Here is a 64360-nt window from a genome sequence, read left to right as displayed (position 1 = left end):
TCTGTGGTGGTTTAGTCTGTGGTTCATGGTGGTTTACTCTGTGGTCTGTGGTGGTTTAGTCTGTGGTTCATGGTGGTTTACTCTGTGGTCTGTGGTGGTTTAGTCTGTGGTTCATGGTGGTTTACTCTGTGGTCTGTGGTGGTTTAGTCTGTGGTTCATGGTGGTTTACTCCATGGTCTGTGGTGGTTTACTCTGTGGTCTGTAGTGGTTTAGTCCATGGTTCAAGGTGGTTTAGTCTGTGGTTTGTGGTGGTTTACCCCATGGTCTGTGGTGGTTTAGTCTGTGGTTCATGGTGGTTTACTCCATGGTCTCTCAGCTGCTCGTTTCCAGTGGAGAGCTAGTGGACACGTGCATGGTAAAGACTGGGAGCTCCCAGCAGACCAGAGAGAATGTTCTCTAGAAGTTTGGTTTGTTCCCCATGGTCAGAAGGGAGAAACAGAAGTGGGTAGAGCCCCAGCCATTGGATTCTGAAGCCCATGCTGACAACTCTGAGTAGGGCAGTATTCTTGGGTTCAGCTACGGCTTATGAGGAAATTCCTCTTTCAGAATGCTAAGGCCCTGGGGTCCCTGGCCTCCTTGGTGGGGAGGGGTCCAGGAGGAGCCCCAGAGAACAGATGCACTGGCCTCTCAGGGGCCCTGGACACCTGGCAGGTGGAGAGCAAAGGGACCACAGCACCACCGGGAGATCAGAGCTCATAAACACACTGTATTTCACAGAGGGGACTGTTTGATTTAATTATTTATTTATTTAGGCTTTTAAGTTTTTTATTTTAAAAAATAAACAGCCAGGAATAATTTATTTTTCCTGTGGAAAAATTATCATGACTTATTCGAGATTTAATTGCAGCAGGATAAAGTGAGCTTTTGTATGGTTCAGGTACAACACATCTTTGCAAAGCGAAATAAGCTGAACGCTGAACCTTTTACATTAACTGAGTTAAATTTTCACATTACCAGTTGTTTTTATGGCTTATATAATCACTTAACAATTTTTCAAAAATCATTTAAAATGACTGAAAAAAAAAGGTCTCCAATATCTATGAAATAAGTAAAATATCAGTTAGAATTAGAACACTTCTTCAAGAAAATGGTTAATGGCTTAATTGTTACTGTCTACTCTTATCAGATGAGTTGAGAAAATGAATTCACTTGGAATTTTTGCTTCAGTTTTTCTAGTAAATACTGTACTACTTATTTACTGTGTTTAAACCTTAAGCTCAAACCCCATATCTTAATAATCCAGAGTTGAAGGCTTTCCACCCTGACACTGGATAGCAGAGCTTCCTGAGGCTATTAAGATGGGCCACCATCAGTAACTGCTTTAACCTTAACTGAGCAGGCTTAGCAATCAATCCCATTCCAGGGATGCTTGGGTGGCTCAGTCGGTTGAGCGTCTGCCTTCAGCTCAGGTCATGATCTCAGGGTCCCGGGACCGAGCCCCACATCGGGCTCCCCCCTCAGTGGCCAGTCTGCTTCTCCCTCTGCCTCTGTGACCTCTTTTGCTCTCATTCTCTCTAATAAATAAATATCTTTAAAAAAAAGTCAATTCCATTCCACCTGCACATTCATTCTGATTTGCAACAATGATAACACAAGACCTGGATGAAAAGATTATGAGAAAACGGACAAGAAATACCCTAAAAGTTACCATCTTCCTCTGGCAGAAAACCAGGGAGTCTGTTTCTTTAAGTGAGAAAAAACCCGCACAGATTCAGTTCCCCTATGCAGCCCTTGCTTATTCCATTTTTTATTTCAATTTTAGATAAAAATGGATATAGGGCTACATGGAAAATTAACATCAACATCTAGAGAATCATAAATCAAGACAAGATGATGAGAAATAAGCATGTCTGTTTTCTTCCAGAACTCTTTTACAACTCTGCTTTCTTGGAAGGGAATTCATGAGCTGTAATACTTGAGGAGATTTTCATCTGTAGGTTTGAGGATTTTCTTATCTGCCATATTCACCACCCATCCAGGGCAAGACCAAAGAAAATCTGCCTTGGATCCTTTCAAGTACTAAGCATTTTGAAGAGTTCATCTTTAGTGATATCAGGTAAAATATAGCCATACTTCTTGGCAAGTTCAAGTCTTGCTTCAGGAAATTTGGCAGGATCGGCCAGGTAAACACAATTCTTTGCATCAGTATAATACGGTACCAGTGCTTCAGGCGGAAGCATTCGTTTTGGAATGGGTTGTCTGTGCAGAAAGAATGGAATGGGTTTACACAGAATTTCTAGACTTCTTGGGTCATGGAAGGCCGTAGTAACAACACCACCATTTTTCTCAGTTGCAGCAATGGCTAGTTCTGAAGCCAACTGAACTTCAATATTAACTTTTGCCTTAAAGGTGTCAGCACCCTCCTCTACCAGCTGGACACCATAATCCCTTTTAGGTGGCTGGATGGTCACACCTCTTTCACTGACCAGCTGAGTTAAGTCAATAGGTTGAGTAGGATCCACTCGACCTAAATCAATAGGATACTTCAATCTATTGAGACTCAAAGGCTGATACTGGCGTCTGAAGCTACGACCTTCATTAAACCCGTATTTTGGGATTCGAATGTAAAATGGAGTCTGGCCTCCCTCAAAGCCTAGTCTGGGCCGGGTTCCTCTCTGACGCTCTCCTTCATGGCCTCGGCCACATTTTCTACCTCTTCTCCAACCTCTTCGCCGTCTTTCTGGTTTCCTGGAGCCTGGATTCGGCTTTGGGTTGGCCCAGCTCACATGGGGCAGGGCCCGGAGCAGGTCCAGGGCCCTTGCCCCACTGCCCTGCATGGGACCGGTCATTACATGCGGAGCCAAGACCATCCAAGGGCGCCCGGGGTGGCCTCCTGCTTTAATTATTTAAATATTGCTTTTAAGTAGGCATTTTTAACCATTAGAACTTAAGGGGAAAAATTTTAAGAGGTTTGTTGGCAGGTGGAGAAAAACTGGAAATTTTATTGATTTAAAAATGGGCCATATCCAACATTTTTCTTCTCAGAATCACTTTTACTTGAGTCTATGTGTGTTAGTCAGGGTTCCCCAGGGAAATAGAGCCCATAGGATGTATGCACATATATAGATGAGACAGATATTGCTCAAGAGAGACAGAGAGACTGAGAGACAGAGACAGAGACAGACAGAGACAGAGACAGAGTGACAGAGAGACAGAGAGATGTAGACAGAGAGACAAGACAGAGAGACAGAGAGACAGAGAGATGTAGACAGAGAGACAAGACAGAGAGACAGAGACAGAGACAGAGACAGACAGAGACAGAGTGACAGAGAAACAGAGAGATGTAGACAGAGAGACAAGACAGAGAGACAGAGACAGAGACAGAGACAGACAGAGACAGAGTGACAGAGAGACAGAGAGATGTAGACAGAGAGACAAGACAGAGAGACAGAGACTGAGAGACAGAGAGACAGAGACAAAGAGACAGACAGAGAGACAGACAGAGAGACAAGACAGAGAGACAGAGACAGAGAGACAGAGACAGAGAGACAGACAGTGACAGAGACAGACAGACAGACAGAACCCAGAACCTCCAAGCGGGACAGACGCAGGCTGCAGACCAGGGAAGAACGGATCTTGCAGGCTCAGTCACCCAGAGGCAGAGTCCCTCTTTCCTGGGAACTCACTCTTTTCCTCTTAAGACCTTCAAATGACTGGGTGGATTAATATGTCAATCGCATCTAGAAAACACTTTCACAGCAACATCCAGTGGGCACCAAGGCCTGGCCGAGTGGACACATAAAATTAACCATTGAGCTATATTGAAAATGTTGATGTCTTAGTTTTTCCTGAAAATAGGAAGTGCTGGGTGAACCCAGAGGCCCCCCCCCGATGCTCTGGGCAGCCTCTTCCTTGGACATGTTTGTACTTTGGGGCAAGACGCATGCACAGCGGGTGCACGGCTGGGAAGCCAGCAATTCCGAGAATGGGCACCTCTGCAGGGGTGCAGCTGCAGAGTGCGTGCAGAGGAGACCCCTCGGACCACATGGGGCCCTCCTCTGGCCTCACTGACATACTCTGATCAGGAGCCTGGGCTGGGTGGGGGCCCTGGGTGTGGAGGGAGCCCGGGCCCCACGAGGGCTCTTTCTGGGGTGCTGGTGGTGCTTGGCATGCTGTCGTGCTCCATGGGGGCTGTGTGTGGGGCCGGCCCCTCCGCGGACTGAGGACACCTTTCTGTTCCCTTGCAGCGTGGCGGCCGCTTCCCAGCCTCGACTCCCGGGGACCCCCCTCTGTCCGAGGATGCACAGCCTCCCAACGCCCCACCTCTCTGTGCTCCAGCCCACTTCCTCCCAGGGGAGAAGCCTCCCCCCTACACTCCATGACGCACGGGGGTCAACTGAAAATTAGTTTAGTTTTGGTTTCTTAAAAAACAAAGCAGCCTCTACAAACCCTGCTTCTGTGGCCAACCTCCTAGAGACATGAGGGGAATGTTCCTGAAGTCTGTGCCCTCTTTCCCCTCCTGGGCACCTCTGTGGGCAGAGAGGCCAAGACCAGGGGTGGGGACAGAGCCCCAGGCGACCGAGGCCCCAGGCAGCACCTCGGCTCGGCTGCCTGGCCCGGAGTGGAAGCCAGACACCAAATAGATCCAGAATTCCCACCTGGAGCCTCCTTGCTCTCGTATTCTGTTATCACTTACTAAACAAAATTTGCTTTCTTACTATCTCCCTAATGAGCTCATTATTATTATTTTGCAAAGGGAATATGGCCCCGTGTGAGGATATTTTAAGATGTGTTGTATGCTTACATATTTATAAGTGTGTCCCCATGAAGCTCAGGGGTTCCATGCTCAATGCCGTGCTCTCTCCGCATGCCCTTGATGGGGATGAAAAGACGCTTTGGCTCAAATATCAAATGCTGCTTGTAAGGCGTGTGCGTTCACTGAGGTCTGTGTGTGCTTTCTTTCCAAATCTGACGTCACACCTGCCAAAAGACTTGCTGCCTGAGGCTACATGCTTCCTATTCAAGGCGTCTGGGCTACCAGCTGCCATCTTTCGTGGATTATTCTAGAGGCTGTCCAATCTGCTAAACAGGGAGCCCCATATGGGGCCCCCCTTGCCTGCAGAGCAGATACCTCTAAGACCCAATCTCTCTGCTCCACGTGACCACCGGGGTGGCTGCCTCCTGAGGCCCTTCAGCCAGAGCCCGGGTGCAGCTCTGCCTCCTGCAGACCAATGGCCGCTGACCAGGACACGCCTGGTGCGGCAGGTGCACACCCACCTGGGCGGTGATCAAATCCTGGCTGCGTGACAGGCCAGAGTCCTAAATTACAGTCCGGGCTCACTGGGGAAAAGAGATGAGCAGGGGTGGGGAGGGGAGGGAAGGTGGGGAGGGGAGGGGTGGGGAGAAGTGGGAGAGGAGAACAGTACGAGAGACTGGGAAGGAGACGCGGTCTCCTGCTCCCCCTGCTGGTCTAGCACAGCGCTCCCCGCGCGGCGCAGAAACACCGCCCCGTCTCCTGAGCACCTGGAAAGCTTTCTCCAGAGGGTGAGCACACAGGCTCCCACGAGGAGGCCGTACCTGGGCTAGAGGCCACACGGCGGGTCAGGGGAGCGCCCGGCTAACTGACCCTAGAAGGCAAGGAAGCCGAAGGCCTGCCCTCGGGTCCGCGAGCCGCCTTCAGTTACTAGGGTGGGAGCGAGGTACGTCTGGACTCCGGAGCCCTGACCGGGTCACACCGGGCCAGCCTGGCCGGCGCATGACTTCCTCCTTGCAGACGGAGGGGGTGCCCACCCCCTGGGTTTGCACACGGCAGACAACACGCTGTGTCCTTCAGAGGAAACGCCTCCTACTGGCGCAGGGCTGGGAACAGGGAGCGCCACGGCGGCTCCTACAGCGGGCTCGGCGTCTGAGGAGGGCGCGCCGGAGCGGGGCCCCGGGCACCTCGGTGTGCGGCTCATGCGCCTGGGGGCCCCCAGCAATCACCTCAGCTGCCTGGAGCTTAGGAACCAGCACAGTTTGGCCGAGTCAGGAGGTTCTGGCGATCCGAGGGGTCGGATGCGTTTCGTGAGCTTACCGTCGTGTGGGGGCCTGGACAGGGAAGGAAGGCCGGCTCCATGGCCTCCAGAGTGCGCCCCAAGCACCGCTGGCCTGCAGGGAGCGAAGTGCCAGGGCTGGGGCTCCCAGGCTGGGGCTCCCTCCTCATCAGGACCCGGCCCGCCTGGAAGAGCCGCTGAGCAGCACATCAGCCTGTGCCGGCTGGAACCGCGCCACCAGCCCCGGAAAGCAGCCGGGCGCCAAGACATAAGGACAGCTTTTGACCTCCTCACTCAACCCGGGGTCAGAGCCACGCAGTAGCGTCCGTGTTTCCCAAGATCGTTCACACCAACGTCACCCAAAGCCACTTCTATCTGCCCTGGGAGCCCAAGAGCTGATAAAAAAATATTAAACTCCCAGGCCAACAATTTTGCTTTTGCCCACAAGAATGTCTTTATCCCTTGCCCCAGCCACAAAGAATGTGAACAATTCAACTCCTAGCCTGGTGGTGGCTCCAGGCACCCCCCCCCAGTCCCCAGGACAGCTCCCCACACTGCACACTGCACGTGACCACACCTGACCCCCAGTCCCCAGAAGAGCTCCCCACACTGCACACTGCACGTGACCACACCTGACCCCCAGTCCCCAGGACAGCTCCCCACACTGCACACTGCATGTGACCACACCTGACCCCCAGTCCCCAGGACAGCTCCCCCACCCCTGGCACGTGGTACCTGTGCGTGCCTGGCCTGCAGTGTGTTCTGGGTACCATTTCCTGAGGGGAAAAAATCTCTGCCAAAGCCTTTGCCTTTATAGTGACAGATGCTGGCCAGTCTGTGCCCGAGTGTAGATGCTTCAAGGGACCTGGCCTGGCAGCTCTGATGGGTACCATGCTGAGTGGGTCTTGGTGGGACCTCTCCCTCAGCCCCTCCCTTGGCTGAGCTACTCTTTCTCCATCACTGACTGTGGTTGGCACTCAGCAGACCCAGGCTGGAGGCTGCTAATGGGTACAGGGCTCCCTGTTGGTGGAAAGGAAATGTTCTAGAAACAGATGGTGGTGACGGTTGCACAGCCTTGTTAATGAATAAAACCCACTGATTTGTATATTGTTAAAGGGTGAATATTATGGTATGTGACTTGTATCTCAAGGAAAAGGGAGCAGAATACCATGATATTAATGTGTGTAAAGCAGAACCAAGAGTATGGCACAGTGAACAAGAACAAGACCATCATCATCACCGTGAAGAATGACCCTAGCTGAGCAGAGATGCCCTATGAACTTGAGGGGAAAGGTTATCTGACCTATAGGAAAAAGAAAATGTCCAGGAGGCAAGGCCCTTACTCATCTAGTGGCTTCCCGGGTGGTAATAGTTATAAATGTATTCCCTTTTCTTGTGTCCTAAAGTGATTTAATTATGAAATTTAATATACATGCAGAAAGAATGCTTAAAGCAAAGGTATGAGGTGGTGCTACTGACAAAGAAGATAAGAGGAGACCGGCCAGGACGAGAGGCCAGCCCCTCCCACCTCTGCCCCAGCCCGGGATTTTGTGTGCATATGTTTTCACCTCCTTTGGGTCAATACCGAGGAGCGTGATTGCTGGGTCGGATGCTAAGAGTGTGTTTGGCTTTGTGAGAAACTACCAGACTCCTCCAGGCGGCCGTACCAGCTCTCACCTGCCAGCACTGGGCACTGTGGGTGATCCGGGTCATGGCCGCTCTAGTACGTGGGCAGCGGTGTCTCGCTGTCATGTCCATCTGGAGTTCCCCAATGACAATGCCGAGGAGCACCCTGTCATGTGCTTATTAGCCAGCTGTGCACCTGCTTTGGTGAGGTGTCTGTTCAGGTCTTTTGCCCATTTTTATTTGGGTTGTTTGTTTTCTTGTTGCTGGGTTTTAAGAGTTCTTCGTATATTTTGGGTACCAGTCCCTTGTCAGATGTGTCTTGCAAATACTCTCCCCTGGTCTATGGCTTGTCTTCTTTTCGCATTGCCTTGTGCAGAGCAGAAGCTTTAACTTTGCTGAAGTCCAGCTTGTCCATTCTGTCCTGCACGAATTATGCCTTTGGTACTGTGTCTACCAAGTCATCCTCACGCCCTATCTCGGAGTTTTATAGTTTTGCCTTTTACCTTTAGGTATGTGATACTTTTGGCGTTATTTCTGAAGGGGTAAGTTCTGTGTCTGGGTTCATTTTCCAGCATGTGGATGTCCAGTTGCTCCAGCACCATTTGTAGAAGAGATGATCTTAGCTCCGTTGTGTTGCCTTTGTTCCTTTGTCAAGGACCAGTGACTGCATTTACGTGGGTCTGTTTCTGGGCTCTCTGTTTGCTCCACTGATCTGTCCATTCTTTTGGCAATACTAGTCTGTATTGATTGTGGTAGCTTTGCAGTAGGTCTTGGAGTTGGATACAGTCAGTCTTCTAACTCTGTTCTTGAAGTTCTTGATTTTAATGTCACTCAATTTTTAAATCTTTTCCTTCATCATCAGAACACTTTGTGTTTTTTTTCTTTTAAAGATTTTATTTATTTATTTGATAGAGACAGAGACAGCGAGAGAGGGAACACAAGCAGGGGGAGAGGGAGAAGCAGGCTTCCCGCTGAGCAGGGATCTCAGTGTGGGACTCGATCCCAGGACCCTGGGATCACGACCTGAACTGAAAGCAGATGCTTAACGACTGAGCCACCCAGGCGCCCAGCACTTTGTGTTTTATTTAAGAAATAGTTCTCTACCTTAGGTCATGATAATATTCTTCTTTTTTTTTTTTTTAAAGATTTTATTTATTTGACAGAAAGAGACACAGCAAGAGAGGGAACACAAGCAGGGGGAGTGGGGGAGGGAGAAGCAGGCTTCCCGCGGAGCAGGGAGCCCGATGGGGGGCTCGATCCCAGGACCCCGGGATCATGACCTGAGCCGAAGGCAGACGCTCAACAACTGAGCCACCCAGTCGCTCCCATGATAACACCCTTCTGTCACAAGGGTCGGCAAAGTCTGTGTGTAAAAGGCCAGAGAGTATGTATTGTTGGTTGAGAGGGCCAGTAAGTGCGTAGCAACTACTCAACTCTGACATCGTGGGCTGATCCAGGTGTAGACAACAGAACAGTAAGGGGTGTGGCTGTGTGCCAACGAGCTTTACTAAGAGAAGGAAGGGTGGATTCACAGGCCCACAAGCTATACTTTCACATGATCTTCTAGTGCTTTATAGACTACTTTTAGATTTAAATGTACACTCTACCTTATGCCATGTGAGGTTAGGTCAAATATCCCTTGTCTTTAATGCAGTGGCATTCAGCAGGGATGGTTTTGAACCTGGGGGACATTTGGCAATGTCTGGAGACATTTTTGATTGTTGTGCATGCTGCGGGGGTTGGGGCCCGGGTACTGCCGGCGCTAGTTCCTAGATGGCAGGGATGCTACTAAATGACCCAGAAGAGCCCTTTTCATAAAACACGTATTCTCTATCAATATTATCCTTAAAAAACCCACAAAGAACAACAAACACACAAAATTATTGTGGCTCTTCTCTTGAAAAGCAAAAACCAAGTTAGACTATAAATCTGTGACACGGCATATTCTATCCCCACTCCATCTCCAGAGCACACAATCAAATGGTCTACTGACCTCCTCCATGAGGCAGAATCAGGTTCATCCAGCTCTTCCAACACAGCGAACAGTCACAATCACCCCAGCCCCACCTCCATGATACAAAGTTAGAATCACCCAGCCCCATCTCCATGGCACAAAATCAGAATCACCCCAGCCCCATCTCCAGGGTGCACAGTCAGAATCACCCCAGCCCCACCTCCATGATACAAAGTCAGAATCACCCCAGCCCCACCTCCAGGGTGCACAGTCAGAAACACCCCAGCCCCACCTCCAGGGTGCACAGTCAGAATCACCCCAGCCCCACCTCCAGGGTGCACAGTCAGAATCACCCCAGCCCCATCTCCAGGGCCTACAGTCAGAATCACCCCAGCCCCATCTCCAGGGTGCACAGTCAGAATCACCCCAGCCCCATCTCCAGGGCCTACAGTCAGAATCACCCCAGCCCCATCTCCAGGGTGCACAGTCAGAATCACCCCAGCCCCACCACCAGGGCCTACAGTCAGAATCACCCCAGCCCCATCTCCATGGTGCACAATCAGAATCACCCAAGTCCCATCTCCATGGCTCACAGTCAGAATCACCCCAGCCCCATTACCATGGCTCACAGTCACATCACCCCAGTCCCATCTCCAGGGTGCACAGTCAGAATCACCCCAGCCCCATCTCCATGGTGCACATTCAGAATCACCCCAGCCCCATCTCCATGGCACACAATCAGAATCACCCCCGCCCCATCTCCATGGTGCACAGTCAGAATCACCACAGCCCCATCTCCAGGGCCTACAGTCAGAATCACCCCAGCCCCATCTCCATGATACAAAGTCAGAATCACCCCAGCCCCACCTCCAGGGCCTACAGTCAGAATCACCCCAGCCCCACCTCCAGGGTGCACAGTCAGAATCACCCCAGCCCCATCTCCATGGCTCACAGTCAGAATCACCCCAGCCCCACCTCCAGGGCCTACAGTCAGAATCACCCCAGCCCCATCTCCAGGGTGCACAGTCAGAATCACCCCAGCCCCATCTCCAGGGCCTACAGTCAGAATCACCCCAGCCCCATCTCCAGGGTGCACAGTCAGAATCACCCCAGCCCCACCTCCAGCGTGCACAGTCAGAATCACCCCAGCCCCATCTCCAGGGTGCACAGTCAGAATCACCCCAGCCCCATCTCCAGGGCCTACAGTCAGAATCACCCCAGCCCCACCTCCAGGGTGCACAGTCAGAATCACCCCAGCCCCACCTCCAGCGTGCACAGTCAGAATCACCCCAGCCCCACCTCCAGCGTGCACAGTCAGTATCACCCCAGCCCCATCTCCAGGGCCTACAGTCAGAATCACCCCAGCCCCATCTCCAGGGTGCACAGTCAGAATCACCCCAGCCCCATCTCCAGGGCCTACAGTCAGAATCACCCCAGCCCCATCTCCATGATACAAAGTCAGAATCACCCCAGCCCCACCTCCAGGGCCTACAGTCAGAATCACCCCAGCCCCATCTCCAGGGTGCACAGTCAGAATCACCCCAGCCCCATTACCATGGCTCACAGTCACATCACCCCAGCCCCATCTCCAGGGTGCACAGTCAGAATCACCCCGGTCCCATCTCCAGGGTGCACAGTCAGAATCACCCCAGTCCCATCTCCATGGCTCACAGTCAGAATCACCCCAGCCCCATCTCCATGGCTCACAGTCAGAATCACCCCAGTCCCATCTCCAGGGCGTACAGTCAGATGGCATGGAGCTTCATCTGTCACAGGGTCCTCTACAGCCAGCCCTGCATGGTTGGATAGTGGAAAGGGTGTCAACCTGCCTGGCACTGCTGGGGAACGTACTGCTGTATTCAGCTTTTTACAGGCTATAAGCTTTTTCTTGGCAGTAGTTAGAATAACCTCTGGTGCCCAGTGGAAGTCTAAGGAAACCACAGCAGGAAACACATTTGTGCCTAGCTTTCCTGGACGGAAGATGAGCCCATGGTGGTCAGAAGGCCCCTGAGCCATGGCCTCTCTTGTGTGTCTACGGGGTCCTGGAGCTCAGTGTGTGTGCTCTTGGCTCTGACCGTCCTGGCTTCTCGAGAGATTGGTGCTGGCCAGGGGAACATTCCACAGGAACATTCCAGAGCTGCCTCCACAGTGAGGGAAACCAGACAACACCATGGGGAATGGTGCAGTGACAAGCTGAGAAATGGATCAGGCCCTAAAGCTGCTTTGGGCTCCTGATGTTCGTGAGGCCAGCTGGTGGGTGGCATGGTGCTCTCCTGGAGGCCACAGGCAGACCTCACTCCCCACACTTCTTAGTGCTGTGCTCAGCTGGTGCTGGAGGCTCTCTGGGTAAGGGTGAGGCTTCCTGCTTATTGGGCAGACAGCGTCCAAACCTTGGTCCTCCTGTTCAACACCAAAGCCCCCAGGAACTGAGCTTTCACCCCCCTCATGGACAGCTGAGGCTGTGTCCTGCAGCTCCAACCCAGCTGCCTGCCCATCCCAGAGCCAGCAGAGGGGGCCTGGGTTTGGGGTCCCCTGATGGTACAAGCAGACACATACATCTGCCCTGGCTGCAGACTGAGAGTGGGAAAGCCCACACTGCCGTGGGTAGAGGCCCTTCCACTAGGACCTTGGCTGGAGATGGATGTTTCAGGAGGACATAGTTGCTCAGAGCAGGACCACAGCTCCAAGGACACAGCTTCCTTGCATACCTGGTTTCTCATGGAAAACCACCTGAAGAACTTCTTAGACTAGTTTTCTCCAGTCGTGAGTCAACAAAACTTCTACCAAGATGCTGCCAGATGTTTAGGAAAACAATAGAAAGGACACAGTCAGGTAGGCGGTGGTGGTGTCCGGACACACAGGTGGCTGTGGGCGGGCCCGGGAGTGCCAAGGAGACGGTGAATGTGCCGGGGACCCCTGGTCAGCCTCAGTAGCCAGGCCTGCCAGAGCCTGTGGGCCTTCCTGTGTCCTTGCCACGGCACCTGCAACCTCCTGCTGTCATCTCCAAGGTGAGCAGGCCCGGGGAGGGGTCCCTCCTGGTGGGTGTCTGTGATGGCCAGCCCCTCTAGAATCCTGGAGACCCCTTCAAGGGCAGGCCCGCCACGGCTGAGGAGGGATGCTCACCTGCTCCCACCAGGGCACATTTGGGGCCGTTCCACTTGCCAATCCAGCCAGGCAGGGCCCCTCGTGCAGTCCTCGAAGCCATGCCCTCCTTTCTAGAAACCTGGAAGGGAGTGTCTCCTCCTCCTCGCTGCATGGCCTGCTTTGATTCCTGTGTGCTCATTCCTTAGCTGTGGGTGTGCTCCTCAGGTTTCTGTCCTTCCTCCTGCACATGCTCATCTCTGGGTCAGGTTGTGACTTCTAGACTCACGTTCAGCTGTCAGGCACCGAAATCCAGACTGCTCCATGCTGGGCTGATGCGGCTTGCAGAGATCACACCCTACTGAGAAATGACAGGGCTATGGGACACTTTGCGGCCATCCGCAGAGTAACATCTGAAAGGAAACATAGCCCAGACCTGTCCCACAGCCCCAGAACATTCTCTGGGGTTTGGTATCTAAAAAAGGAGAATCTCAGTCTTGGAGGAGCCCTTCAGTCTTCGAGCCCAATCCCCAGTGGACGCTGGAAACTTGTCTGGCACATTGTGCATGGACGCCCGCCGCGACGGAGACCGCCAGCCATCCTGTGGCCATCACATCAGGCAGACGGACCTGTCCTGCTGGAGCTCCAACCTCGACACTGGTCTGCCCCACCACCGCCCCGGGCCTCCGTGACCTCTGTGGGTGCTGGTGGGCCCAGGGCCCCACATGCATTTCCATATGGTGGTCTTCCTGGGGCCAGAGGCTCGTCTGGCCCACCTTGTCTCACAGAGCCGCAGGTGGACCTGCGTGTGCTGATTCCAGGGGTTCCAGCCAGATGTGCTTCTCAGAAGACAGGAAACAGGGATTTCCGTTTTATACAGAGAAAATGGGAGACCGAGATGGGTTCGTCCAGGGAGAAAGAAGCACATGCTGACCTGCCTTGTGCCAGGAGGGGCGACCGGGGCCCTGCCTCCGCCTGAGTCGTGTCCACAGCGCAGAGAGCAGGGCAGCGGCTCCCAGAGCCAGGAGCCGGGTAGGGGTGCAGGGGAGGGTGGAGCTGGGCGGGTACTCAGGAGCCCGGCTCCTGACGCCCCTGCTGGGCACTAACGAGCAAGGAGCGGAGGCTGCAGCACAGTTAAAAAGGGTTCTGTAAATATTTTATTTCCCATATTTTTAAGCCAGAAAGAAGCATTCGGTAATAAAAATAACAGAATTATTTTCCTGGGTCTGCTCTGGCATGTGGCAGCCCCTGGCCTCCACACGGGGGACGCGCTGGGGTCGGGCTGTGGCTTTGGGTGGTTAACATCAGTCCCTCAACTATATACACGTATGTTACAAGGCAAGAACAGTCTTGGAGAAGACTCAGCCTGCGGGGCGCAGTGTCCAGAGCTGGCCTCGCGGGCGGCTGGGGGTGGCAGGCCTTCCCTGCTCCTGCTAGCCTAGGGGGCGGCCTGCTCGACCGGGGGGCAGGAGTGTGACGTGATGTCACTGTGCTTGTAGGCGGCCTCGTCCAGGTCCAGCGCCTTCTGGTTGACCTCCAGTGTCATACAGCCTCGGAAGAAGGCCGTGACTGGCGCTGAGGTCACAGGCACATCTGGGCCAGGGGGGAGAGAACAAACACCATCTTAGCAGGCGGGCGGCCGGCTGTCTGGAGGCCGGGCTGCCCATCCTCCTCGTCCCCCACCACGGTGCTCCCGGGCACCCGAGGGCCGTCTCCATCCCCGGCCTTTCTCCTCCGGGACACGGACTCCTTTCTGCCCGGAAAGCTCAGTCACACGCCCACAGGCGAGCGCTGAACACCTGCCCGGCCCCAGGAAGTGCACGCAGACAGTCGAATCAGTTAAATCAACCTGATCTCCTTCTCGGCACAAATGAGTCACTCATGCTGCAGGGCTCCCAGCCTCCCAGCCCATCCTCTTCAAAGGTTTGTTTGTTGAAACTAAATGGAGCTTGTGTCTGCTAGCCAAGACAGGAACCCCGGCCCAAGCGGCAAGTGGAGACCTGCACTGAGCCGTGGGGGCCGGGGGGAGCCATGGGGCTTACATCAGCGGCTGCCCTGGACCGCTCTCTACTGTTTGCCCTGACCGCTCAGGGCCACGGGCAAGCGCACTGCACTGGTCAGACATGGGGCCCAGTCTAGGAGGTGGCTGTAGGCTGCCCCTTCCTGGGTAGCACGGGGCTGGAGGTGACTCTGTGCTCAGAAGCTGTGCATCGGGAGCAGGGTGCCCGGACTCCAGCGAGGCCCCCGGCTGCTAGGCCTGCCCCACAGGCTCGGCCAAGCCTCTGTCTGATGCACGCTCAGGTGGGCGCTCTTGGAGGACGCAGGGACAGCAGGCTCGGGCCGAGGCTCATCCCGGTAAGCGTGGTCCCAGCCTCACCCCCCGAACTGCAAAGCCAGCACTGACAGACCCTAAGGCAGCGAGATGCCAGCCAAGAAACGCACCCGCATTTTCTCTTCTGCTAAAATGAAAGTTCACCCTACACAGAAACACCCGGGCCCAGTCTGGAGTGAGCATGCTGGGGACGGCCGGAACCGCGGGTGCCCCCACCCCGAGGTGCAGCCGTGGGAGCCCTACCTGGCAGGCCGCCCACGAAGGTGAGCACAGAGCCCTGCAGGTGCCTCGCGAGCACGGCCAGGCGCTCCCGCAGCCCTGCGGCGCTCACTTCGCTCTGGCCCTTGGTGCCGTCGACCTCCAGGGTGGCCTCATCCTTCCGCACAGAGACGGCCACTCGGTGCTCCTGGCCGTCACAGACCTTGATCTCCATCAGGGCCAGGGTGACACCCTCCACGGCCAGGATGACCAGCTGTGGGGAGACACGCACCTGAGCACGAGGGCTTCCTGTCCTGTCTCCCTGCCCCCCCGAGCCCGCCGTGGGGGCACTGGTCTCCTGCGGCCGAGGCTCTGCATTCTGTGGTGCTCTGGTGTGGGACTCACCTTCCACGTGTGGAAGGTGGACAGAGGACAGACGGGGCAGCAACACCCTCCCAGGCCAGGCGTCAGGGGTACCGTACTCTCCAGCCATCTAAGCGCATGTGCCGCCCGCGTGTCCGTAATCCAGAACACAGGACATGGCCACTTCTTCCACATGAAAATGCCACATAAGCCACAACAGAGAGGCCAGAGGTGCGGGACCAGAAAGGCAAACATCCCAGGAGACAGCTGGTCACGTGCACTGGGTGTTCATCCCAGGCAGAACTCACCTCTGATAACGTGGGCCAGAAACACTGACAGCATAGGAAGGACACACAGCCCGACAGCAGGGGATGGACACACAGCAGGGAACGGACACACAGTCCGACGGCAGGGGACAGACACACAGCAGGGGATGGACACACAGCCCAATAGCAGGGGACAGACACACAGCAGGGGACAGACACACAGTCCGACAGCAGGGGACTGACATAGCAGGGGACGGACACACAGCTGAGGACGGACACACAGCAGGGGACGGACACACAGCCTGACAGTAGGGGACGGACACACAGCAGGGGAATGGACACACAGCCTGACAGCAGGGGACGGACACACAGCAGGGGATAGACACACAGCTGGGGATGGACACACAGCAGGGGACGGACACACAGCCCGGGACGGACACACAGCCCAACAAGGGACAGACACTCAGTCTGACAGCAGGGACGGACACACAGCAGGGGATGGACACACAGCAGGGGACGGACACACAGCCCAACAGCAGGGGACGGACACACAGCAGGGGATGGACACACAGCAGGGGATGGACACACAGCCTGACAGAAGGGGACAGACACACAGCCTGACAGCAGGGACGGACACACAGCAGGGGATGGACACACAGCTGGGGACGGACACACAGTCCGACAGCAGGGGACGGACACACAGCAGGGGACGGACACACAGCAGGGGACGGACACACAGCCTGACAGCAGGGGACAGACACACAGTCCGACAGCAGGGGACGGACACACAGCAGGGGACAGACACAACAGGGGACGGTCACACAGCTGGCCCAGCATCGTTCACTCTTCGCGCCCTGGGAGGGTCGGCAGCGCCCTGTGGGTGCCCGAGCTGTTTGTCTGCAGGTCCAGACAGTGTGTGGACGAGTGCTCGGTGGTGGGGGCTCTGCGGCGGGCCTGCTACTTCCCAGTCCGGGGAGCCTAGCGCTGGACCGCGGGGCAGGCTGGCCAGGGGTGCATGCACCCTCCCGCTCAGCCAGGTCCGCCCACTTTGGACAGAGGCGAGCGAATGAAAGCTCCTTCCTCTGCCCCTTGGCTGTTCCCTGAGCAAACAGGGGGTCCCACACAGCGGTGGTCGACCTGGTTGGGTGTGAGGGCTGGCTGGACGCAGGCCTGAAGCACCCAGGGGCTCGGTCCAGGCAGGCACATCTGAGTGTGCGGGAGAAACCAGAAGTCTGCCCTGGTCAGTGAAGTGGTGTGACACAGAGGTGAGTGACCGACCCACGCACGTTGTTCTAAACTGCTATGTCGGCCGACTGTCTGGTGGGAAGGTGCCCCACCGCATAACTGCTCCCGGGCCACGGCCCACACGGCTCTGCCCCAGGCTGTTGGGCGACCTCGGGTCAGCAGTGTCCTCAGCCCTGCGGCTGTCAGACCCGTGAGGGCCGTGCGATGTGGGGACAGCCTCCCGAGGCAGAATGTGTGGACCCGCCCGGGAGGGGAGGCCTGGGGTAGCAGCGAGGGGTACCTGCTTCTTGAGCTTCTTGGTGGAGTGGTAGTCAACCAGGGCCACGGAGAGGACCACCACGTGGTCACTGCCCACCAGCGCCAGCAGCACCCCCGTGTCGGTGGCGGGGCGGATCCGAGCCACGACCTCTATCTGCCAGGTTGCTTCCGTGCTGACGTCCGCGGATGTCCGAGCTGCGGTGAGGGCCGCGCATCAGAAGGGGATCCAGGCGGGGCCGGCCGCGGTGAGTGGGGGTGGCAGCCGTCGGCCCCGCCTCGCTGCCGAGGCCACGGGACAACCTGTCCCCAGGGAGCCGGCCACTGGGGAGCACGTGGGCCCCCGGGGGTGGCTGTGTCCTCGCTGGCTGCCAGCGCCTGACCCACCATGTGCCCCGTGGGCCGTGGGCGCCCCTCCCTGGCATCCCCCCTTCCTCTCCTGCAGGACACGCTGGAGCGCCCGGCCCTCAAGCCCACGGCATCTCACCTGCACCCTTCAGGTGGCTCGACCAAGTCGGACATGCTTGGAAGACCTTAGAAGGCAAGCAGCACCACGCGCCCTTCTCAGACCCCACGGCTTCACGCCGCGAGCGCAGCATTGCCACCACTTTACCCCTCACTTGGGCGCCTGTGTCTACGTATGTGACGTATGAGTGAGAGGACGCACGAGCGTCCGAGTGGAAGACATGTAGGATATCCCTCTGGATCTCGCACGGACAGTTCCAGAAAACATTTTGGTAGAAAGGGCTGGACCGTGGTTCTCTGGGGGCAAATACAATGCACGTCCTCCATACACTCGAATCGTCTGCTGACGGCAACACGCGAAGACACCCTCCGCCCCACGGCCTGGGTGCTTCTGTCTCAGAGACCGTCAACGTCCCGACGAAGGAGCCCGCTCGGGCGGGTGAGGCCGGAGCAGGGGCTGCGTCCGTGGGAGCTCAGACGCCCTTGCCGCGCGTGGGCTGGCGCCGAGGTGAACCACGACCTGGGTTCCACTGGACTGCGAGCACCCCGAACCATCGGTGGGTCTCCCGGCCCTAAGCGGGGTCTGCTATGGTCCGTTCCTGATAATTGTCCACTGAATTGAGTGCACGCAGAACTGGAAAAAGCAGCCAAAAAACCAAAAACAAAACCAAAAAAACCAGCGATCTTCCCTGTGGCCAAGTGTTGCCTTTATTTCCATCAGAGGAGAGGAGTGTCTCCTGGCACTGAGTTTTCCCGTGACGGGACCAGGCGCATGGTGTGGTCGGAAGTGCTTCCGATGCTGGGGCCTTGCTGTGCTGGGGGCCTCTTGGGGTGGGGGGAGTGAGGTCACCCACCTCCAGCTGCTGCGGGGTGCAGACTGGGACGTCCCAAGGAGGCTCTTCTGAGTTACAAAATGGTATCGTTGGAGGTTTATTAAAAATGCATAGAGTTCTAAATACCCTCTGGCCTTTGCTGTCATAGAACTGACTGACAAAGCCAGCTGCAGAAGCGTGCGCGGACCGTGGTGTTCCACGTAAGGGGACACGCCACTGCGGATTCTGCCCAGGCCTGTGTCCCAGCACAGGAAGTGGGGATGATGCTTCGAGGAAAGGTCATGAAGTGCTTTACAGGCGAGATTTTATATTAAATATTATGACGATGTTCTAGATTTTCTGCATAACCATGAAAACCAAAGGAATAACATGTGTATTGTATTGGGTGGTTCTTTTCTCGGAAATACCTTTAATGGCACAGGAATGGTTTTGGCCATTAAAGCAAAAATAGAAAGGGGTGGTGACCCCAGGTCTTGAGGGGATGGCCGCCTCACTAAGGAAGGAGGAGCAGGCCCCGTGTCCTCTGAGCCGGGGGGCCCACAGGTGCTGGAGCGGACGCGTGGGGGGGTGCTGTGGCAGGGGGTGTGGCCCCTGTCCTCTTGGAGAGGGGGTGTGGGTTGTAATTTAACACAACCAGCTCGCCATTTGGGAAGAGAGGGGCTGCGAGCGCCACGTGGACAGAGGCAGGGCAGAGCCTGGGATGGCCCTGGGGAGCAGCCGCCGCAGCCCCCTGGGAGCCTGTCTGCACCAGGGTGTTGGCCAGAGGCGGGGAGCAGAGGCGCCTTAAGGGCCACCAGCCAGACAGCCTCTGGACGTGGGCCGTGTGGCAGGGACCTGGGCCGTGAACCCACCAGAGACCCCGCACATTTCCCTGGGCCCCGTACACGGCTGTCCTCGCTCTCCAGGCACAGTGACCATTAAGGGCTCCAGCGTGTGAGTGCTCAAGAATCAGGGTTAATTTTGAAGCTAACTAAGGGAGGGATTAGGGAAAATCCACGGAGCCCAGAGTCAGACAATAGAACTGCTTAGCTGTCGCCATGACCCGCGCTGTTCACGGGGTTCACGCCAGCATCCGGGAGCTCCCACAGCCTGGTGATTCGGAACATCAATTCGTGCCACGTAAAGTGTGTGTTTAAGTGACTGCTCCTTGGTCAGCATGTTAGGGTGATGAGTTTTTATCGTAAAGTGAATTTGGTAATAAAAGGAAAGAGGCTTGTGTTTTGTGCTAAGAAAGGACGGGCCCTGCGTTCCAGAGGTGGGAGGGCCTCCGGCCAGCCCCCGGACCCCTGCAGCCCCTCTCGCTACACTGACGGCCAGATGTCCACTGGGCGTGGGCTCAGGGCGGGGGGCCCTCGACCGCCCGCCCCACCTCCTCGGCTGTGCGTGGACGTCACGGGAGCTTCAAGAAGGGCTGTTCCTGCAGGTTTGGCTTCTTTCCCCTGCGTGCCCTCAACGCTGGCGGGGCCGGACCCAGCTCTGCCGAGAGCCCCGGCGTCCTGGCAACACGGCAGGGCCGGCCACCGCCCCTGCTCCTCTGGTTCTTCCCTTCAACACCTGAGCCCCCTGGAGTCCTAGAGGCAGCCACCTGCCATCTCCGGATGCTGCCCCTGTTTCCTCACAAGCTCTGGTGACTGCAAGCAGAGCTCGGACAAACCTAAGCTCATCTTGTCCGAGGACGTTCTGCAAGCATCCCCTCAGACCCTTCCGTCCCACCTGCCTGCCCACCCCAGCTGTCCCAGCACAGGCAAGGTGGACATCTGCTCCCATCAGCCATTTCTTCCTCGCCGGCTCACTGGAAACCCTGACTGGGAGCAGCCACCCCGAGCGGCAGCCCCAGGCCGTGGGGTCATCAGCTCATCCTGGACACCGCTGTCCGAGGAAGCTGTTTCTGCTTTGTCTATTTGCCCTGCATACTGTGTAGAAGCACGACCACGGCCGTGCCCACGCCGGAGCTGAGACTTACTGTAATCCAGGCTGTAGAAGGCAAACCCGCTCCCGGGGTAGAAGGACCCTTTCTCTGTCACAGAGAAGCACTGCATCTTGGGGTTTGCTTTCACCGTCTCTTGGATGGTGGTGTCTTCACCATTTAGCCAGTTCCAGCTCCTCATACAGCCGTCCAGACGGGGGTTTATCTGGAAGGACAGAGAAATCCCAGTGGCTTCCCAGGACCACGTAGCCACATCACAGGCTCCCAGACACCACGGCGGGAGGCCATGTGGCTGGTGCCACCCTGGTCAGAGGGATGGGATGCGTGGCTCAGGCGTGTGCAAATCTACTGCAAAATGGACAAGTCCTACTTGTGGAGACTGTTTATTTCCGGAAAGGGCTCCTCACTGGACAGAATGAGTCCTTGCACTCGTGTGGGTCCTCTTCCCAAGCAAGGTAAGGATGTTGTGCACCCTGTAAGGATGCCCACCTTTTCTGGCTGCATTGGGTTTGCCCACTCACTCCCAAAGCAGAGCGCTGACCGCCCACTGGCAGGACGTGGACGAGGGTACACGTGGTGCCTGGTACCCCCGGAAATGAGTCTGGGGGCTGAGCGGCTAATTCCAGTGCACCATGAACTTGCTACACGGTTTAGAGCAGATTGGGTCACTCTTGCCTGGGTCTGTAAATGAGGAGGTGTGAACAGCAACCGTGGGAGCCTGGAACGGGGTCTGATGCCCCGGGCCGTAGAAGACATCGTCCCCCACCCCTGCAGGGAGGGCCAGGCCAACACCTCCCACCAGAGGAACGTCAAAGTGCCCGTGACCCGCTTCTTCCATTTGTGTGGGAATCACCGTCACAGGGTGGCGGATTCTGGCCCCGGCCGTCCACATGCTGGGTGACGGAGGGATCCTGACGAGGGTGAGGGCTGAGGCCGGGCAGGGCTTTGGGGGATGACTAGTACTGACCTCCCCATTAGTCTTTCTCCCCTGTGGAAATCCCGGCAGGGTTAACAACCCAAATGTTCTTGGGAATTGTCCAAAAAAGTTGACCGTTCCTTTTGGTAAAGAATAATTTCATTGTGTTTTATCTCCACTGCAAAACAGGCATTTTTATTATCGCTTCAGATGAAAACTCAAGCGAGTCTCACAGGGACACATGGTGCATCCGGGAAACCGCTGCCTGGGCGTGGTGAGCGCGAAACACGGCAGCCCGCGGCCACGCCTGTCCTCTGCGGGAGCCTGGGCTCCCACACCGCGGCTCAGGACAGTACTCACAGGCTGCACCAGGTCCTTCTCCTTGAAGGGAATGCCTCCCACGGTAAGGTTCAGGTGGTACAGCCCTCTGTCCAGCTGAAACAGATCCCCGGCCACCGCGATCTTCATGACAGCGTCCTTGTTCACCTTGACGACCAGATTCCGGTGCAGCTCCTCCACGGAGATCTGGAGAAGACCAGGGCCGTGAGGGGGGCGCACCTTGCAAAAGCGCCCCATCACCCCGGGGCAGGGAGCAACCTCATCGCCTGCACTCTCGCTGTCCCCCGCGCCAACGCAACCTCCCTCCAGGCCCTAACGGGCCCCCCAGCCTGGCTTCTCCTTTCAAGCCTCCTCCACGGGGAGCCACTGGGGGCCACTCCTCCGGGCCCCTCAGGAGCTTCTCGAAGCCCCGCCACGATCTGCTTCCAGGGAGCGGGAATCCGGCTGAACCACTGCCTCCCACTTTGGCGCTTCACTTCCCCTGTGCACAGCGGCACCCCACTGAGGGCAGGAGGGCACGCTGCTGAATCCCAGCAGGGAATTAGGTGCCGGGCACAGACGGGATGCTGCTTGGGCGTGTGGATTCACTCCACAAGTTTGCATTCTTTCCTCCTTTCCATGCAGGAGAAGTAAAAACCCATCTCTCTACACTCTGTGTGTCCTCCTAGCCCCCAGAAGTCCATCAATTTCCTTTTTGGTTAACGTGGGAAACATGGAGGTGCGTGGGTCAGAGTGTGGTCAAGAGGGGGAGCAGGACGGCGTCAGGAGAGGGAGACGGAGGGGCTGCTTCTGGGCTGACCCCGCCCTGGGCGGCCAGTTCATGCCTCGGGTGGGGCAGCTGTACCAACTGGGTCATGCGTCCCCCAGCTTCCTCACCTGGGCACCGCCTCCAGCCCCCTCCCTCCCTGGGGCCCCTCCTGCTGCCCGTGCGGAGCGCCTGCCCCCCGACCCCGAGGGCGGCCGCGACCCTCCGGCTCTGCTGTGTTATCTGAGCTTTGCTGCCGGTGTCCCTCCCGCCACTCTGGAAATACCTGTGCTTCAGGAGCTCGGGAAAGAAGGCAGCGGGCCTGACCACAGGATGGAGATTAGCAAACGTCCACGCTGTTTTTATTCAGAATTTCCCATTTTATCTGAACTTCCAAAGGGAAGAAGAATGCTTTTCTCTCTCAAGTGCTTACTTCTAAAAGCCCACTTCCAACCAGGGGCCTCTGAACTTCTGGAAGGTTCCTGTGTGTCACAGACTGCTGTGGTCTGGGCATTGGGGTGCAGGTCAGGGCAGTGGTCTCAGCAGGACCGACAGGTCAGGCCCGGGGTGGGCAGGGCGCTCTCCAGAAGGATGCGCCCGCGTGTGAGTGTGTCTGGGTTTCTGCCCGAATGGCACAGGCCCCAGGAGCCGGGTCCCAGGATGGCGCAGACGCACGGACACGGGAGCCGTGCCCAGACCTCAGCCCAGGGGCCCCAGCCTCAGCGCCACGGACATTCTGAACCGGACAGTTTTCTGCGGTGGGGCCTCCCGTGTGCTCCAGGGTGACCAGCAGCCCCCACAGCTCTTGGCAGCTATGAGGAACAGAACCATTTCGGGACACAGCCCAGTGTCCCGGGGGAACAGCCTCGCTGAGACTGCAGCTCCTGACCCATCAACTGTGAACTTCCCGGGAGCAGGGGGCCTGTGTGGTGTCCACTAACTGCCGGGTGTGCAAATGCCAGGGCCCTCCCCCAGGAGCCCCCGACCCCAGCCGGCCTGGGGGGCGGTGGTGGCCACACTCACCGTCTGCCACATGCCGTGGTTGATGACAGGCCCACTGCTGGTGACGCGGCCGACACCGTGGTAACGGAGCTGTAGTTCCAGCCGGCCGGCTCGCAGGCCCAGCACGATCCAGGCGCTGTCTTGATGGCCTCCAGCAAAGAAGAGGACGCCTTCGGGGTCAAAGGTCCTGAAGTCGAATTCGGCGACCAGCCTGAGTGCCAGCACAAGAAACAACCAGGTGACACACGGGCTGGCGGCTCACGGCCTCCTGCCCCATGAGACCCAGACAGCCGGGGAAGAACAGGTGTGCGGGCAGCCTGGGACGCTTTTCTGGGTGCCAGAAGCAGCGCCCCCGCAGTGGCGGGCTCCCATGCTGACCTGGAGGCCCAGAGCTGGAACCATGCTGCTGTGGCTGGGCAGGGACTGGGCCGACCGCCAGGACCCCTGGGGTGCTGCCCGGGGCATGGCCTGGGGGTCTGCGGTCCCCGGGAGCGTCGGGCCGGCCGTCCCTCGGGCTCCCGTCCACTGTGCTTTGCTCTGCGCTGCGTGAGCTGCCTCTCACCTGGTGGGCTGCAGCCTTTTGAAGCGCAGTCTGATCACGGGCGTCCCGCTGAACATGCGGCCCAGGTACAAGGACTTCATGCTTTTGGCCACATCGAAAGGCACGCAGGGCAAAATATCCTGTGCGATGGGAACGAGGGGTGTCAGGCGGGGCGCCCCCGGGACAGCCCCTCCCAGTCACGGGGGTCTGTCAGGACGCAGCGGAGCCCCATCTCTGCCGCCCTGCCAGCTGGGCTCTGACCGAAACCCAGAGCCTGTTACAGCCCGGAGACCGGCAGGTGCGAGCCGAGCAGCGGTCTGGCCGGCGAATCAGGAGACTGACTGCACACGTGTCCCGGAGCCCGAGCGCGTGGACAGGGAGGGCAGTGTGTGCTCTGGGCGCAGGCCACCGGGTCACTTGTGGGTGGGGAGCTGCCCTCGAGATGTCATGCACGGGACAGACATCCCGTCCCGCACCGCCACCGGCCCCAGGGACACCAGGTCTCCTGGTGGCCCTGTTTTCCCGAGGACACTACCTCGCAGGTGTTCATGTCCGGGGACAGCTTGAGGCCTCCGCGCCCGTCACAGTGGCAGGTGTAACCCCCCGGGGAGTTGACGCAGGTCTGCGCACAGCGCCCGTCCGCACACTCGTCCACATCTGCCACAGGGAGACGGGCAAACTTCACCATGGGCAGCGCCCACGCCATCGCTCTGATCATGCCCATGGTGTGCTCACCGTGAAAATGAGCTCCGGAGCATGGGACTCAGGAGGCACCCACCCCCAGGCCACACCCTGCGCTCCCCCAGCTCTGCAGCCACGTGCAGGGCTGGTCAGTGGTCTCTTCCTCTGCTTCTTCTCCAGCTGAAGGAACAAGCTACCAGGTCAGTGCACAAACCACGTCTATGCAGTTCTTGGCTTGAGGGTCTGAAGGGTCTGGTGCCGTTGGCAGGTGTCCCTGCGGCTGCTTCAGGGGCCCAAGGGACACCCTGCAGGGAACACGGAGGAGGGTGTGGAGGGTGTGCAGGCTGGGCCACCCCACTTTCCCCTTGGAAGGGAAGGGCAGGAAGACTGGTAAGAAAACAAGCCCTCTCTATGCTCCCCACTGGACACGGGGAGTGCTCATTAGCTGTCCCCAAACACAGCAGGTTGACCTGAGGGTTGGCTAGAGGTTCATCTGTCACAGAGGCACAGGGGTCCCTCCTCCTCAAATCTTTACTGTGTCCGCGGCAGTTTGGAGAAGGTGCCTTGTTGCATGAAGAGGCACCTGGGGATGCATATGTGTATGGTATGCACACATGGGTGATGTGTGTGCACATGCATGGGCGTGCACACACATATACACAAGCTTGTATGTGTTCACAGGTGTGTGCGCACACCCACGCGTGTGATGTGTGCATGGATGCGTACATGAGCACACACGTGTTCACAGGTGTGTGTGCACACGCACGTGTGTTAGCTACATGTGTGACGTGTACATGTGCTGTGTGTGCATGGATGCGCACACAAGCACACGTGTTCACAGGTGTGAGTGTGTGCACACACATGTGTGTTAGCCACATGTGACGTGTACATGTGCTGTGTGTGCATGGATGTGCACACGAGCACACACGTGTTCACAGGTGTGAGTGTGGCATACGGCGTGCATGTGTGTGGAGGGGTACCTTGGCAGATCTTCTCCTGGGAGCTGAACGCGTAACCCGCGTCACAGAGGCAGGAATAGGAGCCTGGCAGGTTCCTGCAGCGCGCCTCCCCACAGGCAGCTCCATTTGCACACTCATCCACATCTGCAGGAGAAAGCAGAGCACTTGGCCAGGGCTGTTTCCGCCAGTGGCCAGTCCACGGCTGGTCAGGGAGGTGCTGCAGCGTGAGCCACAGCCTTGGGCGGCGCTCAGCTCAGCTCCTGGGCTGCCTAGGCCCTCCTCCCCTCGCTCCATCCACTGGACCCTGCAGCCCCAGGCTCAGGCGTGGGGGGCGGGGGGCGTTTCCGACCGGGATCCCAGGTGACAAGGTTCACCTCAGACCGGTGGATAGGGCTGTGCTTGTGCAGGGGGTGAGTGCTCGGGCACAGGAAGGTGCAGGAGGAATCCCCGGGGCCTCCTGAATGGAGGTGCCCCTGGTCCCTGGAGCCCCATGCCGATTGGTCCATTCACACACCAGGCCCCTCTGATGGAAATCAAACACCACAGTAATGAGCAATTATCGAGGCTCTTCCTGAGGCTCCATCCATTCTGCCACCTTGGCAAACAACAAGTCCAAAACCTCTGCAGTTAAAAACCCATTTCCGCCAGGGCAGAAGGGGTGTCTAGAAAGTGCAATTATGACTTCAAACAACACGGATTCCTCAGACGGCGAATAACCCCTGTGTCACAGAGCCTCACAACGATCCCTAACTCTTTACGAGGGCAGCTTACCAACAAACACAGGCTCTCAAACACGAAAACCCTAGCAGGTCGCTCACCGACAGTGGGAAAAAGCCAGGGCAGCAACAGGTGCCCCCCAGAGGCAGTGTGAACGCCGCTGGGTTCACTCTGTCCGTCTGCCTCTGAGCCTCTGTCTCAGCCCAAGAGCCAGGCTGAGCCAGCCCCACGTCCAGGAGCTCAGGAGCCTCCGCCCGTCAGCAGGTGGGTGCTGGCTCCTGACGGGCACGGGCCACACCTGGGGGGGCACCGCCCTTGGGCAGGCACCGCGCTCACACTTGGGCTGCAGGACACGGGCCCCGCACAAAGGATGCCTGGTTAGCGTGAAGCTCTCCAAACCCAGCCCGTGAGACGCCACTGTGGCAGCAGGTCTCCCTCAGCCTCAGCCGCTGCACAGAAGCTCACCAAAGCCCCCGCAGCGCTTGTGGTGGCGGGAGGGCCCGAGAGCCTGCGTCTCCCCAAATCCCAGGGCCCTGCAGGATGGCCGGCGGCAGCACCAGGGAGGGCCTCCTGTCCTTGCCTTGTTCCAGCACATCAGGGCATCCCAGGCCATCCCCTCCCCACAGGAAACGGTGCACGAAGCTCTGGACCCCACGTGCCCACTCGGCCCCACGCCACCCTGGCTTCTTCTCCCACACTGGCCATCAGCCACAGCCACAGAGCCATGGTGGGTGGGGCTGGGGGCCCATGGGGCCGAGCTCTGTCCAAGGGCTGTGACCCCGGGCTCTTGGCCCCTGCACCCTGCACCCTGCCAGCACTTGGCCCCTTAAGTTGCTGCGGTCCGACCGTTCGCCGCAGAGCACAGTGACCGGGAGAGCTGATGCAGCACACAGGGCGTGGCCTTGGCACCGGGCACGGGCACAGAGAGCCTAGACCCAGTCCCGTGTGGCCCCGTGGCCCCAAACAGGCCCTGCTCCCTGTTGCCCCACTCACCCCGGGGCCTCATCGGCTCTCCCCCAGGAGAGGCCCCACCCGGCCCACCTCCCTGCCACGCGGCTTGGAGATCCCTTCCTGCAGCCGAGGAGAGACGATGGAGAGGCCCGAGCCCCTGGTCTCAGGATGCTGGCGGGCTGTAGAAGTGGGGTGCAGCGACCCCAGTCCCTCCTTCCCAGCATCTCAGGGTCTGACCGAGGAGAAGATGGGAAGTCCGTACCACAGTGACAAGGCTCCTCGTTCCCCACAGCCTCCTCTTTTGGCTGGGTCTGGGGTCCAGGGTCCCCAGAGAAACAGGTGATGGTCAAGAGGAAGGGTGTATGTGAGCTGGTATCGGCAGGCACGCCCTGAAACCTGGCAGCGGAGGTGGGCACCTGCCATCACGCTCATCATGAATCAGTCATGCTACGGAGAGCGGCCGCCGAACCCGCGGGTGCAGGACCCCGCCGCCCTGTCCTGCACGTGGCGCCGAGGGGAAGGGCGCTGGGAAGCAGGGCATCCCTCAGGCTCTCTCACACACCACAGACTTGGGGAGTGGGTGGGAAGTAGACTTCTGCCTCTCAGGGGCTTCCGAGGAGGCTAGAGCAGGACTTCCCGCGTGGCACTCGGCACCATCAGCCACCCCCGAGGACGCTCCCGGCAGCACGGGCACCCCGCACGCGAACGGAGGGCTGCAGAGAACAGGGATCCGGAGGCCACTGGGCGAATGTGTTCAGTACTTGTGCCCAACATGGGGACGCCCTCGGCCGCTCTCACAGACGTCCCTTTCTTCTGGCCTCGGGGCCAGCCGGCAGCTCTGGGCAGGGGGCCCCTCGTCCCGTCCGACTCAGAGGTTCACCTGTGGCGCTGGCCACCACGTGAGCACTTTGTCCCACCCCCAGGTAGGCGGGCAGCACTGAAGAGAGGTCCAGGCTCTCAGGGACACGCCAGCAGCAGATGCCAGCAGGTCTGTGTCGGAGGGCGGGGGGGGGGGGGGCGGCGAGGGCGAGAGCCCCCGGTGAAGTGGGCTGCCCCCCTTTTGCAGACTTTCTGGGGTGGTCAGGGCGCGGGGCCACGGGGCCCCCAGACTGAGGGAGGGCTGAGTTGCTTCTGCTTTGCTCAGTGGACAGCAGGCCTCTGCCGGAGGGAAGCGGGTGTCGGGGCGCTGGGGAAGCAAGCCGGGCGGGCGTGGACAGGCGTGCCTCCCGGGTCGGAGGAAGGCTCTGCTCCCGCCCCAGCCCCTGTCTGGGCTTCCGGGGCTCCGTCCTGGGCTCCGGTCACACGGAGGCGTGCAGCTGCTTCCCCTTCCTGGGGCAGCAAGGGAGGTCTCCTCAGCTGGGCTGGCCGGTCCTCAGACCCCGGTGAGTCATCCTGTGCCGGGTGCTGGGGCAGCTCCCGTGGCCGCTGACATGCCCGGACATGTGCTCTGCAGGCTGCCCTCCACCCTCTTCCCGCCCCCCCAGAGCCTCTCTCAGAGGAGCACACGGGACTGCCAACTTCAGCAATCTGGCCATTGGGCTGACTCTGGCAACTTGGCAACTGCACAAACAACAAGGGGAGGAGCGGGGGGCGGGGGGCACAGGGAGGCAGGGAGGGGCTCGCGGCCCGGGCGTTACCTCGGCAGGTCCTGCCGTCGGGGGAGAGGGCGTAGCCGCTGTAGCAGGCGCAGTGGAAGCTGCCCGGCTTGTTGAAGCATATTTGGTTGCAGCCCCCGTTCTGCTGGCCGCACTCATTCACATCTGGGCACAGGACACAGAGAGACTGGGGAGTGCCCGGAGCCGACACACGACCCCCGGGGGGCACGCGTCTGCGCCGTGGGCAGGAGGGCAGAGGGAGACCCCGCAGCACTGGGGGCGGTGACGGCCCTCGGGGCCAGCTCCGTGCCTGCAGTGTGCACGGGCGGAGGGTGGGGGCTGAAGAGGGTGGATCTGGCCAGACTCAGCCTGCCGAGCCCCACACGCGCAGCTCCCCTGCCGCCCGGGGTGGCTCGGCACCGCCGTGAAGGGGCCACCCGAGGTAACCAGGTCCTGGGCATCCCCGCCCCCCCCTCCCCCCGCCATTGCAGACGGGGAGGCTGGCCGTGAAACTCTCTCGTCCCCAGACACCAAGCCCCCTGGGGCAGCCCAATGGTGGCTCCTTCCTTCATTCCAGGCCACCACCAGCAGCCGATGCTTCTCAAACTGGACAGCACCCAGCGCTTGGGGGCAGAAGCAGGGCCTTCCCACACTGTCTGAATATTCCTGCTCTCGGGGGCTGGAGGGGCCCCGGGGGCATCCCTGCCCCTGCTCTCCCTCCGCCCCTGAGTGGCCAGGTCCCCGGACAGCCTGGGGTTCCTGCTTTAGCTGGAACAAGCCCCCTGTGTCCCCGGGCGCAGGGCAGGCTGGAAACAGGGACCGGCCACAGCCCCTCCCCCAAGAGTCCCGCCACCCGGCCCGTGGCTGCGGGCCCTCTCACCTCTGTCACAGCGCCGCCCGCCCCAGCCGGCCCTGCACTGGCAGTAGAAGTTGCCCATGAGGTCCTGGCACATTTGGGTCCCCTCCTTGTCGCAGGGGTTCGGGGAGCACTGGTCAGGCAGGTCTGAGTCAGAAGAAGGAGAAAAGGGTCAGCTGGGGGGGCAGCTCGGGGTGGGCCCGCGGCAGGCCCAGGCTGGCGGCACAGACAAAAGAAGGGAGAAAAGGGTCAGCTGGGGGGGCAGTGCAGGGCGGGCCCGCGGCAGGCCCAGGCTGGCGGCACAGACCCCGCCTCCGGGCAGGAGGGCGGCCCTGGGACAGGCTGGCCAGACCCTCGTCCGGGTCCAAGAGATCCAGGTCAGCTCAGAAGCAGTGGCCACCTGCCCATCGGGCCAGGGGCAGGGGAGGAGAGCGCTGGGCCTGGCCCGACTCCATACGCTCTGGCCTCACAAGGAGCCCACTGACCCCGGGCTGACCCGAGGGATCACATGAGGAACACACCCCACCTTCCCAGGCCCGGGCACCCTGTCCACTCAAACCCCACCACCGACCTTTGCCAACACCCTCCCCCGCCAGGCTTGGCCGCTGCGGGGCACCCCCACACCCGTCACTGGATGGGGGGCTGCCCTGGCCCTTCCAGAGAGGGGCGCCAGCCGGTTTGCTCTGACCCCCTTGCTCGGGCGGCGGTCTACCCGGCCCAGAGCATCAATCACCGAACAATTTCCACCTGCTTTAGGGGCTGCGGTTGAGACTGTCACATGGAGCGCCTTCCAGGGGCTCGGTGTGTGAAGAGCTTCGCATAGGCCGCTGCGGCTCCAGCTCCCAGGGACCATCCCCGACCTCAGAGCGGAGGCAGAGCCCCACCCATGGGCGCCGCACGTTCCAGGTGCTGGAGGTGGACAGCAGAGCTCCAAGAAGCCTCTGCTGGGCTACGGCCGCGCGGGTGGGCAGGCAGGGAGGGACTCCTCTGTCCCGGAGCCGCTCAGCCCGAAGCCGCGGGGGCAGGGGATGCCAGGCCGGCCGGCAGGCAGGCCGTAGGGAGAGGGCCAGCCCTGAGTCTCCGAAGCTCACCCCCCGACCAGGTCTCGGGAAATCTCAACGAGGGAGCTGCCTGACATCTGTCTGCCCGCACTGCCCTCCGGCACAGACCGGCCTCCGCCACGCCCACCGTGCCCTTCACACAGCAGGCCCACGAGACTTCCGGCTCCAGATCAGCCTGCTCGTTGTCCCTCCCAGCCCGTGTGGGTCTGCTCATGCCTTTGTTGCTTGACAAGCCGTGGCCGCCCTTCCTGTCACGCCCGTGTGGACAGTAAACAGCTCGAGGTGGCTCTGTGAGCTCCCGTTTCTGTCCTGTCCGCCCGTGTGGACACGTGCCTCGTCCAGCCCCTGGACAGCACAGGGTCCGTGGCTAAGGTCCAAACCGAGGGCCAGCACGAAGGGGAAGGTGACACCCGAGCACTTACAGCCACCTCGAGATCCCTTCAGCTGCAGTGACAATCGTGGCAAATCCTGCTACTCTGGGTGGTTGTCACTGGAGGGCCACGAGGACATTTCCCCAGCAGCCCTACGGACTGTGGCCTCCTAGGCCGACTGGCTGATACCCATCCCCAGGCCTGGGCGAGGGGCCGGCCAGGCCGTGGAGGGCAGGTGACACCCGGGACTGGCCCAAACCAGCCACAGGACATTCTCAGCCCGCATCCGCCTCTCCAGGGCTGCGCGTCCTATAGGACCCCTGCTGGGTACAAACACTTCTGTCATATTTACAAAGTGACTGGCCCATCGCAACCATGCAGTCGGTGGGCCGCGGTGGAGGGGCTTGTCTGGCTCCGTGACGGCGTTCCAGCTTTTCTCTCTGCCCGAACCAACAGGGCCACCGAGAGCCCAGAGCTCAGGCCTATGTCCGTCCTGCGGGGAGGCTGGCCAGGTGGGCACTCACCACCAATTCATCTCTTCTTTCTTAAAATGACTGACATTTCCAGCCTAACGCCAGGACTGGGCTCTGAATTTCTGCCACAGGGCTTGGTCCTGGTCCTCGGCAGCGAATTCCCAGCAGGGCCACGTCTGGGCCTCGTCGGCCCTGCAATCCCCAGACCCCCCAGGTCTCCTGTCCACCCTTGGCAGCGTGACTCAACACTCCGCCGAGCTGCGTCCTTTTGTCCCACGCAGGTCTGTGACCTGTCAGGGAGGGTCCCACTTCTCGGGGAATCTGCATACTGGCCTGCATCTTAACGACTGGGACCACGTCTGTCAACGGGTTCCTGCTGTGGCAAGTGTTGGCCAAACACAGCGTCCCCAAGGGCTTTGTGACACTTGCACAGTTGTTTTTGGCAGGGCGAGGGAAATGCCTTCTACCCGCACGCAAGTAGGAATTGGCAGGAATGAGGAAATGGGGTCTGGGAACAGCGCGTCCCACAGCTGCCCGGGGGCCTGGCAGGTCAGCCCTGCGGTCCCCACGCCGCCGGACTGGCTGCACCGCGGGTTACTCTCTGGAGCGCAGAAGGGCCAGGGAGGGTGAGGTCAAGCCCAGCGCCGAAGGGCTCTGAGGGCAGGAGGGGTCGTGTGCCGGGTCCTGGCCAGCTTGCTCACAGCAGGGGCCTGGAGGGGCCCCCGAGGGAGGGAGGGCAGGCCGATGGTATGTGTCTCCACTTGACATATTTGGTTAAAGAGTTAGTTATTTCACAAGTGCGTAACTGTGCATTTGGCATGAGGGCTGGTTAACTTTGGAATTTGCCTAGAATGCCTAAACCCCGCTAATGAAACCTCATGGTCCCCGCATTCAGGGGCTGAGACCAACTTCTGCGGGGCAGCCTGGGGGTTTGGCTCTGGGGGTGGGGGGCGGGCAGGGCGTGCCTCCTTCCTGAGCGGCAGGCCTCGGGGCCTCGTCCCCAGTAAGGATGGCGCTGCATTTGTGGGGTGCCTCAGGCTTCGGAGAATTGACGGGCACCCATGGAGGACAGCGTGCCTGGCCCAGGGGCAGGACGGAGAGGCCAGGCATGGGAGGCAGCGTCCTGGTCGGCTGGGAGCTCACGCAGCATGGCGATGGCAGGAGATCTGTCCTCCTAATGGCAGCTCAGGAACACCCCTTCCTTCCATACCCTGGCCACCCGCCACCGGGACAGAACCTCAAGCCCACTCAGAGCGAATCGTTGCTGTTCGGATAATTCGAGTCCCTCTAACACCACAAGATCTCTCACGTGGGCACGACGTGGCCCAGGATTGTTGCAGCCTCGCTTTGAGCAAGAGCTCGATGATTTTACATCCTCACGTGGTCACGAGGCATGAAGCACCAGGTAATTGTTTATAATCTCTGGAAAAGCACAGTCTAAAACCCAGGAACTAAAACTATCTAATCAATTTGGATACATAATTTCAAAGGAAGAAACTGGTTTAGCAAATTGACAACAATAAAAAAAATTGCTAAAAAAAAAGCCGAAATGACACAAAGCTAAAACTGCGAAAACCCCACCTCCTAATGTCTGCCTAAAGCCCCATTGAGGTCACTTCGGCCCTTGGAGGGGCCGAGGTCACAAGTTGACCCCACGAAGGCCGAGGTCATAGGTTGACCCCACGAAGGCCGAGGTCACAGGTTGTCCCCACGGAGGCCGAGGTCACGGGTTGACCCCACGGAGGCCGAGGTCACGGGTTGACCCCACGGAGGCCGAGGTCACAAGTTGACCCCACGGAGGCTGAGGTCACGGGTTGACCCCACGGAGGCCGAGGTCACGGGTTGACCCCACGGAAGCCGAGGTCACAGGTTGTCCCCGGGGAGGCCGAGGTCACAGGTTGACCCCACGGAGGCCGAGGTCACAGGTCGAACCCCGGGAGACTGAGGGAGGGGGCTTGCTCCAGGTTGCCCATGATGCATGGGCATGGGTTCTGGCCACCCCGAGTCTACAGGCACTTCTACCCAAAATCACAGAGGCCAGTCTGCTCTGCACCTGCTATGTGAGGCTGCCCTGAGGTCAGAGGGGAACGGGAGCTGAACGGCAGGGCCACCTTCCCCTCCCCTTCCTGAGTAAAATCAGTCATTTCCTCTGCTCTTCTGGGCCGGGGCTTGGACCTGGCCAGTCAGACAAGGCCTGCGGCCAGCACGTGGACAGGTGGGTGTCCGGACACAGCGGCATCACCCACCCACGCAGGCCAGGCCCCGTGAGCGGCTCTGGGTCCTCCCCTGCCTTCTTGGGTCCCCGGAGGGCGCAGGCCCCACGTGGAACGCAGCCAGAGCCCTGCTCTGCAGCAGGGGTGGTGCGCTCGGAGCCCGGCTGCCCCCCACCTGCGGAGAACGTACTGACACTGGGGCTCGGGGCGACCCGGCAGCTCGCCTCGCGAGGCGCTCAGACCCGAGCGAGGCCCAGAGTCCGTGCCAGCTCAGTGGGTGCAGCGTTCTTCCATGCCTGGCTCAAACGTGACAGAACCACAAGCAAAAAGTCACTTTTACTGCATGATCGTTTAAAGTGACATTACTACTACTAAGAAAGATGCATGATGAGCTGAGGAAAAATTGTGCTACCTTTAGGACAAATGGCGAATCAAAAGCTCCTACAAATTGAGAAAAACAGGCAAATCACTTGCAGGAAAAGAACACAAGGTTCTGAACACGTAAAGCTCAGCTTCACTCATTAGTGAGAAAAACATAAACAGAAAGAGCAGCCCTCATTCTTCACCGTTGATATTGAAAGAGACCAAAAAGTAAAAACACACATCAGCTTAGCAAAGACACGGCGACGGGGCCAATCACCCCGCCGGATCTGCGTCCAAGTGAACGATGCCTGCGGGCTGGGGGCCGCAATCCTACTGCTGGGAACCCACCCCGCAGACACACTCTGACCTGTGTGAGGTTTGTCTGCAATAATAAAACACTGGAAGTAGCCTGAAGTCCAGCAATGCACTCTGGTTACCCACGCCAGCTCGGCTCTGGACGCGCCGAGCTGGAAGACATCCTGCCCGCGGCGGTGGCCGATGAACAGCTACACTCACCTAGCATGTGTGCAAAACCAAGAGACTGTGCACCTAAGTAGGTCTAAGAATATTCTGGGCGCCCAGCTGCTTGACTGGGAGGCACAGAGACGTACCCGCTCCTCACACCTGTGAAAGGGTTAGATGTCACGCTGCACGCGCTTTTGCCTATTTAAAAAATCAGACCTTACTTGCTTAAGAGAGAAAGTTCAGCGGAAAAGGAGCAGAGCTCAGGCCGGTGCTATACCTTCTTAGGATGACGGAAATATTCAAGACCCCTGAAAACCACAGCAAACCCTGAAGTTACCCAAACCCACAGGACTTGGAGGAAGACAGGAAGGAGACAAACTTACTTTGAACGCATGTAACAAAATCTGGGCTCTTTGTGTACGGAGATCCATATTTACTAATGCAGTCTGCAAGAGAGAGACGGAAAGCACGTCATTCCTGTCACAGGAGACAGGACGGACCTTAGAACTGGTACGTCATCTCTGAGACACCTCTGGAAAAGGAGATTATTCATGTTTACTGGGTGCTGAAGCAACAACACAGTTCAGTTTTAGTTATTACAGATCATTTAAAAAAATTTTTTTTTTGAAGATTTTATTTATTTATTTGACAGAGAGAGACACAGTGAGAGAGGGAACACAAGCAGGGGGAGTGGGAGAGGGAGAAGCAGGCTTCCCGCGGGGCAGGGAGCCCGATGTGGGGCTCGATCCCAGGACCCTGGGAACATGACCTGAGCCGAAGGCAGACGCTTAACGACTGAGCCACCCAGGCGCCCCTATTACAGATCATTTTAACACTGGCAGGCAAGAAAATGCCTTCACCAAAAAGGCAGAATTCTGTGTCCAAAGGTCTGTCTGCAGCCTCTCCCAGGGATTCCTTCTGCTATGGCACTGAAGGATCACTGATAACATTCGGGGAGTTTTCTGACCACGATCAGAGAGTTAAACTTCAATTTCAAGTGGACCCCCGTTTGGAAACACTGCCCTTACTCTGAAAATCATTCTGCTTTGCGGAGCGTTCCACACACGCACCATCCATCTGATGAACCAGGTGTGCACATAGGAGCAGAGGAAAGTGCCCGGAAACTTGAACTTGTGCCCAACAGTGTCGAGCCACGTCTCATCCTTCAGTAGGGTCCCTGGTACTAAGCCATGTCCAGGAGGACGAGGGCCCGGGCAACCTGGAGGGGACTCCTGGGATAGCTGGTCACCCTTTGCCTCTGGAAGCAAACCCCCAGTACCCAGGGGCCAGGCCTGTGGAGGCCGACAGGGAGCCTGGGAGCGGGCAGGTTTCTGGCTTTTCAGGGCCAATTATGGGTCCACTTTGCTTGTTGCCAGATATAGACCAAGAGAAAGAACCTATAAGAGGATATAAGGCCAATGGAAAATTTACCAAAATGCACTTTACAAAATTAAAAAGGAAGACCCTGGAATAGATTTATCTCATTATTAAGTGATATGCATCCAAAAATTTCTTAAAATGGTATTAATTAAAGGAGCAGTTCTTAGAGAAATCAGGGGCTCTTTCTCATTGTCCAGGTTAGACTGGGCTGTCATTTGTCCTTTTACTTTCTCTCCAGTGCACAGGGGAGCTCTCCAGAGGCCATCCGCACAGTGACATCCCTGCTCGGCGGCCAGGGGTGTCTGCTCATACATTCCTTCTTGTTCAAATTAAACAAAAACAGTTTTTACTGTTCTCAGTTCTGATTAATAATATGGCAAATATCAACATATGTAGCCCCCATGAACAAAAGTTCTTTGGGGTCTTCAGTAATTTTGGAAGTGCAGAGACCCTGAGACCAAAATGTCTGAGACCCACTAAATCAATCACATTCCCAAACAATAAGTTAAGCCTGGAGTGAGAGCCGAGAAGCTGTTTGCAAATAATGGCACTGGATCGAGGTTAACACGGATCCTGTGGCGTGAAAGACACAAACCGGTGTTTTGACCGGCACGCTCTGCGTAGTCCCAAACCCACTGTGGGATTACAGCCTCCACTCCGGGAGTAACTGGGTCATGAGCTGGCTCAGCTGTCTTGGACACGTGACACATATACCCCTCTATTCTCTTATGACAACTTCAGAAGCAGGGATGTACACTTACCTAAGTATCTTGGATAAAAATAGTCCTGCGGAAAAAGAAGAAGAAGGGGCAAGAGTTTACTGACACGGTACGAGGCTCCCCAAACAGCCCCCGGCGCAGCTGGGCAGCTCGCCTTCCTCCCCAGCAGGCAGAGACAGACACCAGGGAGACAGGTGTCTGAGGAAGGGGGGGGGTTCTCCACAGCTGGCCCAGTAACAGCAGAGGAGAAGCACCCAGAAAGCCACTTTCTGCCACGAAGACCATGGCATGAGGAGAGGAAGTGGGAGGGCAGAGCCCAGGCGGCTGACGCGGGCTCTGCAGAATGATGTTTGCAAAACCGCTGATATGATTAGACCTTCTGGAAGCAGCAACAGTGATGTCATTTAAGGGACCTAGGTGGTGCCGCATAAAGCGTCTCATAGGATGAGGATGGCCATGGGTATAATCGTCTAGACCCTCGCGGATGCCAGGCTCCTCCCAGAGCTGTGCAGACCTCCGTGGGACCATGAGCACATGAGCACTGATTTGCATCCACTGTACTGGTAAAAGAAATTGGTGTTGGATGAGGTATGGAGGGTGCAAGCTGGGGTCCTTCTGTCCATGAACGCAAATTAAGAGGTCTGCATCGTCCATGTTGGCCGTCCAATACTAGGACCACTCGTGTTGGCCACAGCAGGGAGCAGCTGGGACTGTCCCCAGGGTCCGTGGCCCCAGCCACAGACGCCAGGCCACAGGCTGGTTAAAGCAGCCCCCCCCGGTCCACTGTCGTCTCCCACTTAGGGTCCATCACAGAGCGGCTTGGCCGAAGATGCGCCCCCTGATGGAACCGAGCGATGCAGGAGGGGCCCTCACCAGCTGCTGGGTGTCGGCTGCATATGGGTACGAATCTGTGAGGGTAGGTTGTTCCATCCGACCTGCGCCACCACGGCACAGTCGGTTAAACGAGCCTGTTATCAGAGACGGGCAGATGGACGTTCACAACACACTGTGGCGTGTGACCGAGGTCGGGAAGCCAGGACGAGCTCTGGACGGCACATGGTCACTGGAACCACACCGACCAGGGTTGGCCTTGCCTTTGCAGTGACAGGCAGAGGGGATCCCAGGGCTGCCCACAGGCTGGCCAGCCCCCCGGTTACCACAGCACGGGCAGAGGTGCCAGGGACACTTCGCAAAGACGCCCTCAGATGTGTTTCCAGAAAGTCATGTTCTGGTAAAGATGTGGTTTAAAAAGACTCACAACTCCTTTAAAAGAAAAGTCCTGGTCAGAGCGAGTTTGTTATTTCAGCTCGTGTGACAGTTGTGAGGACGCCACTGAGGCAGATGTGATGGAGGCCAGCGCTGGCCAGGGTGGGGGCACCCCGCCACCCTCATGTCTTTGTGTGGCTTTCAGTCACCGACGGGTAACGCCCAGACAGGGAAGGCTGGCGAGGAGGGGCACCCTGACAAAGCCCCCGCAGCCGAGGGCAGGCAGACAGTGGTATCTTCTGGGTTTAGAGGGACAACAGAGGCCCCAGACTTTGTCACAAAGGGAACGGCTCCGGCTCTGAAGGAAAGATTTAGGATGGGTGCATGATGTGTCCACTCAGAAAACCAAGAATCAGACTGGAAACAATGAGGAACGGTGGGCAGAGTACCCAGTTGTCGTAAGTGGTGGCATTATCACAGCTTTCCAGAAAGCTCTATTATATTTTTCAAAACCATGACTGTTACTAGTTATTTGTCATATGTTTTAATAATGAGTTCTATTGTTGTGGAAAAGCATCACTGAGAAAAGACACGTGCACCTCCCTTCAGTTAACCACACCTACGGGAATGTGGGTTCTGAAACCACAGGGCCATAACCTGGTGACAATTTATCCTAATTTGTGCCCTAGATTTATTTGGGGTGGGGAGGATGCTAATTTGGCTGCTAATCTAGGGCAGAGATGGTTAACCCTGAATAACTACAAAGCTGAGATAACTACACCTACAACCGCTATGCTTTCTCCCAAGAGAAAGAGACATTTCCAACTGTCCTTCCAAGTTCTGACCAGAGAGGAGGACCTATGGAAATCTCCATGAGTGAAGGGCACCAAACACAGGAGCTGGCCCCCACCTGCACCACAAATTGGCCACACATAAACCGTGGCCTGAGGTTTAGGAGCTGGGTTGACTCTCATGAGCATTACCCCATGGGGATCAGACAACCAGATTTAAAACCAGGGATCAGTGACCTACAAACTTACCCTCTTTCTTTTTGACCACATAAGGAGCAAGGCCTGGCATGGGGCTGCATGAGGACTGGGGTGGGGTCAGGAGTAGGGAATAGCCAGGACCACCGGGGTTGGAAATGGGACCATTTGTCACCTGGCAATCATTTTCCTCAGGGGTTTGCTTCTGCTTTACTTAAACAGCTGAAGATAGAAGGGAGTGAGCTAAACTGCAGGCTGCTAAACTATGAGCTGAAGCTCCCAGAGGGGAAGGACAACATCTATCTGCCCAGTACCTGGCCTGGTGCTGACTGTTCCCCTGAATGCCCTCAGGAGCCATTGCCAAACAGGTGAATGAATGATAAATGAATGGAAGAATGAGTGAATGGGTGGATGGATGGATGGGTGGGTGGATGGAAGAGTGGATGGATGGGTGGGTGGATGGATGGATGGAAGAGTGGGTGGATGCGTGGGTGGATGGATGGGTGGGTGGATGGATGGATGGAAGAGTGGGTGGATGGATGGATGGTTGGATGGATGGAAGAGTGGATGGATGGGTGGGTGGGTGGAAGAGTGGATAGATGGATGGGTGGATGGATTATGGATGGATGGAAGAGTGGGTGGAAGAGTGGATGGATGGATGGGTGGATAGATGGAAGAGTGGGTGGTTGGGTGGGTGGATGGATGGATGGGTGGGTGGATAGAAGAGTGGATGGATGGGTGGGTGGATGGACGGAAGAGTGGGTGGATGGGTGGGTGGATGGATGGATGGGTGGGTGGGTGGATGGATGGATGGTTGGATGGATGGAAGAGTGGATGGATGGGTGGGTGGGTGGAAGAGTGGATGGATGGATGGGTGGACAGATGGAAGAGTGGATGGATGGATGGATGGATGGATGGATGGATGGAAGAGTGGGTGGTTGGGTGGGTGGATGGATGGATGGGTGGGTGGATAGATGGATGGGTGGGTGGATGGACGGGTAGGTGGGTGGATGGATGGATGGGTGGTTGAATGGATGGAAGAGTGGATGGATGGATGGATGGGTGGGTAAATGGAAGAGTGGATGGATGAACGAATGAATAGGCAAACACAGTCCTACAATTTTCACTGACTTAGACAAAGTATTGGATTCTTAATTTTACTTATAACATAGATAAGCACATTGGGAGAAAAATCTAAATCAGTGCTCTTAGCTTGTCTATTTCAAAACTTGAAAGTATCAGTACTATGGTTCCTTAAGCTTCCAAACTGCCAGTGTATTTTTTAAGCTTAGATCCTTAGATTAACTGCCATTTGCCCAGCTTTCCTTCTGCCGTTCATACCAAGGGCCCACCCCCCCCGGGGCGCGATGAGCCGTGGTGCATGTGAGACTCAACTGAGTTGTCACCACTATTGGCAAGGGTCGTCCATGAGCGAAGCAGCCCTGTGTGGAGCTCACACCCCATCTACGGGAGAGTGCCTGGTTCCAGGAGGCTCAGCACGCTGTCTTGGCCGAGAGCCCACCTGCTAGAGCTCATCCCCGTGTAAACAGAGTGGAGGCCTCCAACAAACCCAGCCTTCCTGTCAGACACCATTCTCCCATGCTTCTGTTCCCTGAGGGTTTATAAACACGGGAACCTATGCCCAAGGACAGGCTCCGTCCACTTTCGTCTAACGTGAGCTGAAACCACAGGACAGTGTTTCCATGAGAGGACCTCCCCTGTCTCTGCTCCTTAATTATGTTGTCAGCCAGATTGTCCCTTCACTAAGAAGGGAACTGCAGAAAAGGACAATAGGTGGCTGGTGAAATCCTTGAGAATTACCATTTGTGGGCAGAACCTCCCATCAGCCCCTGCCCTGCATGACCCCTGGGACCCCAGTCTGACTGGCAGGGTCTGTGCCCCCAGGGCTCCCCTCAGGGTAAAAGTCAAGAACAGCATGGAGCTGCCCACCCTCCCCACGGGGCAGTCACCTGTGGGCTGTCGACCTGCCACCCACCTCCTCCCCTATCTCAGGACAGTCCATTCTGGAATTCCAGCTCCAGAAGCACTGGTGACCTGGGCAAGCTCACTCGCCCAGCAGCCTGCCCAGCCCATAGCTCCAGAATCCCCTCCAAGGGCCATCCTGTGCACTTCTTCCCCTGGGCTTCTTCTGAGGCTTGGTGGGGTTTGTGGTGGTCCCTCTACCTGACTCAACAGTCTGAGAGCAGATCTGCCTTCCAAAAATGGGCAAAAACCACACAAGCCTAGTCGGTCAACATGTACATTTATCAAGACAGAAGCATTACCTGGGCTCAGAGTGTGGACTGAGCACAGTCAACCCTGATGTAGCTTCTGAACGGGACCACGTGCTGTTGGGAAAATTCTAGAACTTGGCAACTGACAGCTCATAAATACCTTCATGTCCAAATCTCCTTTAACTCTTTGAGCCCCTCAGAGGCAAGTGAGGTCCTTGCAGGGACGCGGTGAAGCAGGGGAACCGAGACAGCTTTTAGCAGTGATGCTGCGGCTCACCGTGCACACCAATGTCCGAGATTCCTGCCCTCTGACGCATCCGGGGACTTACAGGACGCTCACGGCCAGCACGGCAGAGACAGGTCCGCATCAGCTGAGCGTGACTCTCATCTAGGACTTCTATCTGGATTTGCCCAATGTAACAGCACTTAAACATTACAGTAGAACAGCGCCGCGATCTTTCAGTAAATTAAGAATGTATTACTTCCGGGACGCCTGGGTGGCTCAGTCGGTTAAGCGGCTGCCTTCAGCTCAGGTCATGATCCCAGGGTCCTGGGATCGAGTCCCACATCGGGCTCCCTGCTCAGCAGGGAGTCTGCTTCTCCCTCTGCCTCTGCCCCTCCCCCTGCTTGTACTCTCTCTCTCTCTCTCTCTCTCTAGCAAATAAATAAATAAAATCTTTAAAAAAAAAAAAAAAAGAATGTATTACTTCCTTTAATAAATAACGGCCTGAAATTTTGCTTCCAAAAATCTTTAAACTATTTAACAAAGCTTGTATGTCACAATAACTTTGCTTATTTACATGATACAAATATAAGGCGTTTTCCATAAGAAAGGGTCAGAAAAACTGACTAATCCTTTGACCTTCGTGTTGTCTTGCTAGCAAACTTGACCTCTAAGGGAAAACTTGTCAAAGTCACGACAACTTGAATTGCTCTTACTGAGGCTTTTTCTTTCCGGCTTTTGCCCTTACTGGAGGAACTCACGACCAAGGTCTCACTGTTTATACGATGGCTCTCAGAGAGATTCCCTGCTATCAGCGGGCAAGCTCAGGCCCCTCGGCCTGCGTGGAGAGGCTCAATCCCCAAGGCCAACATCACGCAGTCTGTGCATGTTTCTCTAAGCATGGTTCACACAAAATCCTTCTTTCCTTTCCTTCTCCCAAATTCATCTCCTAAGTCTCCAAACCCGGTGCCTGCTTAAGCATTCCACAAGCCAGAAGGAAACACGGCACCCCTGCCCTTGCTGGGCAGCTCCCCAGCCCCTGTCGAGCCCAGAGCACCTCCGGGCCAGCCCTGCAAGGGGGGCAGGCCCCAGAAACACCCCACAAGGCCGCGGTGTTCCTCTTCCTTCCTCAGACACTAAAGTGCATGTTTGTTGTTAGGAATTCCTGTGGGACAAAATCCTGGGCATCATCACCCAGTGGCAGGGCTGAAAGCTGAGGCCTGCAGCTGCGCACTCCCCCACAGCCCCCAGGACCATCCCCCGGTGCCCAACACACACTGGGGCGACAAGGACAGGGGCCTGAGCCAGCGGGGTCCCAGGGAGCGGCTACAGCCCCCTGAAGAGCTGGGGTCTTGGGGCCCTTTTCATAACCAGTGTCAGGATGAAACATAACCATGTGGGAGTCACCCAGGAGCAGGCAGTGTAGACCCTTCTCACCTCTGAAGGTCAACCGCTTCATGCTGACCTGCTGACCTTGGGGCCCAGGGACCTGAGTTTCCATCTGCATCCTCCCACTGAAGAGCTAACTTGCACAAGTCCCCACGTAAATTCCCAGGCCTCAGCTTCTCGAGCACCTGGAATGAGGGCCCACCACCACATCCTACGGCGCTGTGACCAACGCTACTGCAAAGCTTGTTCCTGGTTTAGGAAAGGGAAGTTTAAATGCATCTTGGTGCCTCTCCAGAGTCACGCGAAATCATGGTGTGCTCGTGAGGTGTTCCGCTGTGCGTCTGGCACAGGAGAAGCACGGTGTGGACGCGGAGCGGCCCAGAGCCTGCAGCCGCGGCAAGCGCTCGGGGCAGACCCAAGGCGATCCTTCCGTCACAAACGGCGGGTCCGCCTTGGAACCTGGGGTCCGCTGCACAGACTCACACCACTGGCCCCTGATAACCCCCAACAGCAACGTCCTAACAAGTCCCTCCATCTCAGTTGGAAGCATCGTGCTAGAGAGACGTGTGTCCAAACCGGAGGGTCGCCCGGGGGCTGCCCCTGAGGCCGCCAGCTACGCCTGCCGTGCTGGGCGGACGCGCCGGCCCGGCCTCAGCAGCCCCCGTGCGGAGACATGCAGCCGCAGGGGTGACTCGCACAGGCCTGCCCCCAGGGGCTGGCTGATTCCAGCTGTGACTTCCACAGCGCTCCATGTTCCAAGAAGGGGCCCCCACAACCCGGGTCTAGATGGCAGGTTTGGGGGACAGATGTGGAAAAAATGTGTGTTATTACCATGCGCACTAACACCAGGAACAATTCTCAAGTCTGAAAAATGAAGTCTGAGAAAACAAATAATAGAGTCACACATCACTATCTCATCTGAACGATACGTTCGTAATTGGTGTGATCACCTGAAGCAGGCCTGATGTGGTTCCCGAGTTCTTTTGCTTCCAACTCCTGAAAAGGGACAACACTTTCAACGAACTGTACCCTCTCAGGGCCAAAACTTAGAAGCACACACCGGGTCTGCAGGGGGCTCTTGGATGCACATTGCCAGGCACCGAGCCCTGCCGACGTCCGACACCACCCTGAGCCCCGACAGATGCTGCATCACAGAAACAGCCCCTGCTTCCGAACTTAGGGAAGAGGAGAGAGCGGGGTGCCTGCCAGCCGTGCCGGAGCAAAGGGACGGCCTGGGAAGTGTTTGGAATGGCCTGGCCCCAGCTACTTGGACTCTCGAGACATAGGCCGCACCGGATTCAAACAGCATCAGATTCTTAAAAGGCTGTTTTGTTCCTAAATAACAAAGGCAGACGTTCAGTGTTTTCCAAAAATGTCTTTAATTGGTTTTCTGCAGATGTTGGGCCCACTGGCAAGGATGCGACATGCCATCCACAGGGCTGGTCTGTGATTAGGCTGGAGAGCCCAGTGTAAGTCCCCACAGACTCCTGAGAGTAACACGAATATGGGGCAACAAAGTGGGTTAGCGGGCCTGCTCGTGCTGGGCTCACCGGCCTGTCTACCAGCCTCTGAGCGAAGCAGGAACCAACTCAGACAAAGCAAGCCCAGCCCCTGGGACTGGCTTCCCCAAGGCCTTCCAGGGCCGAAAGCCCAAGAAGGAGAGGGTCCAGGAGGGGAGGCCTCAGTCCACAGGGGTCGGTGGGGGCAGGAGGACCCCAAGGAAGGAGACGGGCTGGGCCTGCGTAGGGTGAGGTGTGCAGGCCACCCCAAGGTCGCACAGAGAAGAGTGTGTGTGTAGCTGTGCGTGGGGGGGCAAGGGGGCAGCTAGAGGCCACAGCCAGGGTGTCACCTCCTTAGCCAGGGCACCCGCATTGCAGAGGCAAGTCACTGGGGGTAACGAGGTCCCTTCTTCCTTCCTCTCTGCCCTCCTGCTGGGGCCACCCCAACGAGGGGTGACTTGAGGGAGAAGCTTTCCTCTCCATAGGGATGCCTGTCCCCAAGCTGTCCCTAAAGAAGGGGGGTCTCAGAAAGACAGGTGTCCTTGGAGGCCAGTGCTGCAGCGCTTTGAAGCTGACCCTCCGCCACCACCACCGGGTCCCCCCACACCTGAGAGACAGAGATGGACAGAGACTGGGGAGGGTGGACTCGTGTGAGCTCAAGCACAGGCCAGTGGTCACACACCTACCCTCTGGCCTGTGCTTGAGTGTTGTGAATAGTTTGTAGCTCCAATTAAACGAGGTGGTGGGTCAAGAACTAGGGCCTGGAATTTTTCTCGTACCACCAGGCTGCGGCTGGCTGCGAGGGCCAGACTCCCAGGCGCTGTGAGGTATAGAAATGCATCTGTGCGGCAGGTCAGGCGGGGCTGGCTAAGTCTTTTGTCCAGAACCCTTTCCGGAAGCAAAGCCTGATTACCGAAGTGGCATCCGGCGTCTGGAACCCGCCTGCCTTAAAGGATTTAAGTAGAAGGTGACTCCGCTGGGCTGGCCTCCGGTGAGCTTAGGAGAATCTCAGAGACAGCTGGGGTCTTGTGTGGGAAGCTGGACTGAAGACAAGCGAAGGAGAGGGAAATGCCAGGCAGGGAGAGTAACCATGTGAGAGGAAACAGATAAGGAGGGAATCTAACTCCGCCTGAGCCCTGCAGAGGAGGGTTAGTGGTGGCAACAATGGGGAGCCTAGGACACTCCCCCGGGTCCTGAGGAGTGTGGGGGGAAGACCATCTGCCCCCAGGAGGGAAGCGGGTGGGTGGCCAGGATGCCTGGGGGTCAGGAAGGCCCCCCAGGTCCCCTTCCTTTCCAGCATAGGTGTGTGATAACCCCTGGAACCAGGAAGGGGCCATTGTGCCAGGAGCTACCTGCTGTGAAGGTCACTTCCCTTCCCAGAGAGGAAGACAGGCTAGTCTGGAACAATCCAGATCAGGCAGGAACACCCAGCTTGCAGTCTGAGCTCTAGCAGAAACCCCCAAATATCGGGAAGTACATTTGCAGCCCAGAGCTGGCTCCAGGTCTGGCTCAAGCCCACCCACCTGGGCGGCAGGGCTGAGGTCCCCCACTCCCTCCCTGGGCTCACTCACCAGTGTGCCCCAGAACCCTGGGAATGGACCAGGAGGGCAGAACTGCCTTCTCCGTCAGCAGGAAATCAGCAAGAAAGCGTAGTGTTACCAACTCCACCAAAGCCAGAGCCCCAGCCGGTGGTCATGTGTGGCTCCCACTGAGCCACTGAAGACAGGCTGGCCACTTCCAGAGTCCCCCACGGTGGTGAGGGGGACCCCTATTCCTAGCCTGGCAGCTCCCAGCGTTCCACATGCCCAAGGGCCAAATCCAGACAACAAGGCAAACGGTCTTCACTATAGTCTACACAAGAACAGGTTAAAATGAAGGGTCTGCAACCCAGCTGACCTTGAGGGAAGACACCATAGTAGCCGGGCTAACCTGGGAAACTGGTAAATGAAGGGAAAGATGCAGGGACTCCTGCAGCTAGGGGCTGGTAAGGACAGAATCCTGGATGGTTACGGATGGCTTTGCTATGAGAGAAGTTGACAAGTCCATGCTGGGCTGGCAGTAGGGATGACAGGCCTAGGAGGCAAGGACGGCTGTGACGTCCCAGACAGGAACGCACCCAGAGAGCACTGGATTGCGTTAAAATCACGGGATTGTGAGCATGCTTTCCTTTTCTTGCCTTTGTAGCAGACATTTGTAAATAAAGTTATCATTAAAACATAAAAGCCATTTAAAACCAGAGAGGGGATTAAAGCTCTGGGAAGGACACTGTGGTTAATGCACAGTATGTCCAGGCAACAAGGAAAAGCCAGGTCAGGGCCTTGCCGTCCTGGGTGAGTGCGGCCTGGCTGGGCACGAGCTGGTTGGGGTGGGTGGTAGCCTCGTTGCCCCGAACTCTTGTCACCTGTAAGCCCTATCCCATGGTCTCTGTACAGGGTCTGGGGTGGGGGAGCACCCCGCACCTGCCACACAATCCTGCAGCTGCCTGGTGGCCAGGCGCACAGCCCTGCTGCTAGGCCCTCGGCAATCCTCTGCAGGGAATGACTCATGGGGCCACCAGGATTCATCATTAAAGAAACCGGAAAACAGGCCAGAGAAGATCAGCAACCCTGTTCCTTACAGCAACATTGAAACCGTGCTGCTGTGAACTCGGAGGGCAGTGGCCCTGGGGAAAACAATTCCCAGAGCGGCCCCGTGGCAAAAACTTGCCCAAGGAGAACAGCTCGAGGCCGGCCATCCTGTTAAAGCTTGCTTCAGAAAGGGCCGAAAAGGGGTTGTCATGCCCATTGGTGAGAAATACAAGTGAAAATAAAAGCCTATATGGGCCACACAGAACCATCCATTTACTGCATGCAAGGTTTATTTCATCCCAGAATTCTTTAAAAGAAAAATCCCGGTAGAACCAAAAACAGCTGTGAAATCACCCTGACCTCATGGTACAAAGTCCATCCAATTTCCACACTCCCACTTTCCAAAGGCATTTGCCCTGGGACAGATACACAGGCAGGGTCCTATGGGTCCCCTCCGGCAAGAGGGCAGGCTCCTGAGCAGATGCTGAGTCCACACTTGGGCTGTTCCCTGCAGTTGGCTGCCCGACGCCCCACATTCCCCAAGGACATTATTAATAGAAATGTGTCCTGAGCCAGCACAACCAGGCTCCTGGAGTCGCCAGCTGCTTCGAAAGAGCACCTTGCTGAAAGGCGCCCCATGCGGGTCGCCCTGGCTGGGCCCCCGACCCCAGCCCTCCTGCCCACCCCTCCCACATATGTTCTGGTCCTATTCCTGTAGTGGTATTTTGGGACCTGCTGTAGCAAGCAGTTCCAGACTCCACATCTCTCAGTTCCTCTTTCAAGCACACGCTCCATCCCCCTCGAGGAGGATCCAGGGGCTGTGGGCAGCCCACACCTCACTTCCAATCCATGGAGGGGGAGGGGGAGGAAGCTGCTTGGGCTTTTAAACACTGTATTTCTTTTACATCTTAAAAACGGTAGAGGTGTTGTCTATTGTCTATCTCCTTTAAAGTGGCTGCCTTCAGGGGCGCCTGGGTGGACAGTTGGTTGAGCACCCGACGCTTGGTTTCAGCTAGGGTGGTGATTTCAGGGTCGCGAGATGGAGCCCGGGATAGGGCTCCGGGCTCAGCTGGGAGTCTGCTTGAGATTCTCTCTCTCTCTCTCATAAATAAATCTTTAAATAAATAAATAAAGTGGCTGCCTCCAGAGGCCTGCTGGGGGAGGATAACTGAGGGTCTCAAGAGCACCCACTTACACATCTGCTAACAGCTGTGGGAGCCCCTGGAGTCACCAGGAGGAATGGGGCTCAAAAGATGAGCGCAGGCTCGAGGGTGGGACAGGGGACCCCTATGACCCTGTGCTTCCTCCATGCCCGAACGGTGTTCCAGGATTCTGGATGTGAGACCTGACCGCAGCGGGGTCCCCCCAACACGAATGGCTCCCTGCGCAGTGGGGGAAGGGAAGTCTGCGGGGAGCAAGCCCGAGGCTCGGCAGCAATGCGCACCCCGCAGTGCGCACGGACCAGGTGTTCCCCGTGCGGCGCCGCGGGGACAGCGCCCCGGGAGCCCCGGCGGCCCCAGCGCTCCGCACCGCGGTCCCACACAGCCCCGAGTCCCAAGGCGCCCGCGCGCTCACCGTCTCGGGGTCGTTCTCGAACACCTCCCGGGCCTCCTCCTGGCTGCACAGCTCCTCGATGCACTCCCTCTCCAGGTGGCCCTGCTTGGCCTCCTCGAAGACCTGGTAGGCGCGTCGCTGCCGGGGCCGCAGGAACTGCGCCGCCTCGCGCGCCCGCAGCATCACGGCTGCCCGAAGGCGGGCGGGAGGACGGCGCCGGGACGGAGCGGGGACAGAGCGGGGACACGCCGTCAACCCCGCCCCGCACGCGCAGTCCTCCAGCCGCCCGCCGGGGGATGCTGCGGCAGCGCGCGGGCCCGGCGCGCCCCCGGCACCTGGGGGCGGCGGGGGCCTGTGGGGCGGGAAGGGGCACCCCCGGCCCGGCCCGCGCCGCGACCCCGCTTGGTACTCACTGTGCGCGGACTCGGCGGCCAGCAGGAGCAGCAGGAGCGCGGCGCCCAGGGCGGCGGCGGGCCCGGGCGGCGGCGGCATGGCGGGGCCGGGCCGGGGCGGGCGCGGGGCGAGGGCCGGGGGACGAGGGCCGGGCGGGAGCGCGCTCAGAGCGCCCGGGAGGCCGTGGCGAGCCGCGGGCGCCGCGGGGCGGTGGCTCCGGTCATCCCGTGCGGGCGGCTCTGAAGGTCACATCCCGGCGGCGGCGGCACCTCGGCGCTCGCGGCCGGGGCCGGGGCGGGGCGCGCGGGCAGGACCGGCCTCGGGGCCGCGCGGGGGCGGGGCGCGCCCGGCGCGGGAGCAGGTTTTCGCCGCGAAGGCCAGAGACCCGGGGGAGCGGGTCCCGCGGACGGGGCTGCGCCGAGCGGTGTCTGATCGGGGCTGGGGTGAACGGGAAGAAGAGACAACAGCCAGGTACGAGGTGACCGCCCAGGTACCAGACTGGAACCCCGTCCTCGCCCCGCCATCGCCACCCCCAACCCAAGTCTGCCGCATCGTTTTGGGATTCTTCGTTCTTGAGCGCATTTTCTCAAGGCTTAAAACCGTCAAAGAAAAGCTAAACTGAGGTCACACCCAATCCCAGCGAGGTCCAGGGAGTGAGATGAAATTATTTCCTTTTGTGATCTCTGTTTCCCATAATGATGACATTGAAAACCTTGAGGTTTCCCAGTAGATACTTAAGCTGAAAGCAACATTGTGCTAGTTCTCAGAGACCAAGACTTTCTGTCTCTCGTCCGGGATATTTCGCAAAGTCACGGGCAAAACACACACAAACAACCACAACCAAAACATAGCAGCCCACCCACGGGGGGCCGAAGCCGGCAGGGAGCCCAGCGGCGCGGGAGAAGGGGCCTGGACACCGCCCTCCGCAGGGCCCCGCTGGGACCCGCCCCCGCACCCCAAATGCGCGGTCATCTTATTTGTGGGCTCAACGTTGAGAGTCTAGACCTCAGTTTCTCCTCACCTTCTGTAGTGTGGGAATGAAATGTCATTGCTGTGGATTCTTTGAGGTCAAGGTTTGAAGGTGGGGTTAATGAGCATTAATATGTTAAATTCGGGGAGTTGAACTTTGATGAAAGCCCTCTTCAAAGAGCATTAACACTTTAATAGGTAGGTCGTCTGCACCTGTGATCCTCAGCTGCAAAGCTCTCTCTCCCTCCTTGGCCAGCAAGCGATGAAAGCACCCTGCAAGGCCATGGGCTTAGAAAGAACAGTACATTAAATTTCCTGCATGTTGTTCTTATGGAGAAGCGCTCGTTTCAAAAATCTGGGTGGGGTGATACATTCTCGAGTGTGTATTTACACAGATCTTTAATTAATTAATTGCACTTTTGTTATTTCCTAGGGTTCCAGACCCCTGGCCCATGGACAGATTTCAGGAAGTGTGTGCAATTATTTCTTATTTGTGTGTGTTTGGTGAATAGAGTTTATAGAGTTCTTGCAATTCTCAGAGTTTGATCCCAGTAGGAGTGAGTGTCACGGCCTCTCTATGTCCCTCTGGGAGGGACACTGGGTGTGGCCTCAGTGCTTCAGGTGACCATGCATTAGCATCATCCGTCCAGGAAGGGGCCTTGACCTGTTAACCTGGACCTCAAGCCCCTCCTCCCTCTTCCCCATTCACCTGTTGTACTGAGTTGGTATCTCAATAACCCCAACACCTCCCATGATGTAGAGACTTGGTTTAATAAAATGCCTTCACACTCACCTGACCATTTTGATCACTGCAGAATGCAGAAAGCAAATGCAGGGGGCAAGGGAAGTGGCTGACCCAAGCTAACTCTGTTACCAATGCAGAAAACTCCCACTTAGGCAGAAACAGAAAATAGATAAGAAACAATTTGGATAATGACTTCCAAAGCTGGAAAGAGTTGTCAGGCACTCTATTATATACCCTGAAATAACGATGATGAAGGAGAGAGCTCACCTCCACAAGGGGCAGTTAAACCCAGGGCCATAGATGCTCTGTATGGACTATCAACCCTCTGTGGTCAGAGAAAGAAAGCCAGTGGCTTCTCTAGCCAGGGACAAAACGGGATGGAAGTGTGAAGTGGGGTCAAAGTGGGGGTATAGGAAACGACGTATTTGTAGGGAAATGAAAGTTCTGCCTTCTCCCTTCCACCATCTCATCTGTAGGTGATGATTTCAAGGCACTAAGACCATTCCCTTATGTATCCACTCAATAAACTGAGTTGAGTACTTGCCATTTTGTCTTAAAAGGCAGTGTGCTGGGTGCTGACCAAATCAATCATATTAGGGTTTCTTTGTTTTTAAAGCAGCTTCATTGAGGCATGGGGAAATATAAGCTGCATAAGTTTTGACATATCTATGATGAACGGGTGTATCTGTCAAACCACCCCCACGATCAAGATAAGAGCATACCCATCACTTAAAAACATTTCCTGGTGCTCTTTGGTAATTCCTCCCTCCTGAGTGTCCCGGCCCCACCCTCACCTCCATTCCCAGGCAAAATCACTGGCTCACTCTCTGTCACTATAGAAAAGTTTGCATTTTCTGGAATTTTACATAAAAGGAATCATACAGTATGTGCTTTTTGTCTGGCTTTTCACTAGGCATTTTTATTCTCAGATTCACCTACATGGTTGCCTATATCAATAGTTTATTCCTTTTTTTTTTTTTTTGGTAGTATTCCCTTGTATGGATATGCCACAGTTTGCTTAGAACCTGCCGGCTGCTGGACATTGGCTCGTTTCCAGTTATTGATTATTACCAACAAGGCGGCTGTGAGCATTTGTGTATAAGTTACTGTATGCACATAAGCTTTTATTTCTCTTGAGGAAATATGGAGGATGTGACATTGGACTAACTTTTTAAGAAACTGACAAACTTTGTCAAAGTGAATTACCATTTTATGTTTCCACCCATATTTATGTGGGGGTTTCAGTTGCTCCATATCCCACGCACACTTGCCATGGTTAGTCTTTTTAATTTTAGCCATCCTAGCCGGTCTGCAGTGGTATTCCCTCGTGACGTGAATTTGCATTTTTCTAATAACTAATGATGTTGAGCAAATTTTAACGTGCTTATTGCCATCCAAATATATTCTTTGGTGAAATGTCCATTTAAATTTTATTATCTTTTGCTTTTTACTTTGTTTTTCCAACTATTGACTTATTTTTCTGAGTTTTAAGAGTTGTTTAAATCTTCTGGACACAAGTCCTGTGTCAGACTGTGATTTGCAAACATTTATTCCAGTCTGTGACTTGGTTTTTCATTCTATTAAACAATGAAATGCTGCTCTTTCTCTTCTTAATTTTGAAGTACAGTTTATTATTATTATTTTTAATGAATTCTGCTTTTCAAATTATATTTTCCTAACCCAAGGTCACAAATATTTTCTTCCAGAAGTTTTATAGATTTACATTTTACATTTAAAACTATCATCCACTTTGAATTCATTCCCACATATTTCACATCCTATTGTAAATGGAATTTTACAATTTCAATTTCTGATTGTTTAAATATTTGCTTTTTGTATATTTATCTTTTATCCTACAACTTTGCTTAACTAAACTATTAGTTTCAATGTTTTTAGGTAGATTCAATAGAATTTTTTACATAGATGATCATGTTGTCTGTAAATATAGCAAATCTTCTTTCAAATCTGGGTGCTTTTTACTTCTTTTCTTGCCTTATTGACTGTCTAGCAACCTCCACTACAATGTTGACTAGAAATGGTGACAGTGGATCCTGATGCTAGGTGGAAACAATTCAGTCTTTCACCATTAAGTATGATGCTAGCTGTAGGATTTTTGTAGATGCTTTTCATCAAGATGAGCTTCCATTTCTAGTTTTCCGAGTTTTTTTCATTAGAAATGGATATTGGAAAAAAAATTAAAAAAATAAAAAGAAAGAAATGGATATTGGATTTTGTCAAATGCTTTTTCTGCATCTGTTGAGACAATCATATTTTTTTTCTTTTTTCACTCATTAATATGTGAATTACCTTGATTGATTTTCAAATGTTAAGTCAACCTTGCATCCCTGGGAAGAACCTCACCTGGTTATGATGTATTATTTTGTTAATATTTGAGAGTTTATAAGAGTATTTTCTTTCTTTTTTTAAAAAGATTTTATTAATTTATTTGACAGAGAGACTGAGAGCACAAGCAGGGGCAGCGGCAGGCAGAGGGAGAGGGAGAAGCAGGCTCCCTGCTGAGCAGGGAGCCTGATGCGGGACTCCCTCCCAGGACCTGAGCTGAAGGCAGATGCTTAACTGACTGAGCCACCCAGGCATCCCAAGAGTATTTTCTTGTCTTGTCTTGTCTTTATCTGGTTTGTGCCCAAGAAAGCCTGGCCTCATAGAATGAGTTGTTAAGTGCTTCCTCCTATTCAGTTTAATGGAAGAGTTTGTGAAGAATTTGTGTTATTTATTCCATAAATGATTGACGAAGTTTATCAGTAATGCCATGCATACCTGGAATTTTCTTTGTGGGAAGGTATAAATTCAATTTCTTTCACAGATATAAGGTTATTTGGATTATCTGTTTCTTCATGAGTGAGCTTTGGTAGTTTGTGCCTTTGAAGACATTTGCTATTTCATCTAAGTGATTGAATATATTGGCATAAAGTTACTCATAATATTCCTTTAATATTTGCAGATCTGTAGTGATGACACCTCTCTCATTCTCAATATTGATAATTTGTGTCTTTTCTCTTTTTGTCTGCATCATTCTGGCTAGAGAGGCAACAATTGTATTGATCTCAAATAACCAGCTTTTGGTTTAATGTTATTTCTCTATTATTTTTCTGTTTTCCATTTTATCATTATCCAACCTAATTTTTATAATTTTCTTTCTTCTGTTTACACTGCATTTCATTTTCTTTTCTTTATCTAGTTTCTTAAGATAGAAGCTGAGGTCATCAACTTGAAATTTTACATCTTTCTAATACAAATCTTCCTCAACTTACAATGGGATTATATCCTGATAAACCCAGCATACATTGAAAATATCATAAGTTAAAAATGCATGCAATGCACCTAACCTGTTGAACATCATAGCTGAGTCTGGCCCACCTTCGTCTCCTTGTGATGATCAGCTGAAGCCCTGAGGGGTCTCTGCAGGTCTCTCTGCACAGCCCTCTCCTTCCTTGGCAGTTGGCAGCTCCACATGGGCGGCTTCTCCATGCCCAGCAACCTCACCTCTCTGTCTAGCCAGTGACCTTGGCAATCCCAGGGCCCACCTCATTTATTTCCTGTCCCTTAGGGTTCACTCCTTTGTTATCTAATTACTAGTGTATCAAAAACTGTTATTTCATATATTTGTCTGGTTGTTCAGTTGTCCCAGGCAGGAAGGTAAATCTGGTCTCTGTTACTCTATCTTGTCCAGAAGCAGAAGTCCCCAGTCATATTTTAATGTTTTTTTTTTACTTTAAAGTATGTTTTGCAACCCACTGATTTAGTGGGTTTTTTAAAAGATTTAATTAATTAATTAATTAATTAATTAATTATAGAGCAAGAGCAGGGGAAGGGGCAGAGGGAGAGGGAGAGAGAGCATCCCAAGCAGACTCCCTGCTGAGCATGGAGCCCAGCATGAGGCTCGACCCCACGACCCCGAGACCACGACCCAAGCTGAAATAAAGAGTTGGATGCCCAACTGACTAAGCCAGCCAGGCACCCCCAGTGGGTTCTTAATTTAACAAAATTTAGTGTTTTGTTAACCAGTGGTTTTTAATGATGCAGAGTTTTATTGGATATGGGTTCTTTATTTCTACAATACCTGTTTTTGTGAGTGTGGACTGGATCATGATGTAAAATATATTTATTACTGAGGGCTGTGGTCAAAAAGCTTGGAAAACACTACTTACCGTAGTGAATGAAGGTGGTCAGACCTCATTAGGATGGAAGTCCTTTCATGGATAAGTCCTTCAGGGTCTTCCCCGAGGGGACAAACTGGTCCCAGTGTTTCAGGGATGTTCCCAGTTTTAAAATCAAAAGTCCTAGGTCCCAGACCCCCTCAGCTCGGGGCATCCCAAGATGGTTACTCCCCTACACTGCACCTGGGGGAACCCTTTGCAGCCTGTGACTCACAATGGGTTTTGTACCAATGTTCCCACATAGGTGGTTTTATAGAATGCCGTAGTGATCTTCACGTAGAAACGACATCTGTTTCCAGGTGAGGGTGTCTCCTCTAGCCTGGTCAACTCCTCCTTCATCTGAAACTTACAGCCTCAGACTCGCCTGAGTCCCAGGCCTGGTCCTGGTGAGTGTGCAGCGAAGACGGGCAGGGAGGAGGTGCGTGGTGGGAAGAAAGGGACCTTGGCCGATTAGGTAACACTTACCTCCTCCACATAGTGATCTTTGGCAAGCCACTTTTCTTCTCCACCCCAAATTTCCTTACCTGCGGCGTGCCTGGTGGCTCAGTCTATAGAGCATGTGATTCTTGATCTCGGGCTCATGAGCTTGAGCCCCATGTTGGGTGTAGAGCTTACTTAAAATTTCCTTAGCTACAAAATAGCATACACTTCCTGACTCTTGGTGCGTGGTGTGACAGTTAAATGATGGTGGATGGGAGCTCCCTGCCTGTGCTTCCCTGGCCACAGGGCTCCCACTCCTGACTCCCTGCTGGTCTTAGGAGAGAAGAGAGGAGTGACAGCGTGTCTGTTGGCCTGTCTAACAAAGTGGATGGTAGCTGGAGGGGCTCCTGCTAACCAATCCAAAGACATTCCTATCTTCAGGCCAGCACCGGAGAACTGCCCGGACAGGGGAACCTCGTGGAGGCTGAGGACCACAGGAAGCGTGGGGGTGCAGCTGGACAGACAAGGGTTCCGTGCCCAGGACAATCAGATGGGATCTCCTCTGTGACTTGCAGGGCTGGGGAGAAAGCATCATCATCACAGGGCATAACTGTTCTGCCACAGTCATCCTGATGCACCTGCCCTCTCATGTCATTGCCCAGGGGTAGCTGCCCTGAGACTTGCGCATTTCAGTGACATGTGCATTAGGGCCAGTGCTACATGTACACAAACCCAACACAGATGTGCTTACACTGCAAATGGGAATGTGCTGGTTTGGGTCCCTGACCAGCCCAGGCCTGTGCTGACCTCAAGGTCCTGGCAGTAGCATGACCCAGCCCCTCGCTGTCCTGCAGTTAACGTTTCCTGTGTGAGTGGTAGGGACGGGGCAGCTGCTGAAGCTGGCAACATCCTCACGCCCAGAGGCTCCTCAGGCAGGCCTCCTGCAGCAGTCGCGGGGCCGTGTTCCCACTCCCGGCCACGTGTGTGCACAGCTGCAATTTGGGAACGTGCTGTGTGATCGACAGCCCTTCAGGGCAGGGAAGAGCTCCTAAAAGGAAAAGTGCTGGGCAGGCAAAATGCAATGGATGTCCTTTATCTAGAAGAAAAGCATTTTGTATTGGAGGTATAGACGAGTGCACCGTAATACGAATTTGTAGAGCTTCCAGAACAATAACATTTTCAGAAGAATTTTCCCCCTCTGGCTGATAAAAATATTTGTTGGAAAAGTAGGTAAGTTGGCTTAAATGTATGTTTTAATGACTGGCAATGCGGGCCTGATCTCGTGGGGTTCGTGCTGCAGTGACATCTGACGGAATGTGGGTCATACGAGCTTCGTCGTCCAGCTTCTGAGCCCCTCCATCGCTTCACAACTACGTGTGCACTCTCACTTCTATTATTGTGACAGAGGTGCACATTTGCAACGCCCACTCGGAAACGTTCATCTTCTTGTACCCAGTTAGCATCTCCAGTAACTACTGTTAGTGAAGTAACCGAATACACTTCAAGTGGATCTTAGATTGAGTAAAGTAACATGAAATAGCCTAGTCCCTGCTGTTGTGGGTCCTTCCGGGTCCGGCGCGGTCCCTGCTGTTGTGGGTCCTTCCGGGTCCGGCGCGGTCCCTGCTGTTGTGGGTCCCTTACACATGATGTAGGGGTCCCTTACAAGTCTGACTGTAGGAAGGGTCCATGATGTAGGGGTCCCTTACAAGTCTGACTGTAGGAAGGGTCCAGGAGGAATCTGCTCTTGTCTCCTCGGGCATCAAGGCAACCCGGCCCACAGAGGGAAGAGCTGGGACGGCCGGTGGCAGATCGCAGTGGGGGGCCCGTCAAACCAGGGTGCAGGAAAGCAGGGAAGGCGGTTGGGAGGCGCCCGGCGGCTCTACCAGCTGTTCACTGTGTGCCGGTGTGGGAGAGGAGCGAGCGGGGCTGTGGACCCCCGCCCGTGGGCAAGCTTGCACACCTGTCTGTGCATCTGGGGTTCGCTTCACCCCCTTCAGTCTCCCATCCCCTTTCTGTGGCTCCCAGAATTGCAGTGTGGTACAACAATCTGTTCGTTGCTATTTGTTGGAATACTGACATTTCCAGGACTCTCCAGGGTGCTGGGGTGGGTGCTGTCCTGGACTGTCTGAGATGAGGCTGCGATCGTCTCTGCTTCCTGCGCTGAACCCACCCCTCGTGTCTGCCTGGGGCAGAGGCAGGGCCGCAGTGTGGGCACGGGGGTCCCCTCAGCCCTGAGAGTGGTTGGTTCCTCAGCGGAGAAGTGAAGTCTTACATTTGCTTAGATCTCCACACTCCCACGGTTTATGTATCCTGCTGTTGACCGTGACTACAGGGGCAGGAGGCAGGAAGATGTGGGATTCTCCCCAGCTGACAGATGAGAGACTGCGTGGCCCGGGGCCACACGCACACACTACCCTGTGTCATTAGCAACCCGCCAGCTCTGTGGCAAGCCAGAGTCTTAACCTCTGGAGACCCCGTTCTTTGGGCGATGACCCTGACAGCTTTCTCTAGCCCATGGTTCCCATGATGCACGGTCAGCCCCCTTCCTTCCTCATCCACCGCCTGTGTGCTGGTGGGCGGGTGGGCCCAGAGGTCCTGTGTCTGTGGGACTCCACTTCTCCCTGCCTCAGTCTCTCTGTCTGTAAAAGGGGCCAATAGTGCTGTCCTGAGGATGGGAACAGTGGATGCAAATGGAACCCTTGGTCGAGGGCCTGGGCATAGCTTTCAACCACATTCCCCGTTCTGATGACCCCTGTTCTTACTGTTATTGTCACCCTGACCTGCTGGGCAGGCTTGTTAAAAGTGAGAGTTTTACCTCAATGAGATACCACCTCACACCAGTCAGAATGGCTAAAATTAACAAGTCAGGGAATGACAGATGTTGGCGGGGATGTGGAGAAAGGGGAGCCCTCCTACACTGTTGTGGGAATGCAAGCTGGTGCAGCCACTCTGGAAAACAGTATGGAGATTCCTCAAAAAGTTGAAAATAGAGCTACCATATGATCCAGCAATTGCACTACTGGGTATTTACCCCAAAGATACAAAATAGGGATCCGAAAGGGTACGTGCACCCCGATGTTTATAGCAGCAATGTCCACAGTAGCCAAACTGTGGAAAGAGCCAAGCTGTCCATCGACAGATGAATGGATAAAGAAGATGTGGTATATATATACAATGGAATATTACGCAGCCATCAAATGGAATGAGATCTTGCCATTTGCAACGACGTGGATGGAACTGGAGGGTATTATGCTGAGCGAAATAAGTCAAACAGAGAAAGACATGTATCATATGACCTCATTGATATGAGGAATTCTTAATCTCAGGAAACAAACTGAGGGTTGCTTGAGTGGGGGGTGGGGTGGGAGGGATGGGGTGACTGGGTGATGGACACTGGGGAGGGTATGTGCTCTGGTAAGCGCTGTGAATTGTGCAAGACTGTTGAATCTCAGATCTGTACCTCTGAAACAAATAATGCAATATATGTTAAGAAAGAAAAAAAAAAAGAAGAAGAATGTAGCAGGAGGGGAAGAATGAAGGGGGGGAAATCGGAGGGGTAGACGAACCATGAGAGACGATGGACTCTGAAAAACAAACTGAGGGTTCTAGAGGGGCGGGGGGTGGGGGGATGGGTTAGCCTGGTGATGGGTATTGAGGAGGGCACGTTCTGCATGGAGCACAGGGTGTTGTGCACAAACAATGAATCATGGAACACTATATCTAAAACTAATGATGTAATGTATGGGGATTAACATAAAAAAAATTAAAAAAAAAAAGTGAGAGTTTTAGGGATTCTGGCTACTGTGATAATGAAGTAAATAATGGTGAAGCTAATCCAATCCCAGGTTTCGAGAGTAAACCTTAGTCCCTGGCTCTGAAAGAAATCCTTTTTTGTTTTGTTTTTATTTTTGTTTAGAGAAGAGCAAGTGCAAGCTGGGAGGGGAAGAGGGAGAAAGAGAATCCTAAGCAGGCTCCGCACTCACTGCAGAGCCCGAGCGGGCCTGATCCCACGACCCCGAGATCACCACCCCAGCCAAAATCAGGAGTCAGGTGTTTAACCGACTGGGCCACCCAGGCTCCCCAAATCCTTTTGCAACATACTGTGTGTAACATGAAGCAGGAGTGCACTCTTCACGCCCCCTGCTTGCTTGCTCTCCACAGTGTCACTGCAAGGATCTCCATGGGGGCGGCCCCGGGGGCCACAGGGAGATGTCTGCAGGCGGTTTTGTGCGTCCTGCCTGGCAGGGTGCTGTTAGCACAGGATGGGGGAGCCAGGGTGCTGGTCAACACCCTCCAGCACCCGAGGCGGCCCACCCCAGAGGATGACCCGGCCCGAGGCGGGGTGTAGGGGTGGGGGCGAGCGGTCTGGTCCCCAGCTTCTAGAAAAGGCCCCAGAAACCCCTCCACACAGTTCCAAGGGCAACGTCTGCCCCTGGCCCCCAGGGGACACTGAGGTGCTCATTACCTGGGACCTGTGCCCGAAGGGTTTGCTGTGTCCTGAGAGGCAGGGGCTGGACTCCTCCCTGTAGAGGAGAACGACCATGCGGGGCAGGGCTGACTGTGCTGTCCTCGGCCCCGGCTGGGAGCCCCACCCTTGCGGCTTGGAGGTGACCAGCTGCGGGCCCGGGGGCGGGGGCACAGGTGTCACGTGGTGTTTCCCCCGAGAATTACTGACAACTTTTCTGATTGTCCCATCTTTTGTCTGCAAACAGCCGTCAGGATCTTTGAAAGTCATGTGACTTAGTTTATTCATGGAGAAAACTATGCCGGTAAGCGAACTGCCTCTGAAGACAGAGACAGTTCATTTGCTTCCACAAAATCGGAGGTGATTTTGGATTTTTCTGCAGAAGCCCTGCAGTGAGTTCTGAGCCTGAGCCCAGTGCGCGAGGCCGCCCAGGGGCTTGGGGTGTCGTCACCCTGTGGCGTCTCTGGGAGAGTGAGCTCCTGCAGCAGGTGCCTGCCATGTAGGGGCCTGCCAGGTAGCGAGCGCTAGGGGCTGTGAAGCGCTCTCTCCCTCAGTTCCCCTGATAGAAACGAGGGAGGGCAGCAATCACAAGAGACTCACCAAGTCCCCAAAACTCTCAAAAGCCTTCTTTCTGTGATGAGGGAGGGAAACCAAGTAGGTGGGCCTGCGGTGGGATGGGGTCTGGCCGCCTGGGAAGGAGGTGCGGGCCTCCCTCCCGCCCCCCTTCCAGGGGAAGGAATGGGGCCCAGCTCGGCAGTGGCAGCACCTTCCCCCCTGGCCTCAAACCACAGAGGTGAGCAGGCCGTCTGGGAGGGTGAGAGCAGTGCCATGACCTCAGGTTGGAGGACACTCGTGACGGAAGTGGACCCTGGAGATGAGTGCTGGTCACTTCGCTTCAACAGACACCCAGCAAACCGAGGTGCGGTCCCCCACAAGTGCCGAGCCTGGTGAGCTTTTTGCTTCAATCAGAGTTAAAAACTGCTCTGACGTCGAATTTGAAAAGATCTGAAAATATTAGAGCGCATCCAAACATTTACAGCAGCTGTGGGAGCCTTTGACATTGACCAGCTGGTCCCCCCTCGGTCTCTGGGGCCGGCCACCCAGCGGTCACCTTCCAGGCTGCTTGGTGACCTGCATCCCCTCTCCGCACAGCCAGCCAGACTCCAAAGGTCTTGTACACTGACCCGTCAGCGTCTCAGGGCCGCCGCGGCCAAGGACCGCAGACGGGGGTGGGAGGCGGGCTACCTCAAAGAGCAGGAACGTATATTCTCCCGTTCTGGAGCCACCAGTCCAGAATCAAGGTGCTGCAGGGCTGTCCTCCCGCCGGGGTCTTGGGGGCCCTTCCTGACTCTTCCAGCTCCTGCAGCCTGCTGGAGTCCTGGGCTTAGAGGCACGTAACTTCTCTCTCCCTCTGGTGTCCCGTCCCTTCCTTCAGGACACCTGTCCTGTGGGATTCAAGCTCACCCCACTCACCTGCTCCAGTGAGCAAACTCCCCTGCACCTGAGGGTCAGGACTTTAACGTGTCACGTGGGGGCACGGCTGGCGGGATGCAGGGCGAGGAGAGTCTGTGCACTTCCCGAGGACTGCAGAGCCCGGGGCGGACCCGTCTCTGGACACTCCTGCCCCAAACTGCCTTCGGGTCATGGTCTGTCCTGTCTCACGGGTATCTGACAGAGTGTAGTTTTTCAAGTCTCGAAACTTGACTGTCACACAAACATAGAATGAAAAGTGTCAAAGATCTATTAACTCATTAATGAAAGGATCGGGAAGCTGATACAGCTGGTTCGAATGTGAGCGTGGAGATGCCCAGGGACCACTTGTTTTCACAGACGGTCTGTTTGCTGGACAATTCCTTCTTTGAGGCTTAACAGAAAAGAAGGGGATCCTTGTTGGGATTTCTGTTTGGCAGCCGAGAATCGACACGTGGACCATGGTGTCTGTAAAACAGCTCCAGATGAAGCCAGAGAGTCTGGTCCAGTTCTTAGAATTCACAGCGAGAACCCCCCTGTCACCCACCGCACCCCCGTGACCCGTGACCCTGTCATGGCCGGCGTGCGGGAGGGATTTGCTCCCGTTCAGTACCCGGGACACCTCAGACCTCCAGCCAGGCCTGCCCCGCGGGGTGCAAGCAGGCGCAGGCCACTGGCTCAGGCCCTGCCTCCCGGCTCCCGCGTGGCCCGGCTCACGGCAGAAGGAAAGCAGGACGTCCCTGGATCTGCTTCGCCACTTGGAGCCTGTTACTGACAAGGGGCAGCACCTCGGTACTAGAGGCCAGCGCCTTCCGGTTCCTTCAGAGGCAGAATGGAGGGCCCCTCGTCCTCGGCGCGTGGCAGGCCCGCCCCAGAGGGCCGAAGGCGCTCCCCCCGCTTGTAGGTTTTCAGGGTTGGGGACATGCGTGACTTGGTCACATGACCGTGGATCTTCTTTCCCAGATGTTCTTCTGCGGCAGGCCAAGGGGACACGGCCAGGGAGTCAGGGTGGGCAGAGCGGCCAAGCCCTGAGTGGTCAGAGGACAGAGCTGAGCGGGACTGGGGGCATGCACCACCAGCTGCCCATCCTGGAGGCGGAATCAGCTAACGATGTCCAGGGACTTCACCACACCAACCACTCGTCCAAGTTACACCCACTATGGCCCACGTGCGAGGCCGACTGCGGATTTTCGAGCTGCTTGGCGCATGTGAGGATGCAGAGGCTGGGGCCAAGGAGACAAACGCCACCTGCCTCCTCCTCCGGGGTGCGACGTGGCCCGGCTTCCCTCCCGCAGCCTCGGAGGGGGCCCCTGGGGGGCTGACGCCCCTCTGGGCTGCATACTGGTCAAGAGCTGTGGAGACGCAGAGGGTTCCTGCGAGAAACGGCGCTTTGTGAACCGGCAGGCTCGCGGACGCTGCCTTACTCCAGCGCGTGAAGGGTGGGAGGAACGCTTGTCCTGTGCGCCCACGCCCTCCGAGCTGTCTTGATTTTACGCAGCTGGGGCTGAAGACGTTGTCCGGCGGCCGCTGTCGTGCTCATTTACCTCTTCTCTGCGAGCAGGTCCAGGAAACGATGTGTCTTGATAGAGGAAAGTCGCGAGGGCACCGCGTGCCAAGTGCTGGGCCGGGCACTGGACACAGGAACCGAGGGGTCGGGGGGCCGGGCGGCCAGCCACGGCCGCGTCTGTGGCTCTACCTTCTGCTGATTTCATGGCGAGAGCGTGGGTCAGAGGCCCGAGGTCGGGGCTGAAGCGGGTGAACAGAATGGGAGTCCAGCTCCGCGGGGTCTGCCGTCTCCAGTCCTTCCCGCCGTCCGTGGCGGGGGGGGGGGGGGGGGGGGGCGGCGGGCACCTTGTGTGCGGAGCGGCGTCTCCAGCCCGCCGCTGGGAACGTGTGCTGTCCCTGCTGGGCCCAGTCACCGGGCCTACCATCCCGCCAATCCTAACTCAATTCCCTGTTCGCGTGTGTGAGACATCTGAAAAAAAATAACTCGGTCAGGTGGAAGCCCCATAAAATCAGTTATTTCACTGTGAACAGCTCAGTGGCCTTTAGTGAGTTCTCAATGCGACTCTCCCTAGTTCCAGAACGTTCCGTCACGAGCAGCCACTCCCTGCCCAGCCCCCGGCAGCCAAGCATCTGGGTCCCGTCTGAGGACTCGCCTCTCCTGGGCCGTTCGCGGAGCAGCATCCCGCGATGGGTGTCTGTTGGGCGGCTTCCTGCACGTGGTCGATGTGGCCCAGATGGTCCCATGGGGCAGACCGCATCAGAGCTGAGCTCCCTTCATGGCTGAGTCATGCTGTTTGTGGACGGACCGCATCTGGTCTGCTCGGCAGCTGATGGGCGCTGCGTGGTTTCCACCATCTGGCTCTTGTGACAGCGTCGTTCTGTCCCCCACACGTGCCCATGCACTTCTTGTCTTCCCACGTGTACACCCATACGCCCATTTTCATGTCTTGTTTTCAGTTGATGGTTAATTTTTTCCAGAAACCCATTTTGAAAATATTGATGCCTTTATTTCCATTCTATTAAATCTGATAGTTAAAGGATAATAAATTTTCTTTTTGGTATAAATAAAATATTTAAACTTAACATTGTGAGTTTTAATATATCCTCTTTTAAGTTGTTCAGTATCTTTCTCAAATATGTCAGCGTTCCAGGAAAACTATTAAAAATGTACCTAAAAGCGTCCAGACAGGGCGCACATTTTTCCTTCTGTCTCAGGTCCCAACATGGCCTGGCCAGCGCTGCTCATGGCTAGGTGTTGGGGCCCTAGGGGGAGGCCTAGGGCCATGTCGCCGTCCAGTAGACCCCGTGCAGTAAGAAGTCGTCACCATCATAATAATGGTTATAATAATACTGTCTGCTAAGGACAGCGGATGTTTTCTCAACACTCCATAAGGAATCGATGGTGAAAGAGCCCCTTGTATTTATTTGTAACGTACAACCGAGCAAACCGTGCCAAGATCCAGGCGACGGCTCACAGGCTTTGGTGGGCGCAGCCTTGCTGCCCTTCCCTGCTGACTTTTCTCCCCTCCTTCCTCCGTCCCAGATGCTCAGCCCCAGGACTCAGTCATCAGAGCAGGTCCGGGGTGGGGACATGCTGGCTCTTGACTCATCCTGGGTCCTGGGTCCCGGCCGCTGCGGGGGTGAGGGGGCCCCCATGTTTCTGACGGTCACTGGATTTGGCCCTGAGCCCAC

The 64360-nt window shown here is 56.1% G+C and overlaps 1 protein-coding gene and 1 pseudogene across 2 annotated transcripts; both read right to left on the bottom strand.

The window, feature by feature from the left end:
• Positions 1–1731: 1731 nt before the first annotated feature.
• LOC118536212 (large ribosomal subunit protein uL15m pseudogene) lies at positions 1732–3054 on the bottom strand (annotated as a pseudogene).
• Positions 3055–13767: 10713 nt separating this feature from the next.
• GAS6 (growth arrest specific 6) lies at positions 13768–49198 on the bottom strand. 2 transcript variants are annotated; one of them, XM_036092948.2, is made up of 15 exons: positions 48936–49189; positions 48544–48710; positions 36907–36931; positions 35149–35211; positions 29844–29966; positions 29006–29128; positions 25722–25844; positions 24596–24717; positions 24082–24200; positions 23541–23730; positions 21794–21958; positions 20554–20722; positions 17318–17490; positions 15209–15437; positions 13768–14226 (listed from the first exon to the last, which is right to left on the bottom strand). In XM_036092948.2, the coding sequence occupies exons 1-15, from the start codon at positions 49012–49014 to the stop codon at positions 14072–14074; spliced, it is 2025 nt and encodes a 674-aa protein (XP_035948841.2). In that variant the 5' UTR covers positions 49015–49189; the 3' UTR covers positions 13768–14071. The 2 variants fall into 2 exon arrangements, with proteins under 2 accessions (XP_035948841.2, XP_077926178.1); XM_078070052.1 differs by lacking the exons at positions 13768–14226; positions 15209–15437; positions 17318–17490 and adding an exon at positions 17532–18658 and having other exon boundaries at positions 48936–49198.
• Between the last annotated feature and the right edge of the window lie 15162 nt (positions 49199–64360).

This window comes from Halichoerus grypus, chromosome 4, assembly GCF_964656455.1.
Source record: "Halichoerus grypus chromosome 4, mHalGry1.hap1.1, whole genome shotgun sequence".
NCBI lineage: Eukaryota > Metazoa > Chordata > Mammalia > Carnivora > Phocidae > Halichoerus > Halichoerus grypus.
Note: the sequence above shows the minus strand (reverse complement) of the source record. Positions and strands in the feature narration are given on the sequence as shown.

Excerpts from the sequence above, each read along its gene's own strand:
- GAS6 (XM_036092948.2), bottom strand. The coding sequence starts at position 49,014 with ATGCCGCCGCCGCCCGGGCCCGCCGCCGCCCTGGGCGCCGCGCTCCTG. Across the intron at positions 36,932-48,543 it reads TCGAGAACGACCCCGAGACG|GACTATTTTTATCCAAGATA; the intron begins GTGAGCGCGCGG and ends CTTTTTCCGCAG. Across the intron at positions 35,212-36,906 it reads TTTTTATCCAAGATACTTAG|ACTGCATTAGTAAATATGGA; the intron begins GTAAGTGTACAT and ends TCTCTCTTGCAG.